The sequence below is a fragment of the Ostrea edulis genome, chromosome 6 (assembly GCF_947568905.1).
Source record: "Ostrea edulis chromosome 6, xbOstEdul1.1, whole genome shotgun sequence".
Taxonomy (NCBI): domain Eukaryota; kingdom Metazoa; phylum Mollusca; class Bivalvia; order Ostreida; family Ostreidae; genus Ostrea; species Ostrea edulis.
The window spans coordinates 28544900-28610221 of record NC_079169.1 but is presented as its reverse complement, the minus strand read 5'-3'; the positions used below and the strand labels follow the sequence as shown (position 1 = coordinate 28610221).

Genomic DNA, 65322 nt, shown 5'->3' with positions numbered 1-65322 from the left:
TTACAATGAGGCCTGCCAAAGCGCAAAAGAAAGCTTGCAGAAATGAAGCCGAAATTGCAGATACACTGCATAATTATTCTGTTGACGATAATGAGCATAGACTAATGGTAGAAGCACAGCAGACTGCGCTCATGCCACCGATTGCGAGTGCACCGATATTTGCAAGTGCGCCGTTGATTGCTTGTGCGCCGTCGATTGCGAATGCGCCAACATTTGCAAGTGCGCCGACATTTGCAAGTGCACCGTCGATTGCTAGTGCACCGTCGATTGAGAGTGCGCCGATAATTGCTAATGCGCCGTTGATTGCGAGTGCGCCGATTGATTACAATGCTCCACTACTGAGTGCACCAAATACAAGACAGGGAATCGCGCAGGCACATAGTTTGGATGCAGGTGTCAGAAACTCGCTGAATGTGAAACGGCAGACGGATGAAATAGATCAAACCAATAAAAGTTCAAAGTGCAATATCAAACCTGCAACGTTTGATGGCAGTCATTCTTGGCTGGACTATAAATCCCATTTTGACGCATGCGCTACCATAAACAACTGGTAAGAGAAAGGTCTTTACTTGGCTGTTTCACTAAGAGGAACGGCACAGGGCGTACTTGGGAATGTTTCAAAAGAAGCAGGACACCAGTATGATTTGCTGGTCAAGGCGCTAGAAGAACGCTTTGCGCCACCCAATTAGACTGAGCTATACCGTGCGCAGTTAAAAGAACGAAAACAAAGGGCATCTGGGACATTGTCTGAACTGGAACAGGCTATCCGTAGACTAACTTGTCTAGCTTACCCAACAGCGCCTTCGGAAGTTCGGGAAACATTGAGGAAAGATGTGTTCATCGATACGTTATTTAATTCGGATATGCGCTTACGCATTAAACAGAGTAGACCCGTAACTCTTAATGATGCGATACGGCTTGCAGTAGAATTGGATGCCTACTATAAAACGGACAGGCGAGGCGATTTGCGGATGGTTGAGAGTACAGAACGCGATCATGTAAAAACCGCACAGCCATTAGAACTGATAGACCTGATGACAAAGATGCAAACTCAGCTAGGTGAATTGGAAAAACGGGTCCAAGATCAGAGTTGGAGGCAAAGAAAACACACATCGCAGTGAAAGAAAAGAAAACTAGCGATGGGGTGATTTGTTATTATTGCAAGGAAAAGGGGCATATTCGTCGGTATTGTCCGAAACTAAGGAATAAAGACACAAATGAAACCAGTAATAGTCCAACGGAGAAATCAAATAGTGGGAGTGCGCGGCGAATTCGTAGTAAGCGCCGAAGAAATCAACGCATGCAAGGACACGTGGGTGGAAGCACCATGAGTAATGAGGCTGGTATATTTATTGAGGCTGTGGTTAATGGTACACGCACAAAACTGTTAATCGATACAGGGGCTTCATTAACATTACTTTCAAAGAGACTGCACAATATGATAGAGCAGGAAAATCGACCTGAATTAGAAGAGAGTGCGCAGAAAGTTTTCAATGCAAGTGGAAACGCACTATCGCATTATGGAAAAGCAGAGTATCAGATCCGAATAGGAAAGTTTGAAACAATTATTCCAGTTATGGTAACAGACATCACAGTCGAAGGTATCCTTGGCTTAGACTTTTTGAAGAAAGGGAATGGCGTTATAGATCTCAACTCTAACACTTTGAGACTAAACCACAAGGAATATCACATTTCATGTGAAGGAGTCATGGGCTGTTACCGTGTCGTTGCAGCTAATGACATTTCTATTCCCCCTAGAAGTGAATTCGTTACCGAGGCTGGAATTGTAGGGCAAAATACATTCGGAAGCTCAGATTACATAGTTGTGCCAGAAGCAAAATTTCTGGAGAAGGGCTGTGCATTGGTTGGGAGAACATTGGTAAAAGGTGGCGAAACAGTGCCTGTGCGACTTATGAATATTACAGATGAAATCCAACAGATATACAAGGGAACGATGATAGCTAAAATGACAGCTGCTGATGAAGAGAACACACCAGAAACAGTACGAGAACATGGTGTAGGACTCCGATCTGATGTGCAAAAATTACTGGATCGATGTATTAAAATTCTGTCGTGTGCACAAACTGCGCAAGCAGAAAAATGTCTGCATAAATATCAAACTTTGTTTGCTACCTCGAATTTTGATCTTGGTCGAACTACAGTTGTAAAGCACAAAATCAATACTCGTCCTACTGAGAAACCAATTAAGCAAAGAGCACTGAGAATCCCATTGCATCTTTTACAGGAAGTTGATAAACAAGTCAACGAAATGATGGAAAAAGATGTAATAGAACCATCAAACAGCCCTTGGGTTTCACCTGTGGTTCTAGTGCGCAAGAAAGATGGTTCGATGCGCTTCTGCATTGATTATAGGCAACTGAATGCAGTAACAATTAAGGACGCGTATCCCCTCCCAAATATAGATGAAGCATTTGATCACCTGTCTGGACATGCTTTATTCTCCACGCTAGACCTCAACAGCGGATATTGGCAAGTGGCCATGGACGACGAGGACAAGAGTGAAACAGCGTTTGTAACACGCATAGGCCTATTTCAATTCAAGGTGATGCCATTTGGTCTAACCTGTGCGCCTGCGACCTTTGAACGTCTAATGGAGACAGTTCTTGCAGGTCTCCAGTGGGATTTGTTCCTGGTATATCTTGACGATATAATAGTTATTGGGAAATCATTTGAAGATATGCTTAGCAACCTCGAAAATGTTTTTGATAGACTGCAAAAAGAGGGTCTGAAATTAAAAGCAAGGAAGTGTAACTTGTTTGCCACTGAAGTATCATACTTGGGATATGCAAGGTGAAGATAACGAACAGTGATCAATCTCATAACTCCTACAATCAATACAAAATAGATAGTTGGGCAAACACGGACTCCTGGACACACCAGAGGTGGGATCAGGTGCCTAGGAGGAGTAAGCATCCCCTGTTGATATATTATTTCAAATGAAGGCATTGCGACAGATCCAGAAAAGATTAAAACAGTTGCTGAATGGCCAGTCCCGTCAAGTGTCTCTGATGTCCGCTCCTTCCTCGGGTTGTGCAGTTATTATAGGCGATTTATTAAAGATTGTGCTTTGGGAGCAAAGCCATTGCACCGCTTGACGGAAAAGGGACGTAAATTCCAATGGACAAGAGAGACACAAGATGCTTTTGAGACTCTTCGTAACAGATTGGTTTCTGCACCGATATTGGCACTACCAGACATATCTTTGCCATTTATACTTAACACAGACCCGAGCAACCACTCTATAGGTACCGTGCTTTCACAAGAAGTAGGTGGAAAAGAGCGCTTGATAGCTTATGCCAGTCGCACATTAACCAAAGCAGAGAAACGATATTGTGTGACGAGAAAAGAATTGTTGGCTGTCGTGCATTTTATAAAAGACTTCCGCCATTATCTGTACGGGAGACAATTTCTTCTTAGAACAGACCACGGATCACTGAAATGGCTTCTCAAATTCAAGAATCCAGAGGGCCAGTTAGCTAGGTGGCTTGAGGTCATCAGCACCTACGACATGAAGATAGAGCACCGTCCAGGTAGGAAGCATGGGAATACGGATGCTCTCAGCAGAATTCCGTGCACACAATGTGTATTTGACCCAACTGGGAAGAACAACCTAATCAGTCAGTGAGAATTGTGCAGTCGTCCCCAAAAGTAAATCAAGAGGAGTCTGATAGAGACAATATAAATTTATTAGAAGCACAGGAGGATGACAGAGATATTCATTTAGTGCGTCAGTGGGTTGAGGAAGGCAAACGACCAGTATTTTCCAATGTCTCACAGTATGGTTACGTGATTAAGTCACTATGGAATCAATTTAAGAGATTGAGCTTTCGAGATGGCTTCTTAGTACGACGATGGATTTTGCTCCCCTCAAATCGAGAGGGATGTCCACCAGTACATAGCAGGATGTGATATCTGTACAAGAAGAAAGAATCCTATCCCAAAGCGACGGGGTCCAATGCAGATCATAGCATCAGGTGTACCTATGGAAAGGATAGCCTCAGATATTTTATGTGAACTACCAGAAACCGACAGAGGGAATCGTCATATTCTTGTCGTGTCAGATTTTTTCACAAAATGAACGGAGGCTTTTGCTCTTCCAAATATGGAGGCGGAAACTATAGCTCGAACGATTATGGAACAGATAATAGTAAGATTTGGCGTTCCTTCCGTTATCCATTCAGATCAAGGCGACAGTATGAGAGTGAAGTATTTTTGGAAATGTGTCGGCTGCTGGAAATCACTAAAACAAGGACTACACCCTACCATCCAAAATCGGATGGTATGGTTGAGCGCTTCAACCGCACTTTAATATCAATGCTGAGCGCCTATATTCAAGAGAATCAGAGAGATTGGGACTTGCACCTTCCCTACATACTCATGGCATATCGCTCCACAGTACATGAGAGCACCGGGTTTTCTCCCAAACATGTTAATGCTTGGAAGAGAGGCAACAACGCCTCTAGATTTAATGTACGAAATGCCTTCAGAGATGAAAGACACTCCAGCACACCAGTGGATCTGGATATTGCGCGAGCGCCTGGAGCAAGCACATGCAATTGTAAGAGAAAACATGCCTGGGGAGATGCTGCGACAAAAGAAATACCACGATGTCAAATTGTCATGGTCGTCCTTTAAACCAGGAGAAATGGTATATGTATACTTTCCAGTCAGGAAGAGTGGCTGCTCCCCTAAACTGACTTCGTTTTGGAAGGGACCCTACAAAGTCGAGAAAAAACTATCTGGTGTACTGTATACAGTTGCATGCGGTTCTCGAGGGAAAACACTGTCATACATTGTGATAGGATGAGAAAAAGCCATGCTCAAATACTTCAAGGAGAAACAGATAGAGACGTATGTGACAGGCATGCATCTCCAGATGGAGACCAGCAGTCTCCCATTGATGTTCCAGTGGCTGAATTCGAAGAACCTTGGACAATAAGCGCGGAAACTGACATAAGCGAAAACTAGACCGCGTCGCGTTAAAATCCCGCCCAAATGGCTTCAGGATTATGAAGTTGATTACAGCGCTTATAGCTTTAAGATTAGCTTGTGCTTATGTGTAAATATATGTGTGTATATGTATATATAAACCTGCTGTATGAATACTGAAATAAGAGTAGCTGAGGTATTCCTTATATTTTGTTAGAGCATGGTAAATACCAAGACGACTTCTAGAAAAGAAGGCCATCGATGTCCGATGTGTAACCTAAGGATATTGAATGAGGTTTGAGTGGGAGAGACATGTGGTGGAATGTGGTAGACAGCGGAGGCAGAAGAAATTTGAATGCGTCGATTGTGACTATGCCACAAATAAGAAAAGTGACTTGGGAAGACATCGCCGCACTCGACATGGTGAGATGGTTTTGACGGCAGCTGATAACGGCACAGATGACTGGGAGCAGTTGGACCAAGGGAACCTATCTGATGTAGTTGGGAGCACATCTCAGAACTGTCCTGCTGACGAAGTCTGCCAGAGGAAGCCAATAAGAAGCCAACAAGACCAGCTCCGATCTCAGCGCCAGTTTTAAAATCCATAGCATGCCAAGACCCCCGGACGCCATGTGCTCCAGCACCATTGCAACATCCGATGACTACTCCCAGGAAACGCGCTTCAATTCAGTTGAATGTGCCTTCCGCACAATTTTCATATCGTCAGCTAGTTGATGCCAGTACCCTGACAGTTACGGATTGTGCAGAGATGTGTACACAAAATGAGGGAGAGAAAAGGAGTAAACTAGACAGGGTGCAGAAGACATACCAGAAATAGGGGAGAACAGTTGTTGAAGTGCACGAGGAGGAAAACTGGTTTTAGGAAGAATCTCATGCCAATTAGTTTTCTGACATTTGTATTTTTGTAATTATTATGTTTGATATCGGTGGTGATTGTACCATTTCTGAATCATTGGTTGATTGTTTTCTGACTTTATTTTTCCTTGAAAATTAATAATGAGCATTGTTAGTGATTTTTCTTTAGTGCATACTCTGTACGTCATTATTTAATCATATAAAAATGAAAGCCAAGTAGCTTAAGCTTGTTGTTGTATTTTTGGTCAGATACCACGCATTATATTCTTAGCCCAGGTTGTTAATGATTTTAAATGCGGGACGCATTCCTGTAGGCGTGGGTAATGAAACAAAAGTAGGAATCGAAATCAATTTATCCCATTCTGTCTGTGGAGCAAGTACTTCCTGTTTGTTGCACCCTTTAGATCCCCCGGGATCACGTGATTAATTAGGGTTTAAAAGCAGCGACATCAGAGCTCTTGGTCAGTTCCAGACTGTAGTCGACCAGAGTTAGTCCTGTGTACAGCTGCTTAGGTGAGAAATCAAACTTGGTTAACAAGTCTTACGTGCCTGTATAAGGCTTTCGAGACTTTGTTGTTTTTATTACGAAAGGTTAACTTAGTTAGGAAGCGCACGCGCTCCAGGACTGAATAGGATATTTGTACATATTTTTAATTAAAATACTTGATTGAGAGCTTTATCATTTATTTCATTATTCCTCTAATTGTTCAGACAGAGCAACCGAATCTTCGAACCCAGAAACGTTACAATGGTAAGAACGCAAGGTTAAATCAAGTTATGAATTGAATCCATTTATTGAAGGATGCCCCCTTTCCGATTTAAGAAATCGACGTTTGAGAATTTTTTTTCAAGGCACGCACAATAAATAGTACGCTACCACCTACACCCTAACACCACCATGAATTAAGAGGTTGAAGGTTTGGAAAATATTCTGGAGGTAAAATGAGTTGTACATCAATACAACCACCCCCTCCATAATTAGAAAAGTAAAATTTTGAAGATCGACCAAAAGCTTGTCAAGAATTTTAGGCAATAGACATCTTTTATGCCCCCCCCCCCCTCTACTTTGAAAACCGTTTGCTACGTGGCTAATATATATGGGACTTCGTAAATCTGATATACATGTATATGGGACTTCATAAGTATAGATGAAAGAGATACGTGTATCGTAAATTCTATATGTTGAAAAATTCAAGGTAAGTTCACATTACAGAGTCACGAGAGAGAGAGAGAGAGAGAGAGAGAGAGAGAGAGAGAGAAATTTTGTTTCTGTAATTATAGAAATTGTGCACACCCGTATCAATTCACTTATTCATATATTAGATTATTTATGCCGTCCTGTAAGTTTTTCCTGACTACGTACACCACTCACAAAATGTTGATTGAACCACATTGTAAACATCTCAATGTTCATATAGGAGTTTGAAATGGGGAGGAGTTGAGAGTTGAACAGACTTTGAAGGGTTAAAATTTATTGTATAATATACTAAATTATCATTTTTATTATCGGATTATAGGGTACTTAGTACGTGTGTGTGTGTTAACAAGAGGCCCGCGGGCCTTATTGGTCACCCGAGTATTAGTTAAAAGTATCACTAAGGGCTACAGAAATAAATCTATAAGAATTTCCCTGTTCTGAATGTCTAAGCTGAATTCTAGTATTCAGCAGCATTAGAAAACAAGATGTGTTCTTCAAACATAAATGCCCCTGAAAGTACCCATACTGAAGAAAGACTTTAATTACATATGTTATATTAGTGTACTATATGACTATTGTGGGCCTGCTTTAGATTCAGAACCCCTACCTCAGGGACCCTGAAATTAACCATTTTGGTAGAGGCCTTCACACTCTTGCTATCTTGTTGAATAACAAGTAGAGAAGAAAATATCAAAACATTATTCACATTACATACATCCTGGCGGATCCAGGAATTGCTTTTGGGGGCAACTTTATGGGGCTGGGCCTGCCTTGAGGCTCCCAGTGGGTCCAAGGTCCAAAAGAGTGATACGAACTCTCAATTATTTTGTGTTTTCTTCTTCCCGGAGTAATAAAAAAACTTGTTTTGTTTGTGAATTAAAGAATCTAGAGTCCAAACTCTGTGATTTGACACATGATATGAACATCTAATAAAACATGCCTGAACGACTCAAATAGACGTTCTAGTTTTTAAAATAGAAAAAAATATCTTTAAAAATTTGAAAAGTTTTTTTACTGATGTCTTTTAAACCTACGGATAAAATATTCACCCTACAACACAATCCCCCCCCCCCAACCCCATTTCAATTAGAAAAAAAAAGATGTCATAGAAATGAAAGGGGACGATAACGAACAGTGATCAATCATCAATGATAACTCCCACAAAGAATACAAAATAAAGAGTAGAGCAAACACAGAAATCTAAAAAAAAAAAAAAAATATAAAAAAATAATAATAATAAAATTACGATCGAGAGTCTCTTATGTTTTAAAGAACCTCGATCTTTCAATTGTCGACAAAGCAATCTCTATTACACTGTATTCTATCGAATATTATGCATGGTGAATCCAATAAATGATCTACCAAGCCCTAAATCTTGCTCCTCGCGAAACTTCAGACGTATTGCGCCACAGCATGTGCTAAATTGCGTATCAAATCAGTTGAGAAACATGAACACCATGTGGGGGTGATAATGGAATATTGCTACATAAATATGGGAACCTGACGACTGAGAGTCTGAAATCGTCCCGTTTGAAATAAAGCTATTATCCATGTTCAATAAAATATCTAAATATGAAGCAGATAAGGAAGATCGACTCTGTGGTGTCTTAGATTTCGAGTTCATTGCGGTATTATATATATAGAATCGATATATGAATGGAAATCATGATTGTTAATACAAAAATCGCCATTCATCGATATATCTTTAGAAATGCGAGTTGAAAGCCACAGCAAGAGATTTTTTTGTCTTCTCATATAATTCTGCCGCGTAATAATGATCATGATAGGCCTAATAGCATAAAAAGGTCAACTAATAAAGGAGCACAATTCGTGCCCATGGGAATTCCAACAGCTAGACTGTTAGACGAGCAGATCACCAAAGAACACGAAGATATTGTCAATGAGGAGCTTCATCATCCTCTAATTATCAACACTTGTGCGTGGAATCAGAGTGGTGTTTTAACAGCAATTTTTTTAAATGACTGATCACTATAGATATTCATGAGTATACATATGAAAATGTATTGATTGATTGATTGAATATTGTTTAATGGCTCAATCGAGAATATTTCACTCATATTGCCGGTGAAGGGCTGCAAAATTTAGGCCTATGCTCGGCGCTTATGGGCTTTGAGCAGGGAGGGATCTTTATCGTGCCACACCTGCTGTGACACAGGACCTCGGTTTTTGCGGTCTCATCCAAAGGACCGCCTCCATTTAGTCGTCTCTTACGAAAAGCAAGGGGATACTGAGGACCTATTCTAATCCGGATCCCCACGGAAAATGTATTGAAGAATCATGCAATTATATATGGTGTTCAAAAGTCTAGTATTTAATTCATCGCGAGGAATGGTCCTGTAATTTGAAGTGTTGAAAAGTCAACGTTTTGATGTTGATTTGAGAAAAGTTTTGTGATTTCAGTAGTCTACAAATTCACAAAAAAAAAAAAAAAAAAAAATGAAATCCACGTTCTCTTTACACCACTTGTGTTGTAGGCCTAGCACAATTTACATTTGAAGTTTATCTTTCATTTCGTGAGGATACAAAGTGCTTAGACTTGACGGAAAAGGCCGAGCTTAGGAGCGAAGCCGAATGCATTCATTCCAAAATAGAAAGCGGAAGTCATATATCAGTATCATGTGACATATTCCACACACACATAAACAATGGCGGACGTAGAAACACCCCCACTAGAGGCATCGCAGACGACGTCAAATTCTGCGACGGTAATATCTTATTGAATGTAACAGCTATAGTACAATGTATATATTTTGTTTTCAGAACCCGAAATGTTTATACCCTTGTTTATTTGTCAAGATAGCTGTAATGGCATTCGTCAACTTTGAATATTTCGAATTTCCTCTAACACTTACATTTAATACTGAACCATCAACCAGGTTGGGAACGATTCCCCTAGAATAAGATATTATTGCTAAAACGTGATTATCCCTCATTAGCGAGTAAGTAAACAATACCATAAACAGTTCTTTATTGAAAATAACACAGGCACCTGAAGTGTGGATAGCTTGTATCTATAGATCTTATGTACGTACCCCCCCCCCCCCCCCCCCTTTCTAGAAAGAAATTATTTTATACAGAACCAATAATTTATCCAAAATATATAATATCCCCACCGATCACCCTCATAAGTCATTCTGAATAGTCAGTTTCAACCTTCTGTAAGCTTTAGAGATGACCACTTGTGAGATACTAATATAGATAGAATAGTTTATTCACCAATCAAGGGCCCTCGGGGGGCATGTACATGTTAACAGGCAATTGATTATAACAATGAAAATAAATAACAATCATTTAGACGTACTACCGGTAATACTGACAGAGTTCACACTTCTGCACTGCACATATCTATAATTATATATGAAATACTGATTACAGACAAGATTTAAATTAACAACATGGTAGATGAAATAACCCAACTGCTTCACACATCAGTTTCTGGAATAGCAGATAATGATAGTGTTGTGTGAATACATATAAAATTGCAATCAAAACGGTATAATTATATTTCAGTAAGAACAGTATGCAAGTATAAAACACATGTACATGTAGGATCCAGTTGTTCTGAATGTTTTATGCTAATGCAGGGAGAAAATAGAATGATTATATAAATGAAAACAATAGTAAGAAGTGTTAAAGAAGGCGTGAATTGTTTGCTTGATTACAGGGGGCACCAAGGGACAGTGCCTGTTAACAGTCTGGTAGTAAATCTATTGTACCAGACTGTTGATCTTGTACTCCCAGTAAGGCCAAGTAGAATTAATTAGTAGATTATCATTCAAACTTCACAAAAAAATGGGGCGGGTGGGAGGATTTTATTTTTCGCCATGGTATTCTTGACCTCGAAAATGCCTTCTCTCATTGAGAAAAGGCTTTATAAATCATAATTACATGTGTATTTGGGTTTCCAAACGGCAAAGTGAAACAAAGTACGTTTACGATACCGGACCGGACGTAAAAATATCCGGAAATCGTAATTTTGAAAAATAAAAAAAATCGGGGCGGGACGATTTTCGAGGGGCGGGCGGGAATGATAATCTACTAATTAATTTTACTTGGCCTAACCAAGACAGCTTACAGTGTAAAGCAAAGGAAATGTGTACAATGCAAAGACTTGCAGTATCACATTACACTGTTCAAAATCATCTTACTGAATACAGCATGCAAGTATATTACATATGTACACGTAGGATCCAGTTGTTATGAATGTTTTATGTCTAAAGCAGGAAGGTTAGAATACTTATATAAAAGAGAATAGCGTTATATGAGAAAATTAAAAAAACAAAAACAAAAAAAAACACGATATGTTGACCTGATTACAGGGAGCACCAAGAGACAGTGCCTGTTAACAATCTGGCAGTAAATTGTTGTACCAGACTGTTGGTCTTGTACTCCCAGTAGCCATGACAGCCTACAAGTGTAAAATATGATGAAGAAAGAAAATGTGCATAATGCAATGAAATGTAACATTTGTAGTATTATATCCCACTGTTTAAAATCATCTTACTAATTTGGATGAGGATATTTTCATTTTCATTGGTCATTAGTCAGATAAGCTTTTGATCACTGTCCATCTTTACAAAATTCTTACATGATTTGTCTATCATTTGGAATAAAATAACCCTTTCTTCTGATAAATGACTACATGAGAGTAAAAAATGTAGGTGTGCAACAAATCATGTAAACAAACGGAGCTACCTGCTTTGAGACTGATTCACGGGGTACAGAAAATCTATACAAGCTATCCACACATCAGGTGCCTGTTGAAAATAATGACAAATTCCGTGCAATGCTTAGGTTTAATAACTAAGTGTGACACACTCGCACCCATGACGTGAATCGTCTCTAATCTCTATGAAATTAACAAAAATGTCAAGAAATTTCATATCAACGTTGCTACGTAAGAGGGAAGGAGGCTGAAATTCAATGCACATCATGAGTGTTTTTGCTTTGATTTATATATATTTGGAGAAGTATCACGCATTTCAGCACCTTGTCTTTTCATATGTAACACGAAGAGATGTACTCCATGGGTGTTTTTCTCAGATGTACAGGATAAATTTATTCTCGCTAAAGAAGAAGTGTTCCCAATGTGTTAACCACATTGATGACTACTCATTGGCTCCAATGACGTGAACAGATTGAGAATTATTTGCAGTGTACAAACATGAGAAGAGTTGGAGAATGTTCAACTAAATGAATAAAATTACTATTGACATTGAATTGTTTACATGTATGAGAATGACACTCAAAACTTTAGTCAAAGGGTCAAGATATATCAAAAGTGTATTGGATCATTTTCATGAATTTTAAGTGGATTATCATCTAATGTATGCAATGAATAAAGAATTTGATATTGCTTTACATGAAAAACAAATTCTGATATGGTCTTTCTAATTAAAAAAAGATAAGGTCTAGCAGTTGCAATTATCTAACATATATACTATACTTATTAAATGACTTTACTAATACTTCAATGGTAAATTAGTTTATTCCTTACTAAGATGATTTATTGTTTTGAAGTGTCCCACCTACTTCACAACAAACATTTATAAAATGTATCTATTATATATACATGTAAATTGAATTAGTCAACACTAGGTAGTAGGCAAAATGCCCCACTCTTAAGAAAGTTAGGGGATAGAGTAATACTGGAATCAGGTTGTTGCACCATTTAATCATCAATAAGATGGATTGGTGTCTGAATCTTTTCACGAGGGGTCACCAAACTTTACATATTAACTAGCAATGGAATGAGGATCTGGATGGTCCCTATTGATTTTGGTGTCAAGTAGTGTAAGGTAATGCACATTTGACACAACGTTGACGAATGATTCATATAGATTTTAGAGTCAAAAGAACTGGACTTGGAGAAGCATTACACTATGTTGATCACTCCAATAAGACTGTTCTAGATCTTTATTGTTCCAGTAAGTCCGTGAACAGGATTGAGTATGTAGTACATACATGTATGGTATACTGTCAGCACATATCACATTCCCATTGATAGTTTAGCTATCATGTTCATTTTAAAATTTTAACTGTCTCAAACTTCAGCAAACAAAAGTGTACAACCTGTAACATTTGCTTTCAAATTATCAATTTGATTGATCAGTTTCCCAAAGTTTGTTTTAAGTTTAATACTTATAAAGGCAATTGTAAAACTTTTGTAAATGTGAATGACTGATAGATTTGTGTATGGTTGGGCTAATGAAATTTTAAAATGTTGATGTGTTTTCATAGATGCCTGCTGATGGGGGCAAACCCTGGGAGAGACCGTGGACTGTAGAGGAGATGAGAAAGGATGCAAACAATTGGTCACTGTCTGGGGATGCAGGGGTAAAGCTTGATTTTGTGTAACACAGTGCTGCAGGGGGTTTTTTTTGCTAGCAATTCTCTGAAGTACTTATTGTCTGGATATAAAATGGAATAAAATTAGAAATGTTCAGTCTGTATGTGCATTCCTTTATGTAAGTTTTGTGCTGTTTTTATCCTGACTTTCGCAACATAATTTATCACCTCAAATACATGTATATCATGTCAGAATTTTTAATCTATGGAATGTCACTGTTGCAGAAGAAAAATTATGAAATGTTATAAATACATGTATATGTGAAATGTGAATTACCTAAATTTTCAAAAGAAATTTTAGAACACTGTAACAGTTGAAATCAAGAGATGACATTGATATATTATATTTGTAACACCATTGATGTTTTCTACATAATTAAGATTGTACTTTGAGTATCCCTGTAGAACTTATTTTAATGAGTTTGACTATACAGTATATTATAACAAATAGCATCTTTTTCAGTTGCTATTGTACTTGAAAGATTTTTCCCAAAAGATGATTTCCCGTGTTCACGAAATAGAGAAAGAAGTGGATGGATTGATGCATGATTCAAAGGTCAGAGAGTCAATTAATATTAATGACTTACAACTAATTGAAAGGCTTACCATATATACTCCTCTAAAAGTCAATCTGACTATAAGTCAGTTGTATTTTTTAAGTTAATTTAGGAAGAATTTATTTAGGAAGAATTTGCCATTGCCCCAAGTATAAGTCAGTACGATTTTTTGTCAGAATTGGTCAACAATTTCAAATCAAAGCTCTATTGTTTTTATACCTCCATTTAAAATTCTGTTATAAGAAAAGACAACAGTATTTGATTTTTTTCTCTCAACAAATCATTTTCATATCGTTGTTGTAATGCATTTAATCATAAATGATTTATAATATGACAAAACTTTTATGAACTATAATAATGAGAGTTGTCGTAGTTTGTAAAATAACTACCAGTTTTTTTATGATTCGATTGTAAGTTGGACCTAGAGTTTAAAACCAAACTTTCTCAAAAATCTGTATTATAGGCAAGTAAATATGGTAATTATTTATATCATATGCATACATAACGCTGAGCAGGTTCTTGTTGATTCTGGGATTGTGTAGTTATATCTGAATTTATTGTCTCCTAAATTTAAAGGGAATTTGAATGTGGATTATTAGTTGATTTGACACTATTGAAAAACTGTTTACAGATGACTGGTGTTAGAGCTAACAATGTCTTCAATGACTTCATCATGCTGGCCAATACTCAATTTGTGGAAAATGTAAGACTTTATGTATTTCATAATGTAAATGTCTTCAATATACAAGATTTGAGATGTGTGCAAGTTATTTCCCTTTTGTGAACTGTCGTACATGGTAAGGTGTGAAAAGAATCTGTTTACATGCAAGATGGGACTTAAAGGGACTGATTCACGATTTCCCCCAAAATTTTGTTTTTCACTTTTAATGATCAAAATATATTGTATTTAAAAGATTTCACATAAAAATCAAGGTTATACATCATTACAGAAGCTCATTTTAGAGAGTCTATTATTTGTTTGGTAAACAAAGATTGCGGTATGTTATATTTACGAAATTTTCAAAAAAAAATGGATATCGATTTAAGTTTATTATATCTTTCACATTTCAAGCATTTTTGGGGTAAAATGTGTCATCCAAAAGTTAAAATTTGTAACTTTGCAAAATTAGGATGCTTTTATTACAAAATTAACATTTCACTGGTTTGTTTGTATACATGAACAGACTCGAGTCTTTGTTTACATAACACAGATTTAAGGCTAAAATATTGCTTTTATTCTTGCGTTCAGAAGTTCAAAATTTTGGCTGTCATCAATTAATCAGTTATATTTTTAATGTTTGACATCAAATATGAAAAATATTTTTTTCAAAAATCGTGAACCAGTCCCTTTAATGCCCTGCACTACTGCAGTTTAATTGCCTGAATGCAAGGAAGAAATTAGTACATATATTCAAGGATTAAGAACAGAAAGAAATGCTTATTATATGATCCTATTTTGTCGCTGGTATTTACTGTTTATACTAGGATATTAGTGCAAATTCACAGGCGCTTGTTTCATGAACTTGGCAAGCTATATTATATAATAGCATTGTTATTGTGTTATTATATAGTATAGCTTGTCAAGTTTATCAAACAAGCGCCTATGTGCAAATTGGCTTATTTTAATGTTTTTTTAAGTAAGCATTTATTTCGATCATCTTAATTTCATATTTCTTCAACTTTAAAGTAATATTAGCTCTAAATCTGAAAATTTGTTGTTGTTGTAAAAATGTGTTATTATGATAGTTTTGTATAAAACTTTAACCATAGTCATTGATAAATTTAGAGTTAAGTTTAAGATTTTATCAAGATAAAGATTTTTATTCTATTGAATATATAGCATTACAGTGAAACTTCTCTGAACCGGCTGGCTCTCAGACCGAAAAAAAAAAACCCGGCCGGTTTAGAGGGGTGGCCGGTTTACCGAGAATTTAGCAATTCGAGACATTCTATCTTAATTTTTACAAAGGAGGTACTGTTCACTTTGATTTGGTGATCAATGATCAATTATCGGTAGAGATAAAATTAGTCCACTTGTACCTACTGGTAATTATTCCAAGAAATATTCTCGCTGAAATAATCTAATTTTAAACTGAAAATCTATAACAGGATACATAAAGAAAACACAGAGGCCTATTATTGAAATTCCTCTCACCAAAAACACTCTGTTTTTGTCCGTCACTTATGTCATTAACAATTTTGTTTTGACAATTTTGAAAAGTACAGTAGTAAGTATGAAATTATAATTTGAATATTTCTTAGGAATTCTAAGTCTAAGGAAACCAAAATTAATTAAATTGATTATTAAATAAATAAATTAATTAAAGAAAATTAATTTATCTTTTGATTATCATCATTAACAGTCATGGGTTGTTCTTTATCAACTACTGTTTATATCCATGTGATTGTATGATGCAACAATATGACGTTAGATAATGTATTCATTCAGTATGTTAGTATCTGTTTATTACATATTGTACAGAATTTGGAAGGGTCACTTGGATTAGCCAATTGTCATTTAACACCCTTAACAGCACAGGTTAACCATAGTAATTAAAAAGGCCACTTGTGTTTTTCACACCTCCGGTTGATAATTTCCTACATGGCCAGTTGGTCAGTCATTTTCACACCTGGCCCAGCTTGATCACCCATCTGTCCAAAATTCTCTCATCTTCAAAATGTGGCTGGTATTATAAGGGTAAATTACACGTTTGTTAACAAATGTTATTTAAAAAGTGGCCGTTGTCCAGTTTTCAGGGGTGGCCGGTTTTGTAAGATTTTCTTTGTGAGGAAATGTTAAGATTTCTGCCGGGACTTTAAAAATCGGCCGATATTCAGGGAGAACCGGTTTTCTGAGGGGCCGGTTTTGAGAAGATTCACTGTATATAGAAATAAATTTTTGTATGGAAAGACAATAATGTAATTTTGCTTCATTCAGAGCCTCTGGATAGGTTTTCTAACACAAATATTGAATAACAAAAGTCTGCAAACCTTATTTTTTCTGTCATTTAAGTAGTAAATCACAATTTTTCAACAAAAATTTTTGACACCAAAATGACAGCTAGCATTGCTTTAACATTTGTCTATAGATGCTGCTTTTCAGATTTCTTATTGTCGTTAAAAACTTTCTCTTCAAATAAAAACATCACACATACATCCTTCTGGTTAAAACAATTTATAGAGGGTCTATGATGAAGATGTCAGCCAGGATGACACAGCAAAAGCCGGAGAAGAAAATGATGAAAAAGAGAAAACACGGGAACAGCGAGAGTCAGAGCTGATTCCGAAGGTGAAAGAGGCCTTAGAGTTAGGCATCAATGTCATTGATCAAGCTTTTGAACAACTGGACAGCCATGTGGCAGATTCAGACTCAGAGGAAGAGGAAACGGGATACAGGGCTGACCCGCTGCTGGAAGCTAAGGTGAGTGTTGTCAGAGTGTGTGTTTATAGGGATATATAGACTGAAAGCTAAGGTGAGTGTTGTCAGAGTGTGTGTTTATAGGGATATATAGACTGAAAGCTAAGGTGAGAATTGTCAGAGTGTGTGTTTATAGGGATATATAGACTGAAAGCTAAGGTGAGTGTTGTCAGAGTGTGTGTTTATAGGGATATATAGACTGAAAGCTAAGGTGAGTGTTGTCAGAGTGTGTGTTTATAGGGATATATAGACTGAAAGCTAAGGTGAGAATTGTCAGAGTGTGTGTTTATAGGGATATATAGACTGAAAGCTAAGGTGAGAGTTGTCAGTGTGTGTTTATAGGGATATATAGACTGAAAGCTAAGGTGAGTGTTGTCAGAGTGTGTGTTTATAGGGATATATAGACTGAAAGCTAAGGGGAGTGTTGTCAGAGTGTGTGTTTATAGGGATATATAGACTGAAAGCTAAGGTGAGTGTTGTCAGAGTGTGTGTTTATAGGGATATATAGACTGAAAGCTAAGGGGAGTGTTGTCAGAGTGTGTTTTTATAGGGATATATAGACTGAAAGCTAAGGTGAGTGTTGTCAGAGTGTGTGTTTATAGGGATACATGTATATAGACTGAAAGCTAAGGTGAGAGTTGTCAGAGTGTGTGTTTATAGGGATATATAGACTGAAAGCTAAGGTGAGAGTTGTCAGAGTGTGTGTTTATAGGGATATATAGACTGAAAGCTAAGGTGAGTGTTGTCAGAGTGCGTGTTTATAGGGATATATACAGAGTAGAATTTTATACCATTTGGTTTATTGTTTTTACATCAGTGAACTTGGGTACCCTATATTTAGAGTTCTATACCTTTACTCTTTAATATTAAATTCAAACCCAGACAATATAATTGCCCGTGGTCATAACCAAACAACAAGAGCTTAAAATTTGTACATTAACTCAATTGTATGCCTTGGTGTTTGGAAATTGAATTTGTGAGAATCTGTAAGGTTGAGTTGATGTATACAATGTATTTTTCATCAATTTTAATAATTTCAAGAATTCTATATGCCCCTAAGATCAAAGATTGGGGCCGATACATTGCTTGTGGTCTGTCTCTTTGTTTGGTCTGTTTGTTACTTGGACCATCGTACTTGGCTATAACTTTTGAAATGTACAAGATAACACTTCATGCTGCGATCTCAAGATTGAGGTCCTTGAATGATAAAGGTCAGTGAAATTACCAGGCTCAAGTTCAAGCTGGCAACATTTGTATGTAACCAACACCGGGGCATGGTGTTTCACCATGTCAAACATATCTTGTTTCATTTATACAATGAATTGATTTTTACAAATAATAATAATAATGTCCTTAGGTATTTTTAATTAAAAATGTTTTGATCAGCTTATTGTTCTTTTACGTTTACTAGTAATCCTATGTAACGCACATGCTTCAGAATGATTTATAGATTTTCCTTCGTTTTGATTGGTTAAAAACTAGGTGTGACAGCAGCTCAGTGTGAATTTTAAACATTTTTGAAGTTCTTTGAAATACGATCATAATCTCTGTTTAATTTCCACAAACAGAAAATTAGAATTTATTATGTTCCCCAAACAAAGTTTGGGAACATATTGGTTTTACTCTGTTTCTTATTATTATTATTATTATTCTTTCTTTATTCTTGTCACCCTTTTTTGTCCACGAGTGTTCTCAGAAACTACTGAAGGGATCAATATGAAACCTTTTTAGGATGATAGAATACTCTATGTAGATGTGCGGAACGAACGTCATTTTGTCTGAAAATGCATGCATGTGCATGCACGTGCATTGGATTTTTTGTTTACAAACTTTGGAATGCGTCTAACTTTTTTATTTTTCAATGAAATCGTTTGATATTTATATTGCAGGTATAACTTGAGACCCTTAACCGTTTGGCATCGTCAAAATTTCAATTCTGCATGCGCATGCACGTGTGCTTCAATTCGATTGGATAAGACAAAACCGTTTATAACTTTCATGTAAATTAAGACAATTTAATGATATTTGCAGGATATGTAGAGATTATAAATATCTACAAATCTATGTTATAAAATTTGAAAACGCGCATGCGCACGCACGTGCATTGACATTTGAATATTCAATTCTTTCAATGACCATAACTTTTTTGTTTTTTGTCAAAATCTTTTCAAACTTGTATTGTATATGTATCTTGATATTCTTAACAAACGAAAACAGTCAAAATAACTATCCGGCACGTGCATGCACGTGTACTTAATTCTGATTGGACGATTTTCAAATCGCCATAACTTTCTTATAAATGATGGAAACAATATGAAATTCATACTGTAAGTATATCTATCAAATGTCTATTGAAGGACATCAACATTGATGCTGAGTCATACTCACGTGCCCGTGTATGCACGTGCATAGCTTTTCTTTCATTTTTCGGGTACTAAAATGGTCATAACTATTGAATTAAAAACTGAAATGAATTCAAATTTACCCTGAGGATCTATGATATGAATGTCTATGAAATGGTGTCAACAAATTTTCCATTATCAAAATTGCGTGCGCGTGAATGCGCGTGCATTGTAATTTTTGACGTCTAAATTTAAGTATTGGTCTATAACATTTTGAGATTGCAATGAATAGGTTTGAAAATTAGGTTGCAGGTATGTTTCGGGCCTCTCAATTTATTAATAGTCTCAAAATAACTTCCCTGCACGCGCATGCACGTGCGGTTAATTCTGATTGGACGATTTTCAAATCCCAATAACTTTCTTAAGAGTGAAGCAATCGATACCAAATTCATATAGTAAGTATATTGTTCAAATGTCTATTGAATAGCATCAACAAAATTGCTGTGTCGTACTCACGCGCACGTGTATGCACGTGCATTGATTTCGGTCTTTGTAGTTTTGAGTTGCCGTTAATTTCTCGTTTTTCATTGAACTGTTGTGAAACTTCTCTTGTACTCATATGGTAAGACTTCTAATGTATCAAGATGGTCGAATTATTTATATGCACGTGCATGCACGTATGTGCACGTGCACAAAACTCTCAGATCTTTATAACTGATTTGAACTAGTATGAAATGGACTGAACGTTATAAGATAGTTATATATTCACATGCTACACAGTTTGCAAAGGTCAAAACAACTTGTACTGAAATAAATGTCACCACTTACTAAATGGGGGAATGTTTGGGGAACATCTGTAACGGTCCCCGTTACAATAAGTACTAGTTTTCATCACATCTGATTCCTGTTTTCAAATGACATCATAAAGTTGGTAAATTTATATGTTTTCATCAAACATTGTGAGTCCAAAAATTAAAGTTTTCAAGCATAACTATTTCCCTGTTCCTGTATACAGCATTGTGATATGAAATATTTGCTCACAGTTTGTGGTATTACTGATTAGATTTACCTTATTCTATGCAATAAATATTCCTCAAAATTTGGATATATTGCAGTTAAAATGTCAAAAGAAACATGCATTTTAAACTGTTTACTGGGCTCCATGACCATAAACTGAGAATAGACTTAGAGGGACATGGACATGGTGGAGCTAAAAAATTTATTTATCCATTTTCATTGTTTAAAATGCTTATCTAAAGTATTTCTGATGGTCAACCAAAATTTGAATATCAGTTTTTGAGTTACAAGTGAGATACAGCACTCACAATTCTTTGTTATGTAAACAAAGCTCATGTCATGTTTTTGTTTACATATAGATTGCTTATTAGAAAATAGCATGTTTACAACAAAATGGCATGTGCTAAACACTAGAAACTATTGAATGGTGTTCAGAATTAACTTGAAAATTGAAAAATCTGCTTTAAATGAACTATTACTTGTATATTTAACCTATGTAAACAAAAACATGGCACAGGCCTTGTTTACATAACAAAGAATTGTGAGCTCTGAATCTCCCATATACCTCGACAACTGACATTCAAATTTTTGTTGACCATTAGAAACATCTTTAATAGTTATGCATTCTAAACATTAGAAATGGAAAAATAAATTTTTTAAATTTTCAGCTCAAATCATGTCCATGCCCCTTTAAGTCAAATTATCAAATTAATCTAATCAATATAGTATTGATAAAGACAGTCAATAAAGTTCATGTGGAGATTTGATTCCAAATGTCTGTGAGAAATTTGTGATTTTGAAACCAAGAGTATATATACACCAAGATTATACAATCATGGTTATACAAAATCTCCTTTTTGACTTGAGTCTATTCTCAATTTATTGTCATAGAGCCATGTAAAGGCTTTTGTTAAAAAGTAACAACAAACAAATTGGGCTAATAAAAATTTGATAACACAGAATATGAAAAAAAATTCTATCATTGTGAATGGAAATTAAATTATATACATGTATTCAGGAATGAGCTGCTGGTAAAATGAACATGTAATAGACATGCCTAGAAAATGATGGACCCCACCAGGTGAAGTTAATGTGCTCAGTGAAATAGACTGCTAGATCAGGAAGAGAAATTCTGTGAATATTAGTAGGGACCAGAAAGACAACTGCAGCTATAGATTATGGGGATATTTTACATCACAGCTGTATGATGCATGTGTATCAAATTTCTATTTTGAAATTTCAACATTGTTATAATTACGATGAAAATATGAGAATTGAAAGGCTTATTTAAAATTTCTTTCAGCCAGGAATGTTGTTTTGATGCTTATAATGCATATAGAATATTAGGAAGGGAAAATGTGTCGATATCTTGTTCAACATTCTATCACAAAAAGAAGTAAATGATATGTAACCTGACTCAGGGCAGAGTGTACAACATCTTTAAATCTGTATCATGTTACATGGATTTACAATTAGGCAAAAATGAGCTGAAGGTTTGCCATTTATCACATGTACACTACAATCTGACATTGATACTGATAAACAGATTTATAAATAAATGTGAAGGAAATGACACAGACATCTAAAAGCCTCTGATAATGTTACACAATTAATTTTTTCTTAAGCTTTTGAAAAATGAAGATGGTCAGGAAAAATGTATCAAATGTAATTTTTGCCTAAAGATGTTATAATCTAGACAATAGTGGATCTACAAGGTGATAACAAGGAAGTTATAATCTAGACAATAGTGGATCTACAAGGTGATAACAAGGAAGTTTGAATTCTAGCTGATTTAAATCCTTAGTAGTAAATGTAAGTAATTCATTCCCCATCCATTTGTTGTGCAGGATCCCTACTTTAGCCGGCTTCTCCCCTTGTTGATTGGAACTCCCAGATTCATGGAGGATGACTCAGTTGGTCTGGCAGAAGAGGAATCAGGTACACTTCTACAAAATTATACCTTAGCTTTTCTTTTTGGTATCAGGTAGAGGTACAGGTAAATTAATGAATAAGGTGTTAATCTACCTCCAACTTTTTGGGTAGACCAAATCTCTTGATATACCTTGTAGTGAATTCTATTTACCACGATGCCTGCAAAGCATTGTTTAGCTTTTTGAAAATTTAAAAAGAAAATTGTCTTATTCAACTGTGCCTACCCTCAGCAGCACTTAATTATTTATGTATCATTATGAAATTGTAGAAGAAGAGGAGAGTGACCAGGGCAGTCTGAGCGAGAGTGAATCCGAGAAAGAGGAAGAGGATGATAAAGGACAACTGGAGTCCTCGGAGGAGGTAAGGAAGGCTGCGGGTCTGAACAAACAGCGTATCAGCTCTTATGGTGCTAAATTCTAAGTAATCATACAGCATAGTGTCCTTGAAGGAGACAAAAAAAGGAAATCTAGGTTTAAGAGCATTCAAATCATTGCTTTGTGGTTTGCACAAGGTCAGTCTGATTGAAGTTAGATTTTTAGATGCACTCACTAGTTTGCTACACAAGGATCTAATGACATCACATTGAGGGCCATGCTCTAGTTACCAGCCAGAGGTCATGACATTTATCTACCAATCAAATTATTGCATCACTGTTTTGAGGCATCAATCACTTCATAGTAAATTTCACGTATTATTATGATATATCTATGAGATGACTGTTTTAATATGGGACATTTGTTGAAATTTGCTTCATATTTGAAGTTAGAGAAACAACATGATTCACTTAACTACACTATTTGGGCACAATACGCTGGTTTCGAGATATGTTCGAGTTATTTCCCTTTGAAGAACTCTCGTAGATAGTAAGGCGTGAAACAACTTGTTTACATGCGGGAATGGGACGAATATTCATCACTGCATAAGTGAATGTACTCAGTATGTTTCTCATACGATGTTTCATCACCCAAATTCAACTGATACACAAACTAAGTAAGTGATAAGTATTCAGGGAGTAATTAAATACATGGAATTCTTATCATATCATGTAATTTCGTTGATTGTAGGTATCATATCTAGGATATTACTTTCAAATATGACATTGTGTTTATATTTCTACTTTAGTAAAACATTCTTTCGATAGTATTTTGTATTTCCTACATTGACACATTTAAAGAGAAGCCACTTTTAATACGTTTTATTGTCTTCCTAACTGACTGTAAGTTTACTCTGTCCCACTTAGGCACTCAAAGTTCTACTAAATGTACCTCCTACACAGGAGAGCTCCTATCTTGAAACTGGCGTATTGGACTTGGCCCTTACAGTATCTTGTTCACTGTAGCAGCAGAGTTTTCTGGAACACAATTTTCCTTGTATCTGTGCCATTATATCTCTGACATAGGTACCAAACTTTTGTATTACATAAATGTTACAGAATACACATGAATAGTCAAACCTCATTATCTTGAACTTGGTGTGACCAAGAAAAATCGTTTGAGATATAAAAGGATTTGAGATATCAAGGGTAAAATTCCTAAAGAATAAGTGGTAGGGACTTCCGAATCACTTCAACATATTCATGGTATTCGAGATATCGGTGCTCGAGATACCGGTGTTTTTTTTATCAAATCCTTTGGAAGTAAACTAAGTGATTGCTAGATACATGTAAAAGGATCTAATTCGAATTAGCAATATTATGATTATTGCCCATAGTCAATTAAAGCCTCTCCCATTCTGGTTTTTTATTGTCTTGTTAATTGTCCATGTTAAGTAAACAAATTCTCTGCATAGAACTCGATTTCAATTGAAAACAACAAAATGGGGTTAGAGTACCATACAGTGATAACATATTGTCATGTGATAAATGACAATGTAAAAGTCAGCTGCCAAGCATAAAACACACATTCATGCTTTATTGATTTATGAATATTTTATATTGATTTAATCAGTTATGAATATTTTTAATTTCCCATCACTAAATTGTTATTAAATTTGACTTGAATGAAACTCAAAATGTGTCCGGTGTTATACATGGAGGAATCTAGGAATATATACATGTAAGAAAAACAACAGTGGGTCTACAGTTTGTCAGACTGGTATTCCATCATCCCTCTGCAGATAGGGTCCAAAGTTTCCATGGAAACATATGCATGTAGGTGTATTATCTTTTGAATTCTGATGAAAACAACACCTAAAGTATCCATTGTGAAAGTGATATCCAATCATCCACATGAAATGTAGAAGTTTGATAAAACATTTATTACCTGGACCAGAGTAAAGCTAAGCATATCTGTAAAACTCTACTGAAAACTTCAAATGAATCAAACTTAGAAAGTATAGCTCACCTATGAAATTTGTGCTGTATGAAAATCAAAGAATTGACTTGTGTTTCAGATTTTATTAGCTCTTCTGAGCCGAAGGCTCAAAGAGCTAATCATATGGCCATATGTTTGGGGTGCGGTGTGCGTCAACTTTTTGGAAAAAGGGCTATATCTCAAGAACCCCTTGGCCAATTTTTGTCAAATTTGTCACAGGGTATCCTTGGCCCAAGGGCTTTCATTTGTACTAAAACTAGGGTTGTGACCCTTTAACAAGGGGAGATAATTAGGAAAATGCAAACAACAGTAGTGGTTACTAAAAAATCTTCTTCTCAAGAACCACTAGGCAAATTATTATCAAACTTATGCATAAGGATGAGGATAGATTGTAGATTAAAAAAATGTTCAAGGCATCATCCTGGGGCAGAGGATGTGGTCTCAAGGTCACTTCAAAGTTGACCTTAAATTTTGTTTTGTTAAAACTGTGATATTTTGCTTAGTATAAGGACGAGGATCATCAAATATTGTCAGTTGATGCATCTTAGGACCTAATATCATGTTGTCTCAAAAGTAAGTCATGGTGACCTACTTTTTGAATTTTGCAGGTAATTATTATTAAATGGATTTTGATGCATATCTTGGACACTTTTGAGCCTATGATCATCAAAAGTTGTCAGTTGATGGATCATGGGACCTTGAAGTGCGTCATGTGAAAAGTGTGTCACCATGACCTACTTTCTGAATTTTATGACTAATCATTTATGAATACATTTTAGGTTGTTATTTCAGATACTGAGAGGTTTAGAATCATCAAACCTTGTAAGTTGATGCATCTAGAGGCCTCGAAACATATTTATAAAAAAAAAAAGTAGGTCACAGTGACTTACTTTTTGAATTTTGCAGACATTCAAATTTCACATTTTCAATTTTAGATGCATATTTTGGACACTATGAAAGCTAGGATCATCAAACTTTGTCAGTTGATGCATCTTGAGTCTTCATAGTTTGTTGACCAAAAAGTAGGTCAGCGTGACCTACTTTTGGAATTTGACGGCTATATTTTAATATTTCAGATACTATTTGACTTACAATTATCAAACTTTGTCAATTGATGCATGTTGAGTCTTCAGAGTGTGTTGACTAAAAAGTAGGTCACTGTGACCTATTTTTGGATTTTGACGGCTATATTTGAATATTTCAGATGCTATTTGACTTACAATCATCAAACTTTGTCAGTTGATGGGTCTTGAGTCTTCAGAGTGTGTCAACCAAACAGTAGGTCACTATGACCTACTTTTGGAATTTGACATGTATATCTGAATATTTCAGATACTATTTGACTTCAATTATCAAACTTTGTCAGTTGATGCATCTTGAGTCTTTGGATTTTGATTGCCTAATCTATATCCCCTTCATACACTATCATGTGATAGGTCTTTAAAACCTTGTTAATTGATGAATCTTGGTTAGTGAGAATTTTTGCCTGTTCTACAATGTATCAGAAGAGTGATTCTAGGCCCATGGGCCTCTTGTTTTTGTATACTTCCATGTTTTGGACAGTGTTATTCCTCCGTAATACATGTATGTGTTGTCATGTTTTGAAGTTGACTTTTTTTTAATGCAATTATGTACTAATTATGAAACTCAAAGCTTCCAATTTCTGTAAGAGCAGTGTTATTCAGGTGAGTGTTGTGGTCCCAGGACCCTTTGTTCCGGATTGCCTCAGCCTTGTTGGCAATAAACTGTACTTTGTAATACTCTGTGATCATATTGTATATACATGCCTTTTAGTATACTGAAAGTGAGGAGGAGTCGGAGTCTGGTTTTGTTAAACCTGTCAAAAGTAAATTTTCTGAGGTAAATTGGACATAATATCCCTCCCCTTCAAGCAAAGTCCTTCTTGTAAATTGTATTCCCACCCTCACCTCTGCAAGCATCATCTGTGAAAGCATTGAATTTCCCACATTTATTTCCTCTGATATGAATGCATCCATCTAAATACATGTATATCCCATTTCATTGCTTGTACAGGAGTTTGAAGATATATGCTATTTAATGAAGGAAAATGAAAATGCTCCACCCCTGTTAATTATAACTTCTTAGAGTGTGCACCATTTTTACTCAACAGTCACAAACTTTTTTGCAGCAGTCAAAGCACTTGTTTTATAATGAGGAGGTTTTTATATCTGAATAGTTTCCTCCCAAATGATGTAAAAATCTCAATGATTTTGTTTTGGATTAAGACTGGAAGGGCTTGGATGACTACTGGATGTGTTTTCGTGTTCTGTAATTTGTAGTAAAAGTAGATTGTGTTAAATTCTTTAAATCTTTGTTAAAATTATGCAATGTTTTAGATATCTCAAGACTGAAAATTCCTTTACTGTATCAATTCATGATCACCAATTTGTTGACAATAGAGTGTGAAGAATCTTGTCAGGGGCTCTACCCACAAGTTCATTGTAAACACAAGGTTTTGACACAATCTGAGCAAACTGGTTTACATAGTATAATAGGATATATATACTATATATACCAGTTTGCTAATCTTGTCAAAACCCTGTGATAGTAAACATGATAGTTCTGACAGAGTAAAGTATTCTCACCATAGTAGCTGAGGAAATGAGCTTACTGTCTCTTGCACAACTCTCTATTTTAGATAGAATTTCAACAATTTAAAATGAGGAGATTCCCTTCTTTTTTTTTAAAATAAGGAATGAGTTATGAAGTGTTATTTTTGAAAGACATTGTGATATTTACTTTGGGTTCAAGGTTTTACTCTCCTTTGCTATAATTCCCAGACACATCGGAATATATACATGATGACAGTACTGAAGTGGGTAATTTTAATTGAAGTGCATAGCATCTTATGGATAAGTGTTAATCTGATACATTGTGTTTGGTGAAATGGCATTAGTTTGAAGTTTGAAAAGTTATGTCATTTTACAAGGTGAAAGACAAATAAAGTGGAACCAGTGAGAGTTGAAGGAGGACTGTACATTGCGTGTAATGAATACAATCCGTAGAACTGTACACATGATATTACTGAATTAATCTGTAACATTGAAATTTTAGTCTCTCTGCTTCTGTAGAGTTGAATTACCTAGAAAACAAATTGTTAATGCATCAAACCTGAAAAGAGTACTTTTTTGCCAAGGAGGTTATAACTGTTTGGTTTGTGGGTTAGAAAGATTACGTTATGATTTATTAGCACAGTTTTATTCACGTTTTGTCAAGCTGAGCTTTATAAGAAGAAATCGGGCAACAAGTGCTATGAAGTTAGATCTTGTAAAATGTAACATGCTTAATTTTCTATGTGGCCTATTTGCTGAACACGAAAATATTATTAACCTTATTACTATGTTGGTCAAGAGATGAATATTTTCATGCTCTAGGAAACGTTTACCTTTCACGTTTAATGATATTTTAGCATATTAACAAATATACTATTCACACAGAAAAAGTCTTTTCGACACAAATGTCTTTATGAAAAGGTGGTCAAAATGGAAATGTCTTCTTGAATGACTTAATTTTTCAAATAATTTAATTGCTGTTATTTCAATATGCTACTCATGTTATTATTTCTCCCAACTGTGTGAATTCAAGGATGAAAAAAAAAATAAGAGAAAAAATTTCTATGTGGATTAAATGTTCATTCTTGACCATTCTTGCCGTTTATTCATGATTTAATGATGAAGTAAACATTGCTGCATGATGGGTTAAAGAACAACATTTCATTGGTTAAAAAGATTTCAAAAGAAAAATTTATCTTTGTTTACAGGATTCTGAGTCGGAGGGCAGTGATTTGTTTGGTGAGGAGGATGAAAAAGAAAGTGGGTCAGAGAGTAGTGAAGAGGAACAGGAGGAGGTACCTGCCCCGAAAGTAAGTCGGGAGACGTTCAGCTCAGGGGGTGGTATGTTCAGCTCATGGGGGTATGTCCTGCTGGGGGGGGGGGGGGGGGGCATCCAGCTAAGGGGGGGGGGGGCTTTAAATTAGGTCAGACATACATGTAGGTCAAAGATGTAGACTCAAGTCCAGGGATTCTTAAGTTATAGGATGGGGAGTCATTAGGGGACTCACAAGTCAGAAGGTGTGGACTCAAGTCCAGGGTTTTTTAGGTCAGAATGCAGATCACTGTCTAAAAATGAAACGCAAGACAATTACATGCAGATAATTACATTCCTCTTCTCTGCAATTATTTAGCTATATGAAAAAGTACAGAAGGACAGTTTTGGAATTCTTTATTTTTTCAGCAAATAGATTTGTGATTTGCACACATTAATTGAGAATGGGTGGTTAATGTCTGTAATGTTTTGAACTCTTCCCCTTTCCTCTTGTTGAGACCAAATAAAAACTGACTGTATATTCAGGAAGATCAGATGACATTTTTGCCAAAGTAAAAGACTTCTAAGTACTTTGCTCAGGTGACCATTAAGGCCTGTGGACTGCTTGTTGAGATGTGTACTTTGCTCAGGTGACCATTAAGGCCTGTGGACTGCTTGTTGAGATGTGTACTTTGCTCAGGTGACCATTAAGGCCTGGGAACCGCTTGTTGAGATGTGTACTTTGCTCAGGTGACCATTAAGGCCTGTGGACATCTTGTTGAGATGTGTACTTTGCTCAGGTGACCATTAAGGCCTGTGGACATCTTGTTGAGATGTGTACTTTGCTCAGGTGACCATTAAGGCTTGTGAACATCTTGTTGAGATGTGTACTTTGCTCAGGTGACCATTAAGGCCTGTGGACCGCTTGTTGAGATGTGTAATTGTCTAGGAGAGCCAGTGAATCTCCTTAACAATCGATTTTTTGTATATTCTCAGAAATCTGCAGCTCCTCTTGATTTTGCCTCCGAGTTAGCTAAGAAACTTGGACCTCCAGGGCCAGCACCAGCCCAGGAGAGTGATGAGGGAGAACCAGTCATTGAGGAAACCAAGGAAACCAAACGTAAAGGTACCAATTTTACACTAGTCATTTTATAACCATGTAATTCGTATGTATTTCAGTTTTGTAAATGATGTTTATGTGTATCTACTATTGTATTGACAGAAAAGAAAAAGCGAGAGAAGAAAGAATCAACCAGTAGCTCCAAAACAAAAACAAAGAAAAAAGAGAAAATTGGTATGGGGATTTCTATGATAGGTTTACAAAAAGTATACTCTGTCTTTCAATTTCTAACTTTAATATTCATGCATACCTGAGTTTTTGTCAATTTTTTCTCCTCTGCTGAACATCTGTATCAGTTGTATCGATTTTTATGAAAGGGAAGAATATCATAAACTAAAATGTAGCAACTACTATGATTATTTGTGATATGATTATTTGTGAAGCATAAGGCTTTGGCAAGATGTACATGTACAAACCAATGTCAACAAAATATGTACATACCGATGTCATCAAAACATGTACACACAGATGTCATCAGAACATGTACACACAAACGTCATCAAAACATGTACACACAAACGTCATCAAAACATGTACACACAAATGTCATCAGAACATGTACACAAAAATGTCATCAAAACATGTACACACAAACATCATCAAAACATGTACACACAAATGTCATCAAAACATGTACACACAAACGTCATCAAAACATGTACACACAAATGTTAACAAAGTAGAGAAATGTTTCCAGCAGATGCCTTTTTTTGTCATGGATGGTTTCTCTAGATGAGTTGACATAAGCATGCAGGTCATGGATAATGTAAATAAAGGCTATATAGCTATAGAGGAATGTGAAATTTTTTTTCTCCTCAGAAAACTAAAAATCCACATCATAGAATGGGATAAAATGTCACAATCATGGTTCAAATTTCCTCTATAGCTCTATAGTCTTTATCTACATTATCCAAGACCCACGCACCTATGTGAGTTGATTGAGATTTCCAAATACAATATGCCTCTTCCATACTTTCATTCATTACTATTTATTGTTCTTGCCAATTTTAGAAATTCATAAGGCTATTCCAAAAATTTGGAAGAGGGTTTATATACATGTAGATCAAAATTTAAATGTGTAAGAATTACACTTTATTAGCTATATCATTTATTGTGAAATTTGTAATGAAATCTTAAAAATATCAAAGATTGAATTACATGTGTTCAAGAGAAAAAAATCTATAGTCAAAAGTAGCTGTTGTTTAAATGAAGAAGTATTTGTAGAGGACGAGCCGTTTCCTGCAGATGATGAGGATGATTCTCCATTTGGAAATAAAGGTGGACTTTTCTCAGGGACCAGTAAAGGGCTTTTTGATGACAGTGAAGAGGATGAGGTAATTATCATGCACCTTGCGAAGAAGGGGGGGGGGGCATATTGGTTTGCCTGTCAGTTGATGTATTGGAACTTTAAAAGACTTTTTGTCCAAAGGAAATCAAACTTCAAAGACAAGTTGGTGGCAGATTACCCTATTTTCAGGTCAAAGGTTACTGGATATTTTTAGTATGCATGGGGAAATAGTGTCCAACTAATAACAAAAGAACCCTTTGTTGGTGTTAGGAGAATTTATCAAACACATTATACTTGTTGTTCCCCCTTTTAATATATGTTTTATAGCACACGTTTTCACAAATTTTACACAGATCTTTCTTTTTTAGGGAGATTTGTTTTCTGAGAATGTCCCAGAAAAAAAGTCCTCCAAGAAAATCACAGAGTCAGACAAAGAGGAAGAAGGTAGGATAATCACACAGTCAGACAATGAAGAAGGTAAGATAATCACACAGTCAGACAATGAAGAAGAAGAAGGTAGGATAATCAGACAGTCAGACAATGAAGAAGAAGGTAGGATAATCACACAGTCAGACAATGAAGAAGGTAGGATAATCAGTCTCCCAGTCAGTACTCACATTTTCCCCTCAGACATTAATGAACGAGTAAACATTGTTAGTATGTCTTATCATAGTAATTAAGGAAATTAAATTAGTGTTGTAATAATTCATTGTAAGGTCCACCTTGTACTTAGAAGTCCTTAGGCAATTTTGTAATTGATTTCTCATCTTGATTCAAGAAAACCACACCAATATGATATTCTATTTTTGCTTCGTTTGCTTTTTGTGCTATTTTCACATCTGGACTTTCAAATTTATATTTCAAAATTGAATGTCATCATCTGGACGTTCAAATTTATATTTCAAAATTGAATGTCATTTCGCCCCAATTGTGTCGTGCTGACACATCTAGATTTTATATGTTTTACACTGTATATTGGGTTTTTTTCATACCTGTAATGCAAAACACATTAAACCTTCATTTTGTCCAAGCAACAGATCACCACAAGTTTCATTTAATTGTAATAGATCACCACAAGGTTTATTTAATTGTGAAAAAAAATTGCAAATTCAAAAGCCAAATTTTATTGTTTGCTTTCTTCATAATTTTTAAACAAAAAATTGTCAAGTTAAAGTGTATCATTGCAGAACGAACTTGGTGTCAAATTCCCTGAATCTCCTGATTTTTTGTAGAAAATCCCAAGGAAAAAAAGAGAAAAGGTAGCGGCAGGAAGCCGAAAGGTGGAGTGCCCATGTTTGGAGAAGGTATAGAAACCAGTGTCCTATTATCTACAGAATTTGATTTTAAAATATGCATGAAGTGGGTTAGAAAAATGTAACATGATGGATGATGTAGGAATGAATAAATAATACTGTAAATTGCTTAGGATTCCAACATTTTGAGTAAATCTATAGCACCTTCTGCATTCCTAAAGTCACAAATATAATCTATATTTACATGTATGTTTATACACAAGAATGAAACATTTAAAAATAATTTGATATGTCTTTTCCTGAAGATGATGAAGGTGGTGATATGTTCAGTGAGAAGGCGGCAGAAAAGAAGAAGCCGTCCTCATCAGCGCCTTCAGTAGGAGGAGGTCTGTTTGATAATGAAGATGAGGAGGAGGATCTGTTTTCTTCAGTTGCACCTAAAACAACTAAAGAAAAACCCAAGAAAAAGGGTAAGGAAGGAGAATTCTGTATGTCATGTAACAAAGAACCATTTTTGTGTACCCCATATAAATGTATCCAAAAAAATCATTGAAATGTGTATGAACTGCAACAAGTATAAATTGTTATCTTTGAAAATTTATAAGAATTGATAACATTGGTTATTTACGATTGGTTCTATGGTGTCACAAAATGAATCAAATGAGTCACTTCTTGCCATTTCTGTGAAATACAAACGATGAAGTTTAAAATTTGAAAACAAAAGTTTTAGATTTACTTTAGAAATTATGATAAAGTGCAAGATCTTTCACATGTTTCGTTGCTATAATTATTGTAGGAGTGCACCTGTACACTCACTATATGGACATGTAAATAAACTGATGTTTTAAAAATATCATAAGTTTGATTTTTGTGATATTGTTACTATGTAATGATGTGATGAAAAAGTGATTCTTTACTTTGTTGAAATAGTTTGTATTCAGATTGTTACTTCATCTCAAAAATTATAATAGTACATCAACCAGAGTTCTTATTGATGCCTTATTACATAGGCAACATCCATCTTAAATTTACAAATGTTGCATTCATTTTTGTTTCCAGTAAATTTGCACAACCTAATAAGATCATTTATATTAGCTTTGATTTTGGAAATTAGTTCTTGTGTTGACATATACAATAAATTGTTGTTTCAGTGAAAAGTAATATTAGCTATTTTAATAACATTTTAGCGAATCTCAGATTTCAAACTTGGAAAAAAAAAATATGAAAGGTAAATTGTAGAGTTTCAATTTTTTTTAATTAAGGCACACAGTTAATGAGAGCAGTGGGAATTGTAATGAAAACATTTAACCAAATTTTCTTCTTTGGAAAGGGCTTATCTTTGTTTGAAGAACAATGAACCCAAATTTATTTATTTACTTTTAATTACTTTTTAGCTCACCTGAGCTGAAAGCTCAAGTGAGCTATTCTGATCATCGGCTGTCCATTGTCTGCTCGTCCGTCTGTCTGACCGTATATAGGAAAAATCTTTTCAAAAATCTTCTTCTCAAGAACCACTTGGCCAGAAAAGTTGAAACTTGCACGAAAGCTTCCTAATATATAGCAGATTGAAGTTTGGTTAAAATCATGGCCCCCAGGTGTAGGATGGGGCCACAATAGGGATCAAAGTTTTGAATGCAAGGTGAAGATAACGAACAGTGATCAATCTCATAACTCCTACAAGCAATACAAAATAGATAGTTGGGCAAACACGGACCCCTGGACACACCAGAGGTGGGATCAGGTGCCTAGGAGGAGTAAGCATCCCCTGTTATGAATATATAGGGAAAATCTTTAAATATGGGCTAGGGTGACTCAAGTGATCGATGTGACCCATGGGTCTCTTGTTTATTCTTTGTTTACCAGTATTCACTTAGATGATTAAAAAACTACTGCACTGTTGTGAAATAAAAATTGCCATAAATTAGTGCTGATATTGACCATATGTTGGACTACAAGTGCTTGTGTTTAAGGTGTGCATTTCAATAAGTATTTTAAGAGTCCTTTTAATCAAAATTAGATTCATTTTTTATCAGTTTGAAATCATTGTCCTGCATCTGTGATCAATTGAAATAATAGAACACAAGCGTTTGACTTTACTTATATTAATACAGTGAAACCTGGCTAATCTGACAAATACTGGGAGACAAATATTTTGTCAGAATACACAGTGTATTGGAATAAACAGTGTAAAAACAATGATTATATTAAATTCAGAATGAAACTAGTTCTAATTGTAACGGGGACCGTTACAGATGTTCCCCAAACCTCCCCCAATTAAAAAGTGATGTCCTTGTGAATCTATAGGAAAAAATCATTTTATTTTATCCTTTAATTACATGTAGTACGTTCAATATGGTCATTTCAGTACCAAGAAATGAAAGAAAGTGTTGCACGTGCATACACGCGCATGCGTGTACGATTCCGAATTTTTGTTTATGTCGTTCAACAGGCATTTGTATCATATACCCACAGTATGAATTTCGTAACCTTTCCACCACATATAAGGAAGTTATAGCGATTTTAAAATCGTCCAATCAGAATTCAGCACACGTGCATACACGTGCTGAGCAGTAATTCTAACCACAGCAATTTGTAAGGAGTACCAAGACACATCTAAATCCCTAATATCAATAGAATTTGATGAAAAACAAAAACGTTATCGTTCTTTAAATATTGAACATTTGAAAAACGTTGCACGCGCATGTGCGTGTGCGTTGGCATTTTTTGTTACACCAAAATATAGATACACATATTGTCTACGTATGCTGTGAATATCATCTCATTCGCTTCATAAATAAGATAGTTACAGACGTTTTAGTACTATCCAATCAAAATGAAGCTCACGTGCATGCGCGTGCAAATTGGTAATTTTGACCATGCAAATCAGTTAAGGGTCTCAATATCTACTTATGATATGAATATCAAGCCATTTCAATGAAGAACAAAAAAGTTAGACTGATTCCAAAGTTAGAGTACAAATTTTGTAGTGCACGCGCATGCGTGCGCGTGCAGACAAAATAAATATCATTTTTGATATCTACAAATGATATACTACCATCATATTTAGGTTTCATATCGATCCCTTTAATATTCTGATTTTCCATTTTTTGTACCAAAATTGCAGTGCACGTGCGCGCGCGTGCATGCACGTGAAGACAAAATGACTATCACTATGCACATCTACAAACGCTATACTATCATCCTGGAAAGTTTCATATCGATCCCTTTTGTAGTTTCTGAGAACACTACCGGACAAAAAAGTACCGGAGAAAAAGAATAATAATAATAACTAGATGCAATCTCGTTGCGAGCAACGAGTGGGTCTTCCGTCCAATTTTAGATGTGAGGAGATAAGAATTTGACTGAGATTTTCGTTCATAAATAATGATACAAATATATTGTCTAGACGTACAATTTAGCTTCGGTAATGTTTTACAAATATTGATCATTTAAGTGCTATGAATTAAAGAATCTCTGCCGCTCTCGGCCACTAATGAAAGGGGTCAGCCTTTTTTTCGACAAAAAAGTTAATAATGTTATTTACTGCGATACAAAGTCGACTGATCAGGCGAGTCATGTCGCCCGGAGGCCTTTTTTTTTTTTTTTATCATTCTAGATATATCTCGCAAAACTGAAAAAAAATTTTGTTCTACATGTCCTATTAAAATTTTCTTGAGAAAAAAGTTATTGATTGCGACATTTATGAGACTGTTAAGGCGAGTCATAAGGCCCGTGGGCCTTTTTCTTGATATCGTTTGAAAGATCTTGCAAAACTGAACAACTTTTGTTCTACATGTCTTATCAAAGGTTTTTCGAGAAAAAAGTTATTGATTGTGACACTAATGAAACTGTTCAGGCGAGCCATGAGGCCCGTTCGCCTTTTTCATGATGTTGTTCGAAAGATCTTGCAAAACTGAACAACTTTTGTTCTAGATGTCTTATTAAAAGTTTCTTGACAAAAATGTTATAGCTTGCAACAATAACCCAACTGTTCAGGTGAGCCATGAGACCTGCAGGCCTATTTAATAACATCGTTAGTTAACGCTTGCGAAACTGAACAACTTTTGTTCTACATGTCTTGTCAAAAGTTTCTCGAGAAAAAAGTTATTAATGTTATTAATTGTGATACAAATTCGACTGTTCAGGCGAGCCATGACGCCCTGAGGCCTAGTTTTTGATATCATTAGACAGATCTTGCAAAACTGAACAACTTTTATTCTACATGTCTTATCAAAAGTTTCGTGAGAAAAAAGTTAATCATTGTAACAGAAATGCAATGGTTTAGGCGAGCCATGAGGCCTATGGGCCCATTTCTTGATATGACACGAAAGATCTCAATAAACTGTACAACTTTTGTTATATATGTCCAAGCAAAATATTTACGAGTAAAAAGTTCTGATTTAAAACGTGGAAAAAAATGGACACTTTTTTTAACTCCATTTTCGACCCCTACCGAGCTTCCATACTAGGCACTTCCGGAAATTTTTAAAACCGATGTGCACAACTACAACATGTCGTCTAACATCACTGAAAATTTCAGCACTCTAGCTTTTATCGTTTTTGAGATTTTGGCTGGACAAAATGGTCATCTGAAAATCGATAAAAGGGGGATAACTTCCAACCGGAAGTGAATTTTCAAAAATTCAAAAAAAGATATAAACTTCAAATAGCAATGCATCAACCCTGAAAATTTGAAGTAAATCGGTCAAGCCATCTCTGAGAAATCCTCTGCACAAAATCGGTAAGGAAAAAAAAAAAGAATAATAATAATAAGAAGAAGAAGAAAAGTGAAAAATCAACAATAGAATAATAGAAGGTTCTTCCGCTGAAGACGGAAGACCCTAATAATAATAATAATAAGAAACAGAGTAAAAACAATATGTTCCCAAACTTTGTTTGGGGAACATAATTAAGTATCAAAAAGTTCAGTGAAATGGAGTACACAGGTGTCTGACTAGACAGTTTTTACTGTACTAGTGTGTTAAATGTTCCAAGCTAATTACAGAGAAATTGTTAGGATATGTATGGTATGAATTAATAGTTATCCAGTTTTAGAAATCTCAACAACTTCATTAATAATGCCAAGACTGATTCTCTGTTATAAACTCTGATTTGGATATGTTGTGAATGAATGCACACTTATACTGTATACGTTAGAAACTGGTGGTGGATTGTTTGAGGAGGAGGAGGAGGATTTGTTTGCTGAAGTGAAAAAAGAGGAACCAGAGAAAGAGGAGATAACTCCTCCACCCAAACAGGAAAATAAAAAGAAAGTAAGAATGAAATATTGAATGATGCAGTGTAATTGTCTTCACAGATCAAATCCATGGTTTTTTTTTTATCATTCTTTCTCTTTCAAGAATAGCACTGGAAAAAATAGAGTTCATAAGAGAAATCCAATATTAGCTACATATACTTTATAGAATTAAAACTTTAAAAACAAACACTACTGAAAAAATTCATAGGTCCATATTGAATGATTGATAAATTTTGTCAGCTTCCCCCTGGAGCAGTGCCAATGTTTGGAGGAGGTGGAGGAAACCCACTGGCTGCTGCGATCAAGAAACAGAGAAAACAAGACTCGGATGAGGTACTGCTGTCTACAGTGTGTCAACCTATCTCATAAGTGTTTGTGTCTGTGTGACTGGGGTGATAATCTACAATATAGAATAACCATGTTACATTATTCTGTGTCTCTGTAGGAAGATAATGAGTGGTCAGATGAGGAAAAACCAAGGTCTGCTAGTGTCAAATCCAATCAGTCGGTGACGTCCATTAATTCTGCATCCAGGTCCGCAGCCATCAGCAAGACCAGCAAGCCTAGCCCCAGTCCGTCCAGCAACAGTTTGTTTGATGATGATGATGATAATACTGCTTTGTTTGCAGCCCCAGCCAAACCTAGGGCTGACAGGTAATTCCGTTTGAAATTATTTTATTGTAAGTTATACAGTTTAGAAAGATTTACCATAAAAATATTACATGTTTTATAGTCACCTTTGTCAACAATGGTTTTTCGTGAGGTGACAATTTCACGTTACCCTACGAAACATATAATCTTTTTTTCTTTTGGTTATACTGAATATACCATATGCGGAAACTTTCTGCTCAGTTAACAATTTTTATACTGTTAGCCGTCGTCATGCATTGTCAACTGTTGCTATGTACTGTTTCCCGAAGGGCGTGGTTTTTGCACGCAGTGGGGTAACAGTACTTTTTAACAAATCTTTCTAAAGCAATCAAATTCATCTAATTTACATGAAAATATAACAACATGAATTATCAAGACTTTAGACGTTTATCTTCGATTCAGTATGGTACAAATTCTGTAGGCCACTGGTTACACACAGAAATCGAGTTAATTAGTAAACATTCGCAAATTTTGGTAACAAAAACATTTTGTAACAGAATGAGATTTTTGAATACATTCTGTAGATTATGCATTCACTATATTGACTGATTTGAAGAGGATGTTCTGCATTATGAATTAAGCCCATACAAAAATAGTAGTCTTTGTTATTGTTGATCTTTGATCTGAACAATTTGTGAACCTTTTGATAAGGGTAAAGAAACTCGATATACATGTACAATGTAAGATGTGTTCATTACACGTAACTTACTCTGAAACAGTTTGATATGTTGTCAGGAAATTTTCGTAGATGATAGATTCCATTTATTCTTAAGAGTCTTTGCATTCCTGCATTTCAGTAAGTCGAAGACTAAACCTACAAAGTCCTTGTTTGATGATGATGATGGTGATTTGTTTTCTTCCAAACCGTCAAGTAAACCAGCAGAAAAGGTACATGACACGCCTCCAGAACCGAAAACGAATTTCAGAATTATATGGAAAACGTAATCTGTATAAATTGTTTCTTCTTTCCATTCTATATGTATTTGTAGAAAGTTCAGAAATCTGGTGCTTTGTTTGATGAGGAAGAAGATGATGGTTTATTTGCTAAACCAAAGGACAGGTAATAAAATAACTATTATCATTCATATTCTGTGTGAATGACCTAATATTGAATGATGTAACTTTTCAAAAGGCATGGCATCATCTTTATGCTCCCTGAAAATTTTTCATTGGCGCATATGTAGTCACTGTCGTGTCCATCCCTCTGAGCCCATATTTCCTAAACTTTTCATCAGATATTGATCATAATTGATTCCTTGGGACAGGGACTTTTGGACCAAGGTCATTGTGGAAAGGTCAAGGTTGCTCAGGATATATACCCTTTTTAAGGAAAAACTTCATTATTTCAACAGTTTTTGAACAGGTATTGATCATATGTCATACAAATAAGTAATAGGCAAATGGCTTTTAGACAAAGGTCATTCTGTAAAGGTAAACATCATTCATTATACATCTTCCATAATAAAAAAAAACCTTTGATTTTAACAATATTTCAGCAGTATGATCAATGTGCCAGTCATTTGTCATATGAAGTAGTTCATTGGTTGGATGCAGTTCGAGAAGCATCCATCAGTTTTACAGATACTCTAAGACTTGTTTCTACAGGAGCAATTGAAAAAAATATTTAATTATTTCAGTGGAAAAAAGAAACCCGTAGGAGGGGTATCATTATTTGGAGGTGATGTCCTGCCCAAGAAATCCACTGATAAGGTACACGTACATTATTGAACTCTTCATTGTCGGATTTTGTCAGGTATGTTGCCTGTGATCCATTGCTGTTTCTTGGGTTACAGACATTCAGTGTTCCTGAAATATACAAGTCCGAAGGATTTGACTGGTTAAAATTTCCTCAGACCAGAAAAGTTCCGAGTGCATTTCATGTTATATACATGTATTGTTAACTTAATGATTATATTGATGACAAATATTCATGACCGTGTCCTAACAGTAGGCATTTTAGTCCTTAGTGAATTTTGTTTCATGTGTATGAAGTGTTGTGTCAAGCTTGCAATGATCAAACATAGTTGTGGGTAATTCTTAGACTCATGGGCTTTATATACCTATAAATAGTATGAATGAAGTAGAACATACAACAATGGTTTGTAGAGATCACTGCTACATACCTGTAGCATTTGATAGCAATATTTAGAAATTCAATGTTTTGTTGTCTTCAGGTGCCTGAAAAGAAGACGGAAACACCGAAAACCAGCAGACCTGCAAAACAGACCCTGTCTCTGTTTGATGATGATGAAGAAGAGGAGGAGGGGGATTTATTTGGAGCTCCTACAGCTAAGCCAGCTACTGCGAAGCCCTCCAGTGCGAGCAAGGTTAGAAGTGAAGAATCTCTCAGGTTCGCTGATGCCAGTGAACATGTATTTACCCAACTGTTACATTATGCATTATTTTATAGACAACAGAAACTATTAGCTATTGTTTAATTGTTAAGAGTAGGAATTAATGTGTTAACTTTGTTCCTATGGAAATTAAATTCAAATTGTTTAACTCTCATTTGATTAAGCAATTAAAGAAGGTTCATTTATTTTCACCTAGACAAAAGGTTTGTTTGATGATGAGAGTGGCATGTTTGATGGGGATGAATCACCAAGTGTGGACATATTTAATCAACCCAAGATGGCACCAAAACTAGTAAGTCATACAACATCCTAACTCCCTGCATGTTTATTGCATGCTCTATCATAAAGCAGAATGGAAGTTAATCCAACAAATTCATAATTATTTTGATCTCTTCCTGTAGAGCAAAGATTTGTCTGCCCCTGTTCCCAAGGCTCCATCCTCAAAAGATGATCTGTTCGATGAGGACGACGAGGATCTCTTCAGTACCGCCAAGGTAAGCAATTCTTCATGGTACTTGGACTTGGAACTGTAAATGGATATTTTGACTAACTTTGTGATATGGAGAATAAAAGAATTCTTTGTACAAAATTTCACGTGAAAATTCAGAGACATATTTCTAAAGACAAAGCCACTTCTTTAGAAATATTGTTAACTGTGATAAGAATTAAGTTTTATAAAGAGAATCAGGGTGAAGATTAAAAGGATTTTGTCCAAACTCTAGTACTTGTGATGATTCATAAATGATATAACCAGTGACATATACAAATGATCTGTGAGGAAATAATGTGTTAACTGACTGCTCTGTCATTTTCAGGCAGCTGGTGCTGTAGATGTCGGTGGAGTAACCACGGAAGAGTCCACCGATGCCCCAGATAAGGTTAGTGTCAGATTTAAGGCTTCAACCATTACTCAATACTTACAGTATATCATCGTAACTGTGTTGCAGTAATGAAACTCTCATCCCAAGTGATATAAGTGTCGGTAACTAACTGCTGGTGCATGTACACATGTAGTTACATATATATTGAAACTCTGATCCTGTGATATTATCATATCTAACTGCTGGTACATGTATCAGTTATATACTGTACGTATTGAAACTCTGATTCCCATATATTATTACTACAGTAACTTTATCTTAAGAGTCGGATCATGTCGGATCACGAGACGTGAAGCGTGGAGTTTGATCTGATGATCTGCGTTCGTAAACAAGAACTGAACCAACTCTTCGGATCAAGTTACTGTAGTAATGATAAATTTATTATATACCCTCTTATACATTTTAAATCCACATCTATAAGATAACAAATGTTATCCAGATTATCAAAAACACAGACATACAGTGAAATTATATTTTGTGGATGCAGTTTTGATTGTGACACAGTCAATATTTTCCACAAATTACGTTGTGTTGATGCATTGTGACGTCATCAGTTTCAGAGGATACTGATACAGAATCGGAAAACCGGTGTGGTGATCCGGAAAACCGGATCACACTATGTGAAATCCACAGTATCAAAAAACAAAACATTGATGGGTATATAATAAAAAGTGATGTTGGTGTCATTATTTACATTGTAACTGCTTGGGCACATTTTCTTTTAGCAATATTTGATAGCAGTGAATTCATAAGTTGTGATGTTAACTACATGAATATCTATTAAAAGTGTGATTTTATCTACATGAATATGTATTGAAAGTGTAATTTTATCTACATGAATATGCATTAAAAATGTGATTTTAACTACTTGAATATCTATTAAAAGTGTAATTTTATCTACATGAATATTGATTAAAAGTTTGACTTTATCGACATGAATAAGTATTAAAAGTGCTGTAAAATAATTGAACAGGTACTCCCTGAAGAAAAGGAGGAAACCAAACCCAGAAAACCAGTGGGAGGCGTGTCCATGTTTGGAGGAATGGATCCAATGGCTGCCCTCAAAAACAAAGGCAAGAAGGCAAATGAGGTCAAGGATGTGACCCCACCACCAAAAGAAGTTGTGGATTCTGAAGATGAGGATATGTCTGGGAGGCCAGAACCTCCACCACTGGATGTGCCTAAGACAGAAAAAAAATCTAAACCTGGTATTGAAAATTGAATTTTTTTTATGCCTCCCTTGAAAATGAGGGGCATATTGATTTGCACCTACAGCGTATCAGTTGGTCAGTCAGTAGAATAAGTACAGTACACGACACGAGTTTTATACACCCCACCGTGGAATGACCACGGTGGAAAATCCACGGAGATACACCGTGTCCTCCGTGTTCCACGGTGTGTGTTATTTGCGAATACACACAGCTGCTAAGAGCTTTGTTCTGGCCACGGGCGCCTTGCGGGAGATGGGGAAATGTGCCGCAGGCCAAATAACCAAGATAAGGGTGGAATTTTAAGAAAAGAAAAAATGTCAATATTTCCCCCCCTGATACTTATATTGTTTTTCAGCATTTTGAGCCAATTCCAACGATACCAAACACTACATATTATGTTTTTAAGAAAACCTGGTTTTGAATTTTTTTCTTTTAGTCTTCTTTCTTCATTAAAATATTCTTTAATTCTATGTTTAAATAATGCGTACTTGCAGGCAATTCCTGTTTTGAATGCGAATTAGTATATTCAGTAAATGAAAAACATACATGTACAACATGTGATAGGGATATTTAATAATTACTGATGTGCTCTCTCTCTCTCTCTCTCTCTCTCTCTCACTGACAAATGGCTGTTTAACATAATTACTTCCATCATATTGTGTTAATATGCATCTTGACAAATATAACTTGATCCAATATAGAAATCAGAGCATTGTCGATGATTAACAAATTGGAATTAATTTATTACGTAATTAATAGAAGCAAAAATACAAACCAACGAATGATTTATTTTTAAAATCCCGAGTTCATTACATTTGACGGAGACTTATGTTCGATGTACTTTGATAGAGGTTTTCATTAAAAAAAATGTTCATCGGGAGTGTCTGGATAATGCAATGATTTTTGTATAATAAGTATATACCATGCAAATTCCTAGGGTATTTGTCACAGTATAACTAAATTACGGTTAGCTAGTTTGGGTTTTGACTTCTCATGAAAAGTGTGAAATATATTGGGTCGGCGCGATATCAGATCTAGTCTAAGATCACGGGTATCTTGCGCCGACCCAATATATTTTACACTTTCCGCAAGAAGCTAAGCACTTCTGTTGATTTCAAATACACGGATTAGCTGACCCCCATTGTTCTACTGAGGCGAAAACCCCTTCGAATTTGCATGGAATATACAAGTTATACACAGGTCATTGTTATAGTCATACATCATAGTACCGCTAACCCGACAAACATTTTTTAAAATTTTGAATAAGTTATTGAATGACGAAGTATGACCAAACTGCAGATTGAAATTTATAGAGCCCCGTACTAACATTACTTATATTTTTCAATGTATCAGAAGGGGTATGTTGCCGGTTAAGTTGTGTAACTGTCTCAATTTCCCCTTCCGATTTCAATTTCTTAAATCGTGCAGTGGGTAGGTCGCTACAAGCAACGAGGCTAAATCCTTAACTTTCAAGTTTTCAAAGTACACCCTCTCCGATTCTACGTGCTTGCAATCAATATTTAAGGGTGTCAAATGCAACTAGTTCATGAAAAAAAAAAAAACTAATATCAATATAAACAGAAATGACTTAACGATTATTGGATTTTATTCATATACGCTATCGATTATTAAAATCTTTAATTAAATCTTTAGATGCATTAGATAATGAAAGCAAGAGAGAGAGAGAGAGAGCATCGGTAAGCATTCATGAATGTATGCAGATACGGGAAGTTTAATACGTTCAGTATAAATCTTGAAAGTACAATTTCTTTCTGATTAATTATCCATCCCCTTTCATTCTGATATTTTTTCTAATTTCCCATTTTGTTTTCTTTACATGTTAAATTTTTCGGCTGGTCCGGGTTAGGACTAATGAATGAGCCCCCCCCACCCCCCCCTTCTAAAACGATGTTAGGTGCTTAGCTGTATATCTCCCTCTCAGTCAAAAATAAAATAAATACATGCTATATATACTGCAACATCATTGGATTTACTGGATAATTCTTCGATTTCACCTTCATAATACATGTTAATGCAAGCGGACTATCTAGGCTTTTTTTCCCATCTTCGCTAGCCGAGATTATTCGTCCACGAAGGCACAGTTGACTCAAAACCCATTGCTAGCGGAGATTAGATGAATTTTACCCCCTTATTATGTTATAACTGACCAAAACCTAGTACGTTTATTTTACAACTTTCATTCAGAAGACGCGCAAGTTATTGAGTTACTGAATAAACGAGAAAACGTCTGCATTTTTATTTCAATCGTTGTAAACTCTATACTTTGTGATGTTTAAGACTACATGTACTCAATTCAATTTATTGGATCTCATCACCATTATGCAATGGTATACAAAAATATAAAGACAAAAGGCTGTTATATATACACTTAGTAAATAATACATGCGTGTAATAAAGTATTTATCAAGTTAGAAGAAAAAAACTAAAAAAAAACAAAAAAAAACCGTGTTATTATTAATGTGAAGTATGGGCATTCTAGGTAGGAGAGCACATTTTATTTTATTATTTTCTAAATGAAAGTACGGAGTTTTCTAAAGATTTGTTTAAAAGTAAAGATATTTTTAATTTTTATTTGTTTAAGTGATGAAAATTTGATTCTTTGCTCACATTGCTTCACAGTTGAGTACATAATGAAATTCATATCCATTGTAAACATGTACATGTATATAGCTGACCTTAATCACATACATGTATTCCTAATTACTGTAACAATGAAAACTTTACGTAAAAATAAACCATTGCTTATGGTACACATTTCTTTGAACTGCTATTTATCAAATTGAAATTACTGGCATGTGATTGTCGTTGTTCATGACCCTTCTTTTATTTGGTGAAATTGTGCTGCACGTGCCGTGAAACAATGTACCGACGAGTGGTAGGAATAACACAGGTGTTTATTTCCAGGATGTCGAGAATTTGGGCGTTTCATAAAAAGATGTGAACGTCTGCAGGGAAGTCTACATACGGATATGTACCGAAAACACCAACGTATCATTAAACAACAATTACAAGAATTGAATGATTTATAGCTAATTTCTAAATAAGTAATGGAGTGGGGGCATGCATACTGGCCAAGCGAAAAGGTTTTTTGGGTGAATCACTTCGGAAATTATTTCTTTGTTTTATCACACGGAGGTACACGGTGGCATCGACGGAGGTACAGGTGGCATCCACGGAGATCCTCCGTGGACTTCAATGTCTAGCTCGCGCGGAAAAATAGGACTTCAAAGGTGCCGACAATTTTAAAGGTCCACCGTGTTTGGGGCAAATTTGTTCCACCACATTGCGTGGAACACGCATAAAACTCGTGTCGTGTACTGTATTGTCCCCTCAGTATCTTAATAATGTTTTGCTTAACGGACATCAAACTTGTTATACCAGTTTTCCTTTTAAAGAGAGTAGATGACCCAATATGAATTTGAGGTCACAAGGTCAAGGGTCAACCTACTGTGGACATAGGAAGATATTGTCTGCTCAATATCTTGAAAACCCTGTACTTGACAGACATCAAACATGGTACACTGGTTACCCCTCTGAAGTGGATGTCCCATATTGATTTTGAGGTCCATAGGTCAAGGGTGAAACTGGACATAATAAAATACTGTTTGCTTGATATCTTTAGAACCCTTTGCTTGACGTACATCAAATATGGTTCATGTATACTGGTTCTACCTAAGGAGTAGATGACCCCTTATGATTTTGATGTCAAGGGTCAAACTATTCTGGAAATTTTAAGCTGATCCTTTTCAATATTGCCATGCTGGGGGCATATTCGTTTCTAAATCATTCCTTGTTTTTGCTTTCATTTTTAGAGAAAATATCATTAAGAGCATACTGACAGTTCAGATCTATATTTAGAAGTATGAATTTGGAAAAGAAGAAGGAAATGTAATATTTTGTGAACTTGATGATGCTTGTTGTAAAACTGTCCTGTCTTTCAAGCTGCAATCTCAGGATTTATTATGTTCAGTCTGTCCTTCATGATGAACATCTTATCAGTGTCATTTCTTCACATATTTGTTTTACACGTGTATGTTTTGTTTTTATAGATGTGATTGTTTTGTAGTAGAGCAATAGAATTAATGACATGGATGATTATTTGATTGACCAGTAGAAAAAATTGTTAGACTGATGTTACTATTCAGTTCGACTGTACACTAGAAAACAAACCCCATTTCCTGCGGTACTCCATCATCTGTATTGCAAAAGTCAGCGGTTTGATTTTTGTATTTTCCAGTAGATCCTTTGTTTGGTGAAGAGGAGGAGGAGGAAGAAGATTTGTTTAACACATCTCAGAAGGTTTCCATTTACTTATTACTTTTTTTAGTCTGAAATTAGAATTCCCTCTTTCCTTCACTTCCATTAAAAACATAGTTGCTTTTAGCAATGTTGAAATCAGTGACTGTAAAAGATCAATTATAATTTCAACAATATGTATATCAATTAAAACTGCTTTCTTTCATGAGAGATTTATTATGAATTTTTTTTTCCATATGATCTACAAGTTTGTTTTCTAATCTTCTTGGATATGATTTTAAAAGTCTGTTTAAAAAATTGAACAGGTACTCCCTGAAGAAAAGGAGGAAACCAAACCCAGAAAACCAGTGGGAGGCGTGTCCATGTTTGGAGGAATGGATCCAATGGCTGCCCTCAAAAACAAAGGCAAGAAGGCAAATGAGGTCAAGGATGTGACCCCAACACCAAAAGAGGTCAGAGAAGCTGAAGATGAAAGTAGAGCAGAGCCTGCACCTATGGCTTCACCCAAACTTAACAGAAAACCCAAAGCAGGTGAGCTCTAATTTCAAACGGATAAAGCAAGCACAATTTATAAAACCATATTCAAAAGATTTTTTTAATTATTTAAAATGGCTATATTGAATAAAAAAAATATTGAATAAATGTTTCGTCAAAGGAAGTTTTAAAATTAGATTAATTTGCTCACTCAATGCAAAGAAAGTGTTGTTATTGTTATATATGACATTTACTTACTGTAATTCATGATTTTTATGCAGTATATGTGTAATATAAGATGATCTTTTTAAGTGGATGCATTATTTGGAGAAGATGGAGATGATGACATGTTCAAGGTATCCTCTAAAAAGAGCTTCAGCACAACTCATCCTTCAAAACCCTTCACCTCACCCAAACCTGTCATTCCTTCAAAACCCAAGGTAACTTCTGGCCAGCTACCACCAGCAACCATTCACGGAATTAATTCTACACACGCTTCATGTACAGTACATACAAAAACATACTGATATTGAGTATGACACTTATACATGTATACAAGACTGATCATTAGAAAATTAATGAGTAAAATCTTTCTAAAGTTCACATTTATATCAAGTGATATGTCAATTAAGACCTTGAGTAGACTATATGTAAATGTTTATATGTACATGTCTGTTGTCGTGTAACAGAATAATATATTAATGTAGAAACTATTTGACAATGCTGTGGTGTCTTTTTGGATTTCAATAAAATTAATCATCCTGTGCACATATTTGATTATTTTACCTTTAACCTCAAGACAATGATTATGATGCACAGATTTTTAATTGCAGTCAGTATGCCTTACTTTCAGAACATTCACAAGTCATAAATTACCTCCTTCCCTTTGAAGATGTTTGTAACTCAAAAAATCCTGAATTTTTCCCTCCAGAATTCCAAACCTGAGACTTCCAAGAAATCTGATTTATTTGGATCCCCCAACTCAGATGAAGATGACCTATTTTCGTCAGCCTCCAAGCCTTCCAAAAGAGAACCCCCGATTTCATCAGTGAGCTCCTCCCCTCGTAAGCCAGTAGAACCCCCGATTTCATCAGTGAGCTCCTCCCCTCGTAAGCCAGTAGGTGGAGTTTCCATGTTTGGCGGGGCGGATCCATTCGGAGTGGCAAAAAAATCAGAACTATCACCAGGTTAGTAGTAGTGCCTACTCATATCTAAAATACATTATTATTGTCTCCCCTCTTCTAGGAGAGACATATCATTTTTATACCCTTGCAAACTAAATGAGGGGGGGGGGGGGGGGGGGGGGGGGTGTTTCAGCCTGACTGTAGACATGATTTTGTCTGTGCATGTTCTAAGAAACTAGGACATAGATTTTTCTGAAAATTTGAACACTCATTACTCACCAAATGAAGAAGTGCACCTGGTATTTTCATATTGATTGGACAATTTTCCTTCAATTTACAGGCTTATTTTACTTATGGACTTTGTCATTTTTTAAACTAAAACGAGTATATCTTAATTAAAAATTCATGAAGAGATTTGATATATATGTTGTAAATACATTGTTCCTAGACTGAAGTTATGAATTTCTTATTTTAAATTAGAATATTTAAGGTGTTAGAAAGTTAATGCTAATTTCCATATTGTTTAAAAAAAAAAAGGGGGGTGGTCTCTTTGTCTGGAGAATATTTCAAAAACAAATTGAAAGGTTAGAATTAGACCTTTTACGTACATTTCTATTAAAGTGAAATAATATTTATGTACCTTACATTTGTATGAATATTTCCATTTTCTGGGGTGTTTTGGGGGGGGGGGGGGGGGGATGTATTCATACTCTAGCAATTTTAAAACCATGTACCAAATTAAGAGAAATGATAATTTACAATTAAATTCTCTGAAAATCTTTTTTATTAATATAGTGTTTATATTGAGCATTAATGGAAATATTTTAATATTTGATTGATTCATTGATTTTTTTAAAGCAACATTTTCAGTGCTAAAAAAATTTATATACTAGATGATCAATTTGATTGGACAACTTCTGGTTTGATCTGAGGAAGTATTTTTTCTTATCCATTGTAAAGTGTGCCCTGCCGGGGGGGGGGGGGGGGGTTGGGGGGGGGGGGTTGGGGGGGGGGGGGGGGTTGTTAGTCCCAAAAGGACAGTTTTAGTTGTACTGTCTGTTAGTCTATCTGTCACAAAATCTTGAGAGTGCTTCTCCTCCTGTATGGCTTGTTGGATAGACTTGAAACCTTGTACAATGCCTTATTACCATTTGTAGATGTGCTTATTGTCGGGATGTGAAGAGCCAATTATTTTCCTAAAAGTTATAGTGGATTTAAGAGGTGTGGAGAATGTAAACTTGCTTGTGAACACTTCTTTTATAGGCTTATCTGAAAGACTTGAAACTTTGTACAATACTTCATTGCAATTTGCAGATGTGCATATTGTTGGGACAGGAGGATGCAATTGTTACCCTTAATGTTATTATAGTGGATCAAAGAGAGGTAGAGGGTGTAAAATAGCTTGTGAACACTTCTCCTTTATGGCTTATCGAATAGCCTTGAAATGTTGTACATAACTTCATTATCATTTAATGATGTTCACATTGTTCTGATCCAAGGTTCTATAATTTACAGTGGATCAAAGAGCTTTTTTCATGTACAAGGATATGTTCACTTTCCTACTGGTACTTCAGCATAACAGTCATTAGTTTTGTATCATATACAACAATGACAGTGGTCACATATATATCGAATCTTGTCTCCATCTTTTTCCTCAATGCACGAAGTGCAGTTTATATTGTCTATGCACCTGCTCATGCTTTCTTCTTCATCCTATGCAGTACATTAAGGGGAAGGAGATAATTTGAAGCACTATCAATTTTGGAAGCTGGGAAGACATTTGTTTTTAACAAGACAAATTATATTGAAGTAGAGATAAGTTAGAATGAATAGTATTGTAATATTGATTGTAGAGAAGAAAACTGCAGTACTATGAATGAACCATATTTCTTTGTAATGATGAGTGTTTATAGCAAGTCTTCATCTGTCTGCATCAAGAAAAAACATGCACACACTATATTTTATTGATTTTATCCTATTATAATAATAATGGAAATGCAACAGTTTAGTACCTATGAAAAAGTGTTACCCATTGAGTGAAAAATGTTAGTAGTCCTGCTGTTGGAGAAATGTGTACATTGTGTGTATGTGTCAGAGGTTTTGGAGAAATGTGTACATTGTGTGTATGAGTTGGGTTTTGGAGAAATGTGTACATTGTGTGTATGTGTCAGGTTTTGGAGAAATGTGTACATTGTGTGTATGTGTCAGGTTTTGGAGAAATGTGTACATTGTGTGTATGTGTCAGGTTTTGGAGAAATGTGTACATTGTGTGTATGAGTTGGGTTTTGGAGAAATGTGTACATTGTGTGTATGAGTCGGGTTTTGGAGAAATGTGTACATTGTGTGTATGTGTCAGGTTTTGGAGAAATGTGTACATTGTGTGTATGAGTTGGGTTTTGGAGAAATGTGTACATTGTGGGTATGAGTCGGGTTTTGGAGAAATGTGTACATTGTGTGTATGTGTCAGGTTTTGGAGAAATGTGTACATTGTGTGTATGAGTCGGGTTTTGGAGAAATGTGTACATTGTGTGTATGTGTCAGGTTTTGGAGAAATGTGTACATTGTGTGTATGTGTCAGGTTTTGGAGAAATGTGTACATTGTGTGTATGAGTCGGGTTTTGGAGAAATGTGTACATTGTGTGTATGTGTCAGGTTTTGGAGAAATGTGTACATTGTGTGTATGAGTTGGGTTTTGGAGAAATGTGTACGTTGTGTGTATGTGTCAGGTTTTGGAGAAATGTGTACGTTGTGTGTATGTGTCAGGTTTTGGAGAAATGTGTACGTTGTGTGTATGTGTCAGGTTTTGGAGAAATGTGTACATTGTGTGTATGAGTCGGGTTTTGGAGAAATGTGTACATTGTGTGTATGAGTTGGGTTTTGGAGAAATGTGTACGTTGTGTGTATGTGTCAGGTTTTGGAGAAATGTGTACGTTGTGTGTATGTGTCAGGTTTTGGAGAAATGTGTACATTGTGTGTATGAGTTGGGTTTTGGAGAAATGTGTACGTTGTGTGTATGTGTCAGGTTTTGGAGAAATGTGTACATTGTGTGTATGAGTCGGGTTTTGGAATGGTTACACTTCTGTGTTCATTATTGGTCTTTATGAAAACCCTGCCGTGTACATAAGTATTAGCTGTGTGTTGTTGGAGGGGATGGGGGTGCAGGAATATTTGGGTATACTATCTTGAAATTACATATGTGTCATGTTGGAGGGGAGGGAGTGCAGGTGCAGGATTATTTTGGGCATACTATCTTGAAACTGGCCCCTATATGGCTGCAGCATTACTGTATTCAAGGAATTCAAATGGAATGAAATTGTTTTGCATTTTCAGTGCAAAAATATCATGGAACAGAATTATCTCTGTATATAATACCACACTCCTCTCTAATTTAACTGCCAGAAATGTCATTCATACACATCAAATGTTTCAATAAAATACATACATACTTGTATAAAGTTATAAATGTATGCACATTCAGTGTAAATAAAAGGGCACTTGTTTTATTATTCAGATTCTGCTTCAACAGGAGGAGATGGAGATGTGAGTACCTGAAATCTAACAATTCTTACAGTTTTACAAGTTGTTATTTGTGCTTTTAATATGCATTGCATTTTGAAATGAAAGTAGATATAGTGCGATTTCATGCAAATTTTAACTTATTAACAAATTAGAAAATAAAGCACCGTATGCAAGCCTTTGAGCAATTTCACTCAGCATCCATTTACAATATTGTTTGGTACTGTGATATATTTTATTACTTATTTTGAAATAATTGTTGTGCTGTGTTTATTTTGCATATTTCTAGTTTAAATTCTGGTTCAACTCTTAACACCTTTAGTTTGCATTATTAGCGTAGTAGACATTCATATTATTTTCTGCATGCCTTTAACCGCTTGATTTGCAAATTTGTTGTGTTCTTTAGAAGAAACCTGAACCCACTTCCCCTGTTCCTGTTGGAAAAATGCCCGGTAAAATTGGCAAGCTGCAGGTAAACCTGAGCTAGTTGTATATCAGAGACTGTGTATACATCTTATTTTGTATATGCACTGTACAAGTTTATGAAATGTTTAGATTATACACTGTATGTATTGACTAAAACGATTACTCGTAATTCAGAGGCAAGATAATTTACATACATGTACTACTTTAAATTTACTTTTGGCCAGTTTCATGTCTATAACTACATGTAGATACTAGCGCAATTTTAAATCCCTGTATTTTCATGTCCTATATAAATTTTAAAGTTGTATTCCCTGCAGTTTTGATTTTCATCTCCTATATCGACCTACAATCAACTGTAGTGAAAACAAATTTGTATACAGTACATTGTATGTACATAAAATGATACATACTTTTGGATATCAAAATTGAGTAAGTCAGAGAGGTCAATAAGATGGCAAAATTAAGATGCTGGAGTTATTTAAACACCAAAATGCAAAAGCAAGTTATGTAAAAAATTTCTGCAATCATTGCTACCTTCATCACCCAATGAAACAACAAAGAAAGACATTTTATTGTCTATATTTATATTTTTATGTATTGTTTTAAAATATAAACTAGATTAAAGTACTAAAATATCATATGATTGACCCATTTGTTACTTTAAAGCAACCAAAGCACATTTGACCTTGATGACACTCCATATTTAGTAATGATTACACTGACAGGTGGTACTAAAAGGTAGATATTTAGTTGTAAGAAACAATGATATTTGAATCATTTTAACGACACACATTTGTTTAAACAGATGAACCTTGGAATAAATCCTGCGGCCTTGTTACCTGGAGCAGCACCACCCGTTAAGGAGCCGGAGGTGGTGGCAGTAGGATTTGATACTCCTGCTCAAGTTAACACCCTCCAGAGTGCCAACAAAGTAAGTGTGTCACCCCCATTAACAGCACTGGATGTACCCAATGAGTTTGAATTTCGATTGCCATTTGACAGACCTCATGACTTGTAATGGAGTGAATTTTAGAAAGTATTGTTTAGTCCAGTAGAAGGAATTAAATATGTTTGTTTTCCTCACAGAATCGTGCCAAAATTCAGGCCAAGAGACGACCTCCAAGTCGCAAAGGTCGATCAGGAGGAGGATTGTCAGCTGTCACTCCTGAGGAAGACTCCTCCCCTTCAACAGCACCGCCCCCTACAGAGAAGACACCTGCAGTTGAAAGTCGGGTACCTCAGCCCACATCTGATTTATTTGGCAATGATGATTTACTTGGGGAGGTTGACACAGGGAATGATTTCATGGGTCCCCCTCCTGTGCCTGATAACTATGAGGAGGAGACTGAAAATTTATTTTCATCAAGTAGGAAAAAGAACAACATAATGTCAGATGATGACTTGTTTAATCCTGTGATTTCCTCAACTTCCAAACCAGAACGTGTGCTGAATTCAGCGAGTGATGATGAGGACATTTTTGGTTCCAGTTCTGTTAAAAATTCCTCGAAATTTGTCAGCAAAAAGAAGGCAGACAGCAAAAATGTTGGTGCAATAGTGAATGGAGGTGATGACGTGTTGTCAGACAAATCCCAGACTTCCAAAGTAGTTATAGAAGAAGAGGAGGACTTGTTCGCTGTGAAACCCAAGTCAAAGAAACAGACTGATTTTGAGAAGTTACTGGATGACAAACCCGAGGCAGCTAAAGCTGAACCTTCCATAGCAGTTGATGGCGATTTATTTACTGATTCATCCATGAACAAGAAAGCAGGTGAGTATATGTCCCAGATGGTTCATTATTCGAGTTTTCTACAAGATTTCCTATCTCCAAATGCTTACAGCGAGCACCAGAAGTGGAGGCACTCTTTTGTAAGGTGGTTGTGTGTTGCAGGATGTGACTGTGTTTTATTTGAATCGTACATGTATTATATAAATGTCATGTAGAAATGAAGCTGGATGAAAGTAACCTGGGTAAATTTACGACTGTTTTATAGCAAGCAATCCCAGTAAGACCGCGGCAGGAGATGAGGATATTTTTGCTGATTCTTCAGTGAACAAGAGCTCCTCATCAGCAACAAAAGCAGACGAAAAGAAGAAAGACGAGGTAAGAGCTAAATAGTAAACAAAGTCTGCTTTAAGTTTTATTCCGTGATAATTCCAGTGTCTTCATTTTTTACCGTCATGATTTTTTTTTTAAATGCATGTATGATCTTGTTGAGTATCAGAGTAGAAGTGTTCCTATTATTATTGTCTGCTGTATGTTGATTTGTTGAGTGAAGTCAAACATCCCTTCAAGAATTTTTCACTCAAGTAGAGAGACACCTGCTTTGGGTGAAGTGCCAGAAATGTACTCCTGTATGGGAGCTCAGGTTCATTTACATGTAGCAGTGAAGATTCTTGACTATGCCAATGACAACCTTGACACAGGACTTAAGGTCTCATTTGAAAGACCTGTAATGTTCAATTCTAGTGCCAAATGTGTGACGAAGGAACACTTAGTACCTATTTCTATGAAGGTCAGCCTGGAATTGAACCTGTACACAAATGTCCACTATATGTAGACCAGGGAAATTTCTCAGTGTGAAAATGATTGAGGCTTTTGAATTCATTTGCTGCAAGGCCCATGTTTTACATAAGGTTCTCTAGCATTGTGTTTTTGTGTGAAACCCACCCATTACATTTTCTTGTTTTTATAGGATGATGATTTATTTGGTAAACCATCTCAAAAAAGCAAAAAACCTAGCAAAGTGAAGCCCAAGACCAAAGATGAGGATTTGTTTAAAGATGAAACTGACATATTCGCTGATGTCCCAGCAGCTAAACCACGGGAGAAAAAGAAGAAGAAAACTACGGAAAAAAAGAGCCTATTTAAGGATGATAATGGTTAGTGTCATTTTTAAAACAAATTGCAATGTATTTGCATTTCTACTGGTAGTTATTGATAGTACAGAAAGAATAAACTTACACACAAGGACATTTCTCCCTTTTGTGGAATGTTTCACTTCATCTGATAAGTTACAAATTATTGAAAATTATATCTTTTTAATGTAGTGGGATTCTCTGCTTTATTACCCATCTTTAATCTGAAAGTTGATTAAATTTAGAATCACGGATTTGATCCGACATTTAGATTGAATCTGTCCTATTATTACTGTTTTTGTAGATGATATTTTTGCTACCACGCCTAGCAAACCAAAGGTGAAGAAGGAGAAGAAGGCAGAGGTACCCAAAAAGGCTACTACAGATGTCACGGATATATTTGATGACCCATTAAGTTGACATCCTGTAGACTAATACACACAAAATGCTTTTACAATATGTCATTTAAATTATGAACGGTGCTACCTGTAATCATCTTGGGCAGTATTGCTATCATTTGTTGTATATGTATACATTTTATGTTACAAAGTAAACTGTTGAGGCAGTCTTGTTGAAATATGAAGATGATATGGTTGTTGACTTTTATAGGTGTTGTACAACTAAAGGTTAAGTTTTCAAAATATATTCATTAAAATTGCTGTATTTTAAATCTATTCATATCAATTTGTTATGCATTTATTGAGAACCCATTCGTTATACATTTAGTAAGAATAATGGTTTAGATGAAACGTGTTGGAAAAGTCACAAACAAAATCTACCTATAAAATGTCATTCAGATGCAGTTGTAAATTGTTTAAAGACTGAAGCCCGACACCACCACCAGGTTTCTAGATGGCTATGTCAATACCATTTGAGCTTTATAAATGAACCATCACACAGTTGTCTTTGGATGGCCCTTGTATTTTGATGACCCCCTTGTCTCTGGATGACCCCTTGTCTCTGGATGACCCCTAGTCTTTGAATGACCCCTTTGGTTTGGAGGTGAAGGATCAAGATTCCTGAAAAACAGTCAAGATTTTATTTTCAAACTGTTGTTCAGCATAGTGTCCTCTACACCAATAAGATGATCATGGTTTTTCAGGTCAAGAGTGATGGGGAAAGGCCAACAATGACATAGTTTTTAATAGATCAAACTTTGTAGGTGTAAGTCACAGTTTCAATTCTAGTAAGCACATGGCCAATGTTTAATTGAATTTCAGTAAGGAAACTTTGCCTTGAGTATGAGCTAAACTTTCTCATTAGATATTCTTCACTGTATAAGTAAATGTGCTAAGTAAGTTTCTCATACGCAGTTTCATCACCCGAATTTGTGTGACACACAAACTAAGTAAGTGATAAGTATTAAATACATGAAATTCTTATTTTATCAGTTATTTCGTTGCTTGTACATATCATATCCAGGGTATTACCTACAAGTATGACATTGTTTTTATGTTTCCACTTTAGGGAAACATTTTTTTTATAGTGTTTTGTATTTCCAACATTTACATATTTAAAGAGAATCTGCTTTTAATACATTTTATCGTATTGCTCACTGACTATAGGTCCACTTTGTCCACTTAGGCATTCAAAGTTCCACTAAATTCACCTTCTACAGAGAAGAGTTCTTATGGAATTGAAGATATCTCTAATTTGATAGTTGTTCTCTCGAAAAGAATTATTGCGCACATCAATTGAATAAATGGTACATGTATTCTTAATTCAATGGTAAAGGACAATAATTTAATCATTGCACGCATTAATTGAATGATTACTATCTTCAATCGAATCAATTCGTTTGTGAGATGTTTGAAGAGAGCAACAATCTAGCAGAAAAAATAATTCTATCACCAATTGATGGGTAGAGTAATTCAGAATTGAAGACATTGTTAATTATTTGAAGAGATCTTTAATTGAATTGGTTGCACCAGCAAATGCATATCTTTAATTTTACGCATCAAGTGAATTGATGTCTTGAAATAATTGATCATATCTTCACTTTATTGCACCATTATAAACTTCACACCGGTATACTAACGCGCTTCATGAAGAAGACTGGCGTGAAGCGTAGCGGTTCATACCTTCATGTATTTTCAAAAATTAAAATCTTTTCCGTATTTCAAAGAAAATGGGTATTCAGAGAGAGAGAGGGGGGGGGGGGGGTGTGACATTCTGAGATCAGCAATTTAAATAGATTTTCATTGATGGTTTTAAAACTCGACGATGGGAGAATGACCCGATAAGAAAAATGTAGCTAGTCCGCAACCTGTATCTATGCAAGTCTCTGCCCAGTTTGGGTCATCCCGTAGTGGGGAAGGTATTCACAAACAGCCAGAATGTCCAAGTCTCGATTATCAAAAAACTACCGAATTTGTTCTTTTTTTTAGTGTCTCCCAAGAGACAAGGAGGATTTGATGGATCTCCATTTGATGTGATGTATGAAATTTACACCGATAAGATTATCTTTTGAAAAATCTTAGAATAATATCAAAATCTTTCAATAAGCTTGATGAATAATAGTATACTCCAATTTCTCCTGTACTGAATTTTAACTAAAGTTTTTATTTATTCAATTTTAAAGTAATTTCATTTATTTGTACAAAAAAATCATACAGTAAATGTTGAATGCAGTAAAACTCGAAACATCTAATCAACGCGAAATTATTCCAACGCTAATTAAAAAGAGTAGACCTGTGATCTAGTCTAATGATGAATATGAGATGTATTCTTCTTAGAGAAATGGACAGAATGTGGGCATTGTCCACGTCTTGACGGAGAATAGGGTCGAATGAAGAGTGTATCCACTGATCTATCACCTTCATGGATTGTTAAAATGCTTGATACGAATTAGAATCGGAAATATTTTATTAAAGTGTCACACAGCAATACAATACTAAATTACAATTCATATATATTATATTAAACAATTTCCCAATATTAAAAGCATTGGTATCCAGCCATATTGACTTATGGGACACTATCATTGAAATACAGATCATAATACTACTGTCATATAAAAAAGCCCATCCACTACGTCATATACATATAATAATAAAGAGATAAACTACGTGGAATGTTCACATTGTTTCCGACGATACAGTGACGTTTGAGAGAGAGAGAGATATGAAAAAAGTAAATTTCTACATGTATACGTCCCTCCTCTTTTTAAACGCCCGTCGAAGACGGGATGTATTATGGTATGGTGTCGTCCGTCTCTCTGTCCGGACCTTGTGAGCAGAATACAGACCGAACCGTAAGCTCCAGGATATTACGACTTGGTATATTTGATCACGATGATGAGAGGAAAATTCCTATTGTTTTTCAAGGTCAAAGGTCAAGGTCATATTATTACTAAGTAGGAAAACCTTGTAGGTAGGATACAAACCCAACCTTAAGTTCCAGGATATTGCAACTTGGTATATAAATATCGATCACCATGATGAGAGGAAGATGCTTATTGTTTTTCAAGGTCAAAGATCAAGGTCACTTTATCACGTAGTAGGAAAACCTTGTAGGCAGTATACAAATCGAACTGTTGGGGTTAGGACCGTCAAATCATGTACACATACACTTTATGCCAAGTGGAGGATGCCTATTGTTTCTCAAGGTCAAGGTCGTAGTAGCAGGATGCAGACCAATTCGTTGGGGCAAGGCCCATTAAACTGGATACACTTATATCTTATGCCAAGTGAAAATATTAAATAGATAGTACATGATTTGTCTTATTTTTTCGATGCAAAGAAAGTATGTCACACCCTGATGATTTCTGATACTACTTGAAGGCAAGTTCTACAAATCATGATGTAAGAAAAACGCCTTATATTAACTTTTCACGGGCGTGTTATGTACCGTTGGCGGTACTCTTGTTTCATGAGAAAGAGAGTACGGTAATTGATAATTGGATTATAAGATTATCGTTCGTCTCTCAGTACCTCTCAGTCTCTCTCCTTACCTTCATCCTCGATAATTATAGAGAGTCTCTCTCCTTAACCTCATCCTCAATAATTATAGAGGGTCTCTCTCCTTAACCTCATCCTCAATATATATAGAGGTTAACTCTCCTTACCCTCCTCCTCAATAATTAAAAAGGGTCTCTTTCCTTACCCTCATCCTCAATAATTATAGAGAGTCTCTCTTCTTACCTTCATCCTCAATAATAATAGAGGGTCTCTCTCTTTGCCTTCATCCTCAATAATTATAGAGGTTCACTCTCCTTACATTCATCCTCAATAATTATAGAGGTTCACTCTCCTTACCCTCATTCTCAATAACTATAGAGAGTCTCTCTCTTTAACCTTATCCTCAATATATATATATATATATATGTGTGTGTGTGTGTGTGTGTGTGTGTGTGTGTGTGTGTGTGTGTGTGTGTGTATGTGTGTGTGTGTGTATGTATAGGGTCAATCTCCTTACCCTCATCCTCGATAATTATAGAGGGTCTCTCTCCTTACCCTCATTCTCAATAATTATAGAGGTTCACTCTCCTTACTCCCATTCTTAATAATTATAGAAGGTCTATGGAGCGCCAAATTAACATAAACGCAAATAATTAAAGATATCTTCAATTATTTGAAGATATCTTCAATTATTTGAAGATATCATCAATTCAATTATTGCTCTCTTTAATTGAATTAATGTGCGCATTAAATCAATTATTGCTCTCATCAAATGAATTAATGCGCGCTTCAATTCAATTATTGCTCTCATCAATTGAATTAATGAGAGCAATAATTGATTTAATGCGCGCATTAATTCAATTATTGCTCTCTTTAATTCGATTGATGCGCGCATTAATTCAATTAATGAGAGCAATAATAGATTTGATGCGCGCATTAATTCAATTATTGCTCTCTTCAATTCATTTGATGAGAGCATCAATTTAGTAGAAATATTGCTCGCAGTAATTAATTTAGAGTTCGGTTTAAATAATTTGATGATCTCTTTAATTCAATTGAAGATATCTTTAAATCATTTACAATGCTTTTGTATAAGGAATTAATGCGCGCATCAATTCTTTTAAAGAGAGCAACAATTCAATTAAAGATATCATTAATTCAATTGTGGATATGTTGAATTGAAGATATCTTTAATTATATAGTTGCTCTCTCTAAAAGAATTATTGCTCTCTTCAAATGAATTAAAGATATCATTAATTCAATTGCAGAGAGCAATAATTGAATTAATGCGCGCATTAAATCCATTATTGCTCTCATCAAATGAATTAATGCGCACATCAGTTCAATTATTGCTCTCATCAATTGATTTAATGCGCGCATTATATCAATTATTGCTCTCTTCAATTGAATTGTAGCGCGCATCAATTCAATTGTTGATATCATTTATTCATTTGAAGAGATCATTAATTCAATTGAAGCGCGCATCAATTCAGTTGAAGAATTAATGCTATCATCAATTCAATTAATGCGCGCAATAATTCAGAATTGAAGATATCATTAATTATTTGAAGAGATCTTTAATTCAATTTTTGCGCGCATCAAATGAATTGATGATATCTTCAAATAATTGAAGATATCTTCAATTATTTGAGTTTATGTTAATTCGCGCTCCATAAAGGTCTCTCTCCTTAATCTCATCCTCAATAATTAAGGAGAGTCTCTCTCCTTAATCTCATCCTCAATAATTATAGAGAGTCACTCTCCTTACCCTCATTCTCAATAATTATAGAGAGTCTCTCTCCTTACCATCATCCTCAATAATTTTAGAGAGTGTCTCTCCTTACCCTCATCCTTAATAATTATAGAGGTTCACTCTCCTTACCCTCATTCTCAATAATTATAGAGAGTCTCTCTCCTTACCCTCATTCTCAATAATTATAGAGGGTCTCTCTCCTTACCCTCATCCTCAATAATTATAAAGAGTCACTCTCCTTACCCTCATTCTCAATAATTATAGAGGGTCACTCTCCTTACCCTCATTCTCAATAATTATAGAGAGTCACTCTCCTTACCCTCATCCTCAATAATTTCAGTGATTTTGAAATGGAAATCACATTTATACGTACTATACTACCTTTAGAAATAAGGGAAAATGCGTTGGATTTTGTTAATATACTGAGCTATGTTCAAAACAAGACGTGCTAAACTTGTAAAAGGAATATAAAAATAAATGTTGCTGTATACAGATCAAGATGTGCTAAGTAAAAGAAATATAAGAATAAATGTTGCTGTATTAAGAAAAGGTAGTAAATTAAAAATGAATTATTGCTGGAATTGTTACAATGCCTTGGTTGAAAACATAAATTATTTTGGTGTTAATTTGAATTCTTATGATATATTTCATAAAACACGAAGTGTCTTAGCATTAAGAATGTAAAAATAGTTGTTTTAAACAAATTATTTTGCTTGTTGACCATAATGAAATGGTTACATTTAAATGAAAGCACAAAGTCATCTTTGTTTGATATACATAGGCACTGGGATGACACCCTGTGAATGAAGTACAGAATATTAATTCATATTTTCATAAAGTGGTTATATATGAATTGTAAGAAGAGTACTTTTTTCAATGATGGAAAACTCCAAATTAGCACATCTTGAATAATGAATCTTGAAACTAAAGCAGACGAATAATTCTGTTTTGAAAGTATGATTATCTATGATATGTAAGTACTAAGAAATGCATGTTGGACGGGTGACGTGTTAATTGCATAAAAGAAAAACAAAGTTGATGCATGTGTAATATTTGGGATTTGGATGTGTATGGGATTGTAATTATAACGTAACTGAACAAGAATTTTGTTACACGTGGAATATTGACTTCATGATGTGTTTATGTCAGAAGTTTTCTTTTTGACGTCGCCAAAAGTGCACTGTGTAAATATAGATGTATTCAATTATATAAACGAAATCAAATATTTATGCACAATATAAAAGTACATGTAAATATCGTTTTTCCTCTCATAAATTAATGTTAAGCAAGTTAGAAATCATTTTTAAAAGATTTAAAAAACGAAAGAAATCGTTAATTATGTTCACGGGTAGAAATTATTATCATTTTAATTTGGTTTGTTCATATTCATACCATGTTAATTCATATTTACTGAATTGTGCAATCCTCCTGTGGTAAGTACTGTTACCCTTTGAGCTATGTGGTTCCTGACGGTTCTTGGTGAGAAACAATACAAAGTTTACGGTTTCTCCAGAATTTTAGAACATGTTATATATCTATATGTCCTCAAACAGAAGAGTTTGTCTCGAGGTCCAACAATGTATGTGTTGCCCTCATTCCCCAGCTGTAGAAATCAGCCCGTAAAGTTAAACTTGGCCGCCACAAGTTTGAAGGTTTTTTTATATAAAGTAAAATGAATGATTCAGGCATGTAGATTGCTTCCGCATATTGACCTTGGGAAGAGTGAAAATGTAAAATTGCACGTACTGAGAAAGCATGCTAATGATATACGTAATTCTTCAAGGGCGTAGGAGAAAGAGGGGGGGGGGGGGTAGCCAGGACACATGTTCCCCACTTTTCAAAGGGGGATACAACCGTGATTGTCCCCCTCCACCCAATTTTCGAATACTATAAGTAATGTATTTCTAATTAGAATTAAACTAGTAAATTTAACGGTCAATTTTGTTATTATCATATTTGCTTCTCTTTTGATATTTTTCCTTCTTTTTATTTACTACGACTACGGATTAGGTTTTAACTGACTTTTCAATGCATCGGGATTTTCACAAAACATGCATACATCATGTGCATATTGAATGCGAAGACTAAAATTGATTCCTGTCTGTCTTTTGACTATTAACGGTATTTATAGTCACATGTACATATTATATAGTATTGGTTACGTTATGGTGTCTGCCTACTTCAATATTCAAAAGATGGTTAGACAACCTAAATCCCCCCTTTCCATTCACACACTTAAGATTTAGGAGTCTAAATATTGGGCAATATAGGATTGCGTGGTCCCCCTTCTTTCAAAAAGTCCGAGTAATGCCTTCCCCTGTTCGGTGCCTATTTCTCATTATGAAGTAATAAATCCTTTTTCTCGTTATCCTCAATATTTACTGTTAGATAAAATCTATTTCAAAGTGATTGCGCCCCTCACTTTTCGACCCCCCCCCCCTTTCACTTTTCGAAATGAAGCTAGGCTTTTGTACTGACATGAACGCTTACATTAATGAAGCAGAAATTTGAACTATTAAAAAAAATCATACAAGTTAGTCTGTCCGTCAGTCAAACCGGTAAATCAGTTTTCCGCTTTTTCTCTCTGTTCTTGCAGATATTTATTTTTTCATATTTGGTACATTCCTTTGTCATAACAAGTTAGAGACCAAGTTCGAATTTCGTCTCGGTCCGTTGATTTTGCACTAAGTTATGACCCTTAGACTTATAAAAATAGCATGAATTATCCCCCCCTTTTTTTTGTTGTGCTTGCAGATATTCATTTGATATTTAGTACATTGCTTTGTCATAACAAGTTACAGATTAAGTTAGAATTTCGTCTTGGCCCGTTGGTTTTTCATTAAGTTATGACCCCTGGACTTAGACAAAAACATGGATTGTCAGTTTTCCGGACTTTACTTTGTTGTGCTTGCAGATATTCATTTGATATTCGGTACATTGCTTTTCCATAACAAGTTGCAGATTGAGTTCGAAAATTCGTCTCGGTCTGTTGATTTTTCACTAAGTTATGGCCCTTGGACTTAAAAAAAAAAATAGCATGAAAAATCAGTTTACATTCAAGTGTTTTATTTCTGTAGATAAGAATACTACACTCATTAAAACTTCTGTCATAGTAATACAACAATGTAGCTAAATTATTCATTATCACCTACACAGTTGATTGACTTGGCGAAAGACCTTAACCTAATTATAGATCTGTCTTTTTTCCTGATCTAGACTTTGTACCCGAATAGTAGTTTATTTCTAACCATTCCTTTCCTATCCATTCTGGTTCCCCAATTTTTCCTTTTACCTTAATCTACATCATGAACTTTGAATATTGTTGCGGTCCAATATTTTTTGCGACCGATAGGGGACTATGTATTGCCATGCAATAATCTCAAAGTGCTTGTTCTTTCCTAACGCAGCATCGGAGCGACCACATTTAGATAAATAACGTTGTGTTTACGTGCGATTCTCTCGTCAATGTGTCCTCTACTTACACACAGCACTTATATTGTTTACAGTACTGGCCTACATCTTGTTTCTTTTTTTTTTTTACTGCGTATTTGTGCTATTTTCAGTTTAAGTGTATCCGGCCCTCTGTTTAATGAGCTATCCTAATATACATTATTTACGCATTACTATTAACAATCAAAACAATTTTTTATTAGATATAATATGTATGTCATATCGTCAAATAAAATTCAGCAAGATACTCAATTATTAACGTATCAAAGTTGAAACACCCATACAGGTATGTGACCTACTGGATTAATGACAAAATCCCAATTACCTCATTAAACGTTTTAATAAAACATACACACCATGTACAAAATGATTTACATTCCTTAACATCTAATTTTAATTAGATTGGACTGAGCCCACACCTTCTTCCCAAAACTTTATTCCTGGGTCACCGCGTTGCCATGTAGTAATATATATACCCGTTTTAAAAACTTTCGTGAGATTTGAAATGAAGAGGTACATGTACGTGATCGAATCTATTACGAAGCCATTTGGAATTTCATAGAAATATCAAAAGTTGCTTAGAATACTTTATGAGTTAAATTCAAGGAGAAACCCTATCTAACTTGTTTTATTTTCTTTTTAACTCTAATTTACGAAAGAAAATCTCCGATATTTTGCAAATGTTTAACATATTTCTTATAAATGTTGACGATTTGGTTCTAATTGCCCCGCACT

General features: G+C 35.3%; 2 protein-coding genes and 1 long non-coding RNA gene across 9 annotated transcripts in view; 2 read left to right on the top strand and 1 right to left on the bottom strand.

Moving 5' to 3' along the window:
* Positions 1 to 9636: 9636 nt before the first annotated feature.
* LOC125647532 (WASH complex subunit 2-like) lies at positions 9637 to 56159 on the top strand. Of its 6 annotated transcripts, XM_056142305.1 has the most exons (38): positions 9646 to 9750; positions 13286 to 13381; positions 13857 to 13949; positions 14582 to 14653; positions 17132 to 17371; positions 22575 to 22665; positions 22928 to 23019; positions 26766 to 26831; positions 28753 to 28854; positions 29793 to 29922; positions 30019 to 30090; positions 31141 to 31250; positions 31573 to 31681; positions 31757 to 31789; positions 32437 to 32508; positions 32763 to 32927; positions 37615 to 37730; positions 37955 to 38047; positions 38160 to 38368; positions 39163 to 39253; positions 39355 to 39425; positions 40003 to 40075; positions 40540 to 40692; positions 40916 to 41011; positions 41121 to 41213; positions 41535 to 41597; positions 42574 to 42808; positions 47070 to 47131; positions 47395 to 47620; positions 47876 to 48003; positions 48495 to 48750; positions 52199 to 52227; positions 52610 to 52675; positions 53435 to 53560; positions 53716 to 54397; positions 54621 to 54730; positions 55323 to 55509; positions 55790 to 56159. In XM_056142305.1, the coding sequence occupies exons 1-38, from the start codon at positions 9691 to 9693 to the stop codon at positions 55903 to 55905; spliced, it is 4884 nt and encodes a 1627-aa protein (XP_055998280.1). In that variant the 5' UTR covers positions 9646 to 9690; the 3' UTR covers positions 55906 to 56159. The 6 variants fall into 6 exon arrangements, with proteins under 6 accessions (XP_055998279.1, XP_055998280.1, XP_048730198.2 ...); XM_048874241.2 differs by lacking the exon at positions 31757 to 31789 and having other exon boundaries at positions 31573 to 31648; XM_056142304.1 differs by lacking the exon at positions 26766 to 26831 and having other exon boundaries at positions 9637 to 9750; positions 31573 to 31789.
* Positions 56117 to 62773, bottom strand: LOC130047400 (uncharacterized). Its single transcript, XR_008796298.1, has 2 exons — positions 62530 to 62773; positions 56117 to 56504 (listed from the first exon to the last, which is right to left on the bottom strand). It is a non-coding gene; the product is annotated as an uncharacterized LOC130047400 (long non-coding RNA).
* A 1892-nt stretch (positions 62774 to 64665) lies between these two features.
* Positions 64666 to 65322, top strand: part of LOC125647533 (uncharacterized) — a 143913-nt gene continuing 143256 nt past the window's right edge. For both annotated transcript variants that reach the window (XR_008796296.1, XR_008796297.1), the window contains exon 1: positions 64666 to 65322. This exon is cut by the window's right edge and continues 919 nt beyond it. The gene's annotated coding sequence lies outside the window, so the exon portion shown is untranslated.

Excerpts from the sequence above, each read along its gene's own strand:
- LOC125647532 (XM_056142304.1), top strand. The coding sequence starts at position 9,691 with ATGGCGGACGTAGAAACACCCCCACTAGAGGCATCGCAGACGACGTCA. Across the intron at positions 22,666-22,927 it reads TCTGGCAGAAGAGGAATCAG|AAGAAGAGGAGAGTGACCAG; the intron begins GTACACTTCTAC and ends ATGAAATTGTAG. Across the intron at positions 52,676-53,434 it reads GTAAAATTGGCAAGCTGCAG|ATGAACCTTGGAATAAATCC; the intron begins GTAAACCTGAGC and ends TTGTTTAAACAG.